This window comes from Tachyglossus aculeatus, unplaced genomic scaffold (assembly GCF_015852505.1).
Source record: "Tachyglossus aculeatus isolate mTacAcu1 unplaced genomic scaffold, mTacAcu1.pri scaffold_242_arrow_ctg1, whole genome shotgun sequence".
NCBI classification, from domain to species: Eukaryota; Metazoa; Chordata; class Mammalia; order Monotremata; family Tachyglossidae; genus Tachyglossus; species Tachyglossus aculeatus.
In genome coordinates, this window is record NW_024044957.1 from 6,997 (window position 1) to 79,085 (window position 72,089).

The 72,089-nt window shown below is 42.9% G+C and overlaps 2 pseudogenes; both read left to right on the top strand.

Annotated features, from left to right (window-relative positions):
* Positions 1 to 25,428: 25,428 nt before the first annotated feature.
* Positions 25,429 to 31,844, top strand: LOC119923761 (annotated as a pseudogene).
* A 3,361-nt stretch (positions 31,845 to 35,205) lies between these two features.
* Positions 35,206 to 51,357, top strand: LOC119923762 (annotated as a pseudogene).
* Positions 51,358 to 72,089: the final 20,732 nt, after the last annotated feature.

The window sequence follows — 72,089 nt, forward strand, 5'->3', positions numbered from 1 at the left end:
GACCTTGAGATGGCCAGTACCCTAGGGTCACCTCGGGACGGACCCTAAAACAGAATAAACTAGGAATTACTTTCACTGGCCTAGAAAGGGGATTTGTTCAGGTGAACAATAAACATGGATTACAGGGCTTCATTTTTGACCAGTGAGAGGTATAATTTCTCATGCCGTGGGAACCAACACTGTTTATTAGAAGAGCACATTGAAACCCTTGTGATGCCAAATTTGATGCTAATTAGGGGAAGCAGCATGATGCAGTGTATAGAGGATGTGCCTGGGAGTAAGAAGGTCATGGGTTCTAATCCCAGCTCTGCAACCTGTCTTCTGTGTGACCTTAGGCGAGTCACTTCAGTTCTCTGTGCCTCAGTTAACTCATCTGTGGAATGGGGAATAAGACTATGAGCCCTATGCGGGATAGGGACTGTGTCCAACCCAATTTGCTTGTGTCCACCCCAGTGCTTAGTACAGTGCCTGGCACATAGAAAGCACTTAACAAATACCGTTATTATTATTATTATTATTATTAATAATAAATGTCTACCTTTAGAGCCCACTCCTGCAGCCATTGTAATCCAACTATTATTAGTGATTTCCATATCTGTTTTGCCTGTAAAAGTTAAAATTTCAAAGTAAATCAGTGGTTTTTATTGATCAAATACTCTGTGCAGAATGCTGTAATAGGCACTTAAGAAAGTGCAAATCAATAAAATTGGTAGATACGATCCCTGCCCACAAGGAGCTTACAATCTATAGGAAAGCTGAAGTCTGTCCTTAATAAATGAAAGTTCAGTAGTGAATGAACAGCTAATATTAAATCTAATATTCAGAAATCTACAATGACTAACGGAGCAATTTTCATTTCACCCAGTCACCAAGCATTCAAACACAGATACTAAAATAGCATCAGAAAAAATCCTATCAAGAATTTAGTTTTATAATTTATGTTATGTCTAACATGAATACAATGAAGGATTCCAACAGTTATCTACCTGTCTTAAATTCGGGCAACAATTTAGATGATGTTTTCCTTTTAGGAGAGTAGACTTTGAAGGCAAGGCTTTGAAATATCCAAATCCCTTAAAGTTCAGGCAAACACATTTTACACTTAACTCCCAATGTGCATAATTAAAAATTCAATGATTTCACAACATCTTTTAAGTGTAAAAAATTCAGGCATCCCATGGACATGATTTGTGAGGAATTAACAGTCCCTCATTAATTTCATCAGTCATACTCATATAGTGTATGTACATGTGTAAGCATTCCTATTAAAATTAGCACAGTTCCATAATGAAAATGTTCCTAAATTTAATTGGTTAAGGGTAAAAATTACACATTCATTTTCTGAGTTCATAAACTCTATTCAAAGGAATTGGAAGGATGAAGCAGATAATGGGTTGGAGAATATATCCAAATTAAGTAACACATGTAATGGCAAGAATCCTGAAGCAGCATTATTTTTCCACTGTGTATAAATGCTCAGTGAAATTATAGAATCAATCAATTATTTTTCGATTTGAGTGCTTATTGTGTGTTGAGCACTGTACTAAGTGCTTGAGAAAGTACAACATAATGGAATTGGCAGACACATTCCCTAGCCTAGAGTCGCATACAATCTAGAGGGGAAGACAGCAATTGGTATAAGTTATGGATATGTACTCCCTTTGAAGCGACTATCCATGGATTCATATTAACAAAGGAATATATTTAGAATTAAATTTACGAAGATCTGATAGAAATTGCTCTGTCTCCTCCCAAATCTAACCAAAAGTCTGCAAAAATGTAACAGTGTTTTTTAAGACTCAAATGGAGAAACTGAGGAAAAATACTGACACATGGCTCAGATTACCAATATTATGAAAATCAAAATAAATATTTTATACAATAAACTTTGAATGAATAATCCTGTAAATGTGTGGGCAGGGAATGTGACTGGTTATTGTTTTATTGTACTTCCCTAAGCGATTAGTACAGTGCTCTGCACACAGTAAGTGCTCAATAAATATGATTGAGTGAATGAATGAACTATATGCTCCATTAAATAGCCAGCTGTGCTTTAATCTCTTCCATATGCCAGAAAGCTTCTCAGAAAGAGATTTGTATGACATGATTAAATTTTCACTAACCTTTCATCCAAAAAAAGAATATAAAAACTTAAATAAAGCTAAAAATTAGAATAACTGCTTACTACTACAACCACAGGAAGAAGGCAAACAAAATCTCTAACGTTCAACAGTTATTAGTGCATAATTTTTTTATCTTATACACTCACCCCAATGAAAGGGAAAGAAGGATTCCTCTCTAAATTTGGAGATTTACTCTGCTGATCAATTAAGTAAAGAATTTTAATTGGACTGTGGTGAGTGGCTCCCTAGCTGTAGAGGTGGTGTGCCCCTTTAAGCCTAAGATCCATACTTCATTCCAAGCATGGCTAGCATATGTATAACATACTTTAAAAATCTCGGACTCCCATTTTGGTCAGAACTAATGTTTGGTAAATATACAGACTGATTTTACTTGTCAAAGTAGTGATAATGCTAAGCACTGGAGCTTCAATTTTGAAAAAAAAATAATGTGACTTTTAATAACTCCAAAAGATTTGCATTAAGTTGCAGCACTCCATATATTTTTGAAGCTTCTTACCTATGGAGAGACTGAACGAAGACAATGTATGAAATAAGTTACTGGGTAACATTTTCTATTAGAATTGCACTGCCTTTAACTGACTACTCCATAAAAGTCACTTAAAAGAAATCTAGGCATAGCATTCACCCTTTATTCTTGTATCTCTTAATTAGCATAGTGTCTTCGCTTTCAGTTGAATAGAGCTATCCCATTGAATATATTCAATTTCAGTTAGAGCTATCCCATTAAAAGACAACAGTGTTGACGATGAGATTGAATTTGTGAGTGCATGTCACAGTGAGAATGTATTGTACCCTGCGCACCTGAAAATACAATAATTTCCTGGGGGAAATAGAGGTAGATTTCAAAACTGGGAATGTTTAAATCGGAGAGGTCAGATAAAAAAAAATCCCTCCATTCTTTAGGTATGCTTCCACCCCTCTGACATTCCTTGAATGTTTTAATGAAGTAATGTTTGTCCTGGTTTGAAGGGTCATTTCCTGCCATCTTTTCTTCTCTAGAAAATTTTCCAAACTTCAAGATACACAATCCTCATTCTAGAGCAATTAATCAAGGATCCAGGGTGGTTACTGTTTGATTCCATCTGAGCCCAATAATACAGTTCCTCCAGTTGCGTTTTGTCTTAGCTCCTTTAGAGGAGACAATCTTTTAGTTCTAAACTAATTAGCTCATAAACTCCTAGATGGCAGAGATCATGTCTACTTATTCTAGTCTATGCTCCCAAGTGCTTTATACAGTGTTCTTCACAGACTAAGTGCTCAATCCCACTGATGGCTTGATTCTCAGTAAAGCTTTAAATGCATCAAGGAAAGTTTAACTCCAACTTCAGTGGGAGATGAAGCAGTAATTGCCAAAATTAAGCTTAACAGCCAGAAAGATGGAAATCCGGGTTATCTGACTCTCTGATGGATGAAGAGTTTCACCCTAAAATAACCACATTTTTTCCGATGTAAAAAATGATTGTATTAGTTTTTACCAGGAAGTACATAGATAGGGAACAGATTGTTCTCTAATTTCAATTCCCAAACTGAAACATTTTCTGGCACTCCTAAGAGAATTTCATTTCTTTTATAAAGTTTTACTATAGAGTTTGAGGACTTCACATAGTGCTAGTGGTCTCTGCTTGTAGTAGGACAGTGACAACTGTGGCATTTGTTCAGTACTTACTATAGGCCAAGGCCTCTGCTAAGAGTGGAATACGTATTTATTCCCTTATTTTATGCATGAGGAAACTGAGACAAGGAGAAGTTAGGTTACTTGCCTGGGGTCTCAAACAGGCAAGGGGTAGAGGTGGGATTAGAACCCTGGTATCCTAGCTCCCAGGCCCTTGATCTCACCACTAGACCATGTTAGTTCTTAAGGCAAATAACTCTTTAAATGATCCCTCCAGGGTACTGTTTCCTGACCAATCAATACTCTTAATCTTCTTAACCATTTAACCACCTCCTGCATGTATGTGCCAAACTATTATTTATTTATTTATTTAGGACAACTCTCATGTCTTGCAATGCATTTGAAAAACCCCTTGCCTTTGCTATGACAAACTATTTTTTAAAGCATCTATGATATTTTGGAGGCCAAAAGTTTTCTAAGTTTTCACTGGAGAGTTTACTTTTTGACTAGTATTTAATTATGCTGGGTTATTCTGAAATGAGCTTTTGGTAGCTATGGAGCAAGAAAAAGTACTGAATGAAGGAATACATCTATTACTGGGAATTTAGAAAATGTTTTTACGAAGCTGGAAGTTAAGTTAGTAAAAAGATGAGCAGGACTCAGCTTTCAGAAATGACTTCAAAGAGGAGTCATTTAAAGATAAAGATGCTTTAAAGATGCTTAAGCAGGGGAGGGCGGGAACAAAATCCATGGCACTGATCTCAGACCAACTTGTGCTCCGAAATGACATCTGGTGTCCACAAATAGAGACAATCAGGGAGGGTAATTAAGAGAAGCAATGTGGCCTAGAAGTAAGAGCACGGGCCTGGAAGCTGGAGGCCCTGGGTCATAATCCTGGCTTGCATGCTGGCTGACCATGGAGAACCAATGAATGTCTCTGTGCCTCACTTTACTCTTTAAAATATGAGTTCAATTCCTGATCTCCCTCCTACTGTCAACTACCCCCTTCTCCTGGAAACATTATCCTATCTCAGCTTCACTTGGCACTTTCCTCTCCTGCTTCTCCCGGGAGGGACAGTGACTGTATTCGACCTGATTTTCTGGTATGTTCCCAAGCGTTTAGTATGGTACTTGGTACATAGAATGTCACAGTTATTATTATCTTTATTATTAGTAGTAGTACTAGTAGTATTCCCATGAATATACATGATTTCTCTCGTGTCCTGAAAGCCACTGTACTTTTTCTCTATTGAGGTTTGCAGCCCCCAAATAGGAAGAGCTTGGGCAAGAGCCAGAGGCTGCATGAAGCATTAATGAACTGTTAAGTGAACAGAAAACATTCGAATATATTTGGATAATTACCTCCCTTTTAGAGGGTTAGATAAAACTACACAGTTCTTTTGGTTTTGTTAGACTGCCACTAAATTGGCCTCTGGACTAGTGGAAATTGGTCTAATATTTCAAATATATACAACCAGGTCAACTACTCCTAGAAAACAAAAATGGTCCACAACCAAAACACAGTTATCATGATATGGAGTCTTGAGATAGATTTGGAATTTTGTTTTCTTTTTCCCTTGCATTTTATTAAAGCTATTCACAAATTGAATCCTACATTAAAAAACCCCAAAATATTAGAGACAACAATAAACCTTTGTTAGGGAAAGGCAAAGACTTCAGGAGTTCAGATAGTTTTCTTAGTTCCCTGCTTTTCGAACTATTCCTCCTCTTCCACCCCTGTGACCCTATTGATAGCATGCATCCTTCTTACCATTTTCAAAATAAGAAAGGAAGAGTAGGGAAGGATTTCTAGCTTCTGGGAAGGGAAAAACCAATAGTTTTTCTTTTTGGAACTCATGTCACAAAACTTAAATCATAGCATTACTTCCCTAAGAATGAGCTTTGAGAGAGAAAAGGGATAAGAGGGGCTGGATTTGTAACAGTGTGATCAAAGGAAAGCTGGGAGAAGAGGATGGGCAGGGAAACAAGAGAAGGAACCAATCTGAGGATTCTCCATGTTGCTAAGAAGCACATATTTTGATTTTTTTGTGTGTGAAATTTTAATCCTGTCATTTTTTAGGCACATGAGCACCCAAACTATGTGTATGTGTCTAGTGTGTTTGTGTATAGGTAAGTTTTTATGTGTGGTGTAGGCATGTGTGTGTGTGCGCGCGCGCGTGCATGTGTGTGTTTGTATAATGGGGAGTTGAGGAGATTTCTGTGTGAGTCATGCATTGGGGCATTTTGGTCCCAGCCGACAAGCTGTGATAGTAAGTGCTTAACAAATACCATTATTATTATTGTCCAGGCCTATGAAGGTGATAAGATGTGATGGGAAAAATGTGAGTTCATTATGCTAAACATTAGTAGCAAGTGATGAAAAAATGAAACACTTTCTTAGCATTCCTTTGCATAATTTGCTTCATTGACTAACAACACCACTTACCCAGTTTCCTGAAATTGATTTTAGCCATAAAGAAGCTAGACACCATATATATTTCACATTGTGATCACCTCCTTCATCCTTAACCGAACAAGCTACCCAACGTACATGCGGACAATGTTTGTAGAAAAGACCTGGACTCTGAAAACGTCACTACAGATTTTTATACTGAAATGAAATGACACATTTTGGACCCAGATATTTCTGTACACACAATGAAAAAAAAATTGCAAAATGAAGGAAGGCAATCAGTCAGATGTGACTGAATTCATTCTTTTGGGTTTCTCAAATCTCTATGAATTTCAGGTCTACCTGTTTATGATTTTCCTTGTTATATACCCCACCTCACCTTCTTGACCCCACCTCACCTTCTAGTTATCGCCCCATATCCCTCCTACCATTCTTTTCCAAACTCCTTGAACGAGTTGTCTACACTCGCTGCCTAGAATTCCTCAACAACAACTCTCTCCTCGACCCCCTCCAGTCTGAATTCCGTCCCCTAAATTCCACGGAAACTGCCCTCTCAAAGGTCACCAATGGCCTCCTGCTTGCCAAATCCAACGGCTCATACTCTGTCTTAATCCTCCTCGACCTCTCAGCTGCCTTTGACACTGTGGACCACCCCCTTCTTCTCAACACGCTATCTGACCTTGGCTTCGCAGACTCCGTCCTCTCCTGGTTCTCCTCTTACCTCTCCGGTCGTTCATTCTCAGTCTCTTTTGCAGGCTCCTCCTACCCCTCCCATCCTCTTACTGTGGGGGTTCCCCAAGGTTCAGTGCTTGGTCCCCTTTTGTTCTCGATCTACACGCAATCCCTTGGTGACCTCATTCGCTCCCACGGCTTCAACTATCATCTCTACGCTGATGACACCCAGATCTACATCTCTGACACTGCTCTCTCCCCGACTCTCCAGGCTCGCATCTCCTCCTGCCTTCAGGACATCTCCATTTGGACGTCTGCCCGCCACCTAAAGCTCAACATGTCGAAGACTGAACTCCTTGTCTTCCCTCCCAAACCTTGCCCTCTCCCTGACTTTCCCATCTCTGTTGACGGCACTACCATCCTTCCCGTCTCACAAGCCCGCAACCTTGGTGTCATCCTCGACTCTGCTCTCTCACTCACCCCTCACATCCAAACTGTCACCAAAACCTGCCGGTCTCAGCTCCACAATATTGCCAAGATCTGCCCTTTCCTCTCCATCCCAACCGGTACCCTGCTCATTCAAGCTCTCATCCTATCCCGTCTGGACTACTGCACCAGCCTTCTCTCTGATCTCCCATCCTCGTGTCTCTCTCCACTTCAATCCATACTTCATGCTGCTGCCCGGATTATCTTTGTCCAGAAACGCTCTGGGCATATTACTCCCCTCCTCAAAAATCTCCAGTGGCTACCAATCAATCTGCGCATCAGGCAGAAACTCCTCACCCTGGGCTTCAAGGCTGTCCATCACCTCGCCCCCTCCTACCTCACCTCCCTTCTCTCCTTCTACAGCCCAGCCCGCACCCTCGGCTCCTCTGCCACTAATCTCCTCACCGTACCTCGCTCTAGCCTGTCCCGCCATCGACCCCCGGCCCACGTCATCCCCCGGGCCTGGAATGCCCTCCCTCTGTCCATCCGCCAAGCTAGCTCTCTTCCTCCCTTCAAGGCCCTGCTGAGAGCTCACCTCCTCCAGGAGGCCTTCCAAGACTGAGCCCCTTCCTTCTTGTCCCCCTCGTCCCCCTCTCCATCCCCCCATCTTACCTCCTTCCCTTCCCCACAGCACCTGTATATATGTATATATGTTTGTACATATTTATTACTCTATTTATTTATTTATTTTATTTGTACATATTATGTTTGTACATATTTATTACTCTATTTATTTATTTCTTTATTTTATTTGTACATATCTATTCCATTTATTTTATTTTGTTAGTATGTTTGGTTTTGTTCTCTGTCTCCCTCTTTTAGACTGTGAGCCCACTGTTGAGTAAGGACTGTCTATATGTTGCCAATTTGTACTTCCTAAGCACTTAGTACAGTGCTCTGCACATAGTAAGCGCTCAATAAATACGATTGATGATACCTAATAGCCTTGATAGGAAAGCCCCACTTAGTGTTGGTCTCCTCAATTGGACCCCACCCTTCAAACCCCCATGTAGTTTTTCCTCAGGCGTCTGTCCTTTATGGATATCGGCTACACCACTGTCATCATTCCCAAAATGATCACCAATTTCCTGTCCAAGAATCAAAGTATTTCCTTTGGTGGTTGTGCAGCCCATATGTATTTCTCCTTCTTTTTCGGACCCTCAGAATGTTGGATCCTGACAACAATGGCTTATAACAGACATGCAGCCATCTGTGACTCTCTCCACTATTCTCTCATTATGAACCGGAGTCTGTGTCTTCATCTGGTCCTGGATATCAGGGATTCTCGTGGCAACAGTACACACTACAATGATATTACACTGCCCTTCTGTGGGCCTAATGTAGTTAACCATTTCTTCTGTGATGGGCCTCCTCTCTTAGAGCTCGTGTGCACAGTCACCTTCGTTTTTGCGGTATATAGTTTAACAGCAACTGTTATCTTCCTGATGTTCCCCTTTGGAGTGATCATTGTATCTTACGTCCACAGCCTTGTCACAATCCTGAAGATGTCTTCTTCCTAGGGCCTTCACAAAGTCTTCTCCACCTGCTCGTCCCACCTCATTGCAGTCTTGCTGTTCTTCAGGGCTATGAATTTGAACTATTTTCTAGTCAAATCCTCCTCTCCTCTGAGAGCAAGAAGCTGCTTCCTCTGTCCAAAGACTCTTAACTCCCATGTTTAGTCCCCTGACTGAGGAATCAAGAGGTGAAAGGAGAGCTGAGGAGAATTCTAGGTAAAAAAAATATTTTCCCAAAAGCTGGGAGGCTCTGATTTGAGATGGTGACACTTTTGAGATGGTGAGAAGCATTGTGACCAAGTGGAAAGAACCTGGGCTTGGGAGTCAGAGGTTATGGGTTCTAATCCCAATTTGGCTACCTGTCTGCTGTGTGACCTTGGGTTGGTCACTTCACTTCTCTGTGCCTCAGTTGACTAATCAACCTAACCTTCAGCTCCCAGGAACTCCTAAAGCATACTTTTCTCATCCATTCTCCCAACTTTTTAAATAATCATGGGACAACGTAATTACCTTGTATCTACCCCAGTGCTTAGAAAAGTGCTTGGCACATAGTAAACACTTAACAAATACAATCATCATAATTATTTTTTTGAGGTATCAAGAAGTCAATGACTTTGCTTATGCACTATTACCTGGCACATTCCCATCTCTATTATTTGCTGAGGGCTCACTACAGGGAATATTCTGGGCTCTTTGAAAAATCATGGAAGAGTAAATTTGTTATCAGAATTAAAGTAACCAACACCAGTACGAACTCAGAAACTAGAACGCTAGCTAGATATGAGACACTGAGACCTGAACACCCATAGAATTGGACATTTTCTCAATCAGTGGTATTTACTGAGGGTTTCAGGTGTGCAGGACATGAGGACAAAATTTTGTACCGTTAAATAATTAATGATATGGCTTAATGTTCCATTGTTTCATTTAAAAAGTATGGAGAATGATTCAGAAAAGTATGCTTTAGGAGTTCCTGGGAGCTGAAGTTTAGGTTGATTACTCATCCATCAGACAAATTCCTCTGTTCCTGATCCCCTCCTCTTACCAGGAGCACTATGCAGTTCTTATAGGGAAAACTCCCTCATTCAACAATAATGATGGTGTTTGTTAAGTGCTTACTATGTGCCAAGCACTGCTCTAAGCACTGTAATATTAATGGTATTTTTTAAGCGCTTACTATGTGTCATGCACTGTACTAAGCGCTGGGGTGGATATAAGCAAATCGGGTTGGACACAATCCCTGTCCCACATGGGGCTCACAGTCTCAATCCCCATTTTACAGATGAGTTATTTGAGACACAGAGAAGTAACCTGCCCAGCATAACACAGCAGACAAGTGATGATCTGGAATTTGAACCCGTGACCTTCTGGCTCCAAGACCTGTGCTGCATGCACTCTGCATTTAAACAGATAATCCATGCCTTAAAATCCAATTACCAGGCCTGATTTTTGAGGCAAAGCCACAAGTGAAGTGACATCTAATAATTTTCAGCACTCAACAAAGCTCAAGGCAGTACATGTTGTGTTCGAAAAGAAGAAAAAAAATCAATCCCTTTGAATATTAACACCCAGAAATGGACTGTTTGGTCTGTTTCTTTTATCAGACTTTTTGCAATGCTATTTGTTAAGTCTTTACTGAGAGCTAGGCACTGTACTAACTTAGTACATACAAGCTAATCAGAGGGGGTACAGTCCATGTTCCACATGGGGCTATGTCTTATTACTCATTTCATAGATGAGGTAACAGGCACAGAGAAGTGAAGTGCCTTGCTCAGGTTCACACTGACAACAATTGGGAGAGCTGGGATTAGAACCCAAATTCTTCTGACTCCCAGGTCCTGGGCTATCCACGAGATCACTTTATTTCTCAATTGAGTTTATTAGACTAGGTTGCTTGTGTCTATCATGTTTTAGGTGGGGTAATCAAATGGTAGATTGAAATGTGGCTGCTCAGCGGAGAGATCTCAATATATCCTCAGGCAGGGAGATAGTTGATAGTCCACCCCAGTTTGTGGTCACTGGGCATAGAGATCTCAGTGTCCTCAGGCAGATCTGTGTCACGACCAATGGTCGATGGTCTGCACCAGATTGTGGTCTCCCAGCAGAGAGATCTCAGTGTACTCAGGTAGGTCTCAGTCCTGGTGAATGTTCAGTGGTCCACACGGGTTTGCCACCTCTCGGTGGAGAGATCTCATCATCATTGGGCTGGTCTCAGTCCTGGGAGATATTAGATCACCCGTGGTGGCTTGAGATTTCTCGAAGAAGGAGTTACTAAGGATTTACTAGGAAAATCCATGAGTTAAAATGTAGTCCTGAAGCCTGGTATTCCAGGCTGAGGATTGTTATTGATTTCCGTATCTGTCTTGCTTTTAAAATAGCAAAATCAGTAGGTGTTATGATTTTGAGTACTATGTGCAGAGCACTGTACTAAATACTTAGGAAAGTACAATTCAATGCAACTGGGAAACATTATACCTGCCCACGAGGATCTTGCAATCGATAGGAAACTCTATCTGTCCTCAATCAACTAAAGAAAAGGTTAGCATTAAATGAACAGCTAAAATAATAATGATAATAATAATGGTATTTGTTAAGCACTTACTATGTGCAAAGCACTGTTCTAAGCGCTGGGGGGATACAAGGTGATCAGGTTGTCCCACGTGGGGCTCACAGTCTTAATCCCCATTTTACAGATGAGGTAACTGAGGCACAGAGAAGTTAAGTGACTTGCCCAAAGTCACACAGCTGACAAGTGGCAGAGTTGGGATTAGAATTCACCACCTCTGATTCCCAAGCCCGGGCTCTTTCCACTCAGCCACGCATGCCTAACAAATTCTGAGCAATTTTTTAATCACCCAGACACCAAACAGTTGAAAACAGAATCGAAAATAATAACAATTAAAAATCCCACCAAGGATTCAGTTTAAGAATCTATGTGGTATTTCTAATGTGAATACAATGAAAAATCCCAACAGTTATCTACCCGGCTTAAATTAAGGCAAAATGTTTGATTATATCCTTTCAGATAAACAGACTCATTCATTCATTCATTCATTCATGGACTCTGGAGGCAAGGCTTTTGAAAAATCTAAATCCCTAAAATCTCCTCACTGTGCGTCATTCTTGCCTGTCATCAATCGTATTTATTGAGTGCTTACTATGTGCAGAGCACTGTACTAAGCGCTTGGGAAGTACAAATTGGCAACATATAGAGACAGTCCCTACCCAACAGTGGGCTCACAGTCTAAAAGGGGGAGACAGAGAACAAAACCAAACATACTAACAAAATAAAATAGAATAGATATGTACAAATAAAATAAATAAATAAATAGAGTAAAAAATATGTACAAACATATATACATATATACAGGTGCTGTGGGGAAGGGAAGGAGCATCTACTCCAGCACTTAGTACAGTGCCTGACATATAGCAGGCACTTAAAAATACCCTAAAAATTTTTTAAAAAAGGAGTGAAGACTGTGGCTTGGAATGTGGAGGGAGACAAGAGTGGATAAATAGCGGGGAGAAAGCTGAATGGGTGCTTTGAAGCCAACTGTCAGGAGTGGCAGGAAGGGAGTTTCCAATAAGTTCCACTGAGGCCTGTCGCCGGCTGGTCCCGTTTTTGTACTCCTAATAGTTTAGTCTTACGGCTGGCCATAAACACCACTTCTCTTTTTGGGGGTGGCTGGAAATTAAAGGGACATAAAGAAAGATCCATGACACAGGGTAAAAGCAAACATGGTTACATTTTCTGTCTCACCTCACGAAGAGGCCACTCAGACTCAGAGGATCAGAGGAAGTTGCGGACGGCTCTCGGTCCCTTTTTCTCTTTACCTCATCTCAAGGTGAAGAGTAGCACAGCCTAGGGCCACACTTCATCACACTGTGCGGTGCAGTGCCTGTCCCGCCATCGACCCCCGGCCGACGTCATCCCCCTGGCCTGGAATGCCCTCCCCCCACACATTCGCCAAGCTAGCTCTCTTCCTCCCTTCAAGGCCCTATTGAGAGCTCACCTCCTCCAGGAGGCCTTCCCAGACTGAGCCACCTCCTTCCTCTCCCACTCCTCCCCCTCTCCATCCCCCGCCTTACCTTCTTCCCCTCCCTACAGCACCTGTATATATGTTTGTATGTATTTATTGCTCTATTTTATTTGTACATATTTATTCTATTCATTTTATTTTGTTAATATGCTTTGTTTTGTTCTCTGTCTCCCCCTTCTAGACTGTGAGCCCACTGTTGAGTAGGGACCGTCTCTATATGTTGCCAACTTGTACTTTCCAAGGGCTTAGTGCAGTGCTCTGCACACAGTAAGCGCTCAATAAATATGATTGAATGAATGAATGAAGGAATAAAAGTTCAGGCGAACACATTTTACACTTTATCTCCAGTGTGTACAATTAAAAATTCAATGATTTCACAGCATCTTTTAAGGGTAAAATATACAAGCATCACCTTTCCATATTATCTCATTGCTTCCTTTGTTGTAAGCAATGGCCAGTGGCCTTTCAAGGGTCACCCCGAAACTTCAAAGAGGCCTTATCATGTAGAACCTGAGCCCATCAAATCAACCAGGGCAAAGCAATCCTTCTTCAAGAGTGTCACGTATAGCTCAGGGACGAATTCATTCAGGAATTGGAACAACTGGGGAGAGAGAGAGAGAGAGAGAGAGAGAGAGAGAGAGAGAGAGAGAGAGAGAGAGAGAGAGAGAGAGACAGAGAGACAGAGAGACAGAGAGAGACAGAGACAGAGACAGAGACAGAGACAGAGAGAGAGAGAGGAGAGAGAGAGAGAGACAGAGAGAGAGAGAGAGAGAGGCAGACAGACAGACAGAGATCGGGGACACAAAGCCTGAGTTTATTCTGCGAGGTGACCTGAATTATTTGATTATTTTAGGCACAGAAAATTGAACCTCTTTTTTTGGGAAGAATATGATTATTTACTGATGTTAGAGCTACCCTAATGGGAGGAATATATTTATGTGCTACTTACACGTGGCAAAAACCCAGGAGGTATTAAGTTATGGTTTGTTTGCACCTGGTGAGGTGGCTAGCTCCCACCCACTTGGGAGGAATCCACTTACGTTTTACCCACACGTAGTGAGGCGGCTAGCTCCCACCAACGTGTACTTCCCACTTGGAAGGAATCCACTTATGTGTTCCATACCAGTGGTGAAATGGCTAGCTCCCACCCACGAGCACTTCCCACTTGGGAGGAATCCACTTATGCATTACACACCTGTGGGGAAGCGCCTGGCTTCCAGCCCCACAAGTATTCAGCAGGACAGGAAACTCACCCATCCCATGGCTCCTCACTTGGTACAGGCAGAGGCGGCATCTCACACTCTGGGCAGAAGAGATCTGCAGCCGGCTGTTGCAAGTCTCGATCCACTGCACAAAAGGTCAGAGGACACAGGGATTTATCACCTGCACTCCTAGGCCATTCCAGTTTCTAACCTCAGTTTATCCAATCTCTGCCCTCCCCCCTTCCTCCATTACTAATGTGATTGTCACGGGGGCAAGGGATGCCTTCTGTATTCTTAGTTTGGGCTGTCAGTCTAGCAGTTTTAGTTGTGGGGGTATCCCACCCTCGCTTCTGAGTTCTGCCTGCTGGCTCGGGCAGTGACAAGATAGCATTTGACCTTGTGATTGTGGGTACCCCGGGGTCACCTTGGGAAAAAGAGGCAGGTAAATTTTTCAATAAAGTGTTCACCATGTATTGTTAAATACAGCATGTATTGTTAAATACAGAAAGGACACCCAGCTAGGAAATGGCAGATCTGGCTTCTAATCCTGGATCTCCCACTTTCCCTTTTTCCCCTTTCACATTGTTAAAAGGAACATGCCACTTCTTTAGCCCTTTTTAATCTCACAGTGATGTTGGGAAGGTTGAGGCAATACTAGTAAGCTCCTCTAGACTGTAAGCACATTGTGAGCAGGTGACTTGCCTACCTAATCTCTTCTACTGTACTCTTCCAAGTGCTAAGTACAGTTTTCTGCACACAGTAAGCACTCAATAAGTATGATTGATTGATTAACAGCAGTGTTTGGTAAATGACATCCTTGTGAAATGCCCTGTTCTTTATAAGCACTGTATGTGGAATTATAAAGCAAGGATAAAATGTGGTTCTTGCTTTCCAGGAGCTTTGAAACTATTAAGGCAGATAGGTCCAGTATAAAAGTATGGGCATCTTACAAAACTAGATAAGATGAGCAAGGTATTTAAAATATACAACTAACAAAAATGCAAGAAAGTATAACCAAATCTGAAGGTAGATGTATGAAGAGCATGGGAGGAGTAGATAGAGCATGGGCCTAGGAGTCAGAAGGTCATGGGTTCCAATCCCAGCTCTGCCACATCTCGGCTGTGTGACCTTAGGCAAGTCACTTCACTTCTGTGAAACTTAGTTACCTCATCTGTACAATGGGGATTGAAACTGTGAGCCCCACATAGGACAAGGGACTAGGTCTAACCTGATTTGTTTCTTTCCACCACAGTGCTTAGTATAGTGCCTGACACATAGTAGCACTTAACAAATGTCATAATAATTATTATTTTTATAACTGAGGGAAGAGCTCATGCAGGGGTTGGAATTTGAAGGGTTTAAAGAAGTGGTAGAATCTGTTTTGTGACTTAAAATGTTGCTTAACAGGCAAATAAACTGGAAAGCGTTGGGACAGTGAACAAGTTTTCTTGAGTGAAAAGAGTAACAGGAGGAAAGCAGTTGGCAGAGAGCTATAAAGTGGTTTAGGAAACCCGAAGGTGAATGGAACCCTTGCTTTACTAACACCCACAAATTTTCCAGGGAAGAAGCACGATATAGTGGATAGAGCGTGGGTGTGGGAGTCAGAAGGTCATGGGTTCTCAACCCGGCTCCCGCACTTATCTGCTGTGTGATCTTGGGCAAATCACTTCACTTCTGAGTACCTCAGTTACCTCATCTGTAAAATGTGGATTGAGACTGTGAGCCCCACGTGGGACAGGGACTGTGTCCAACACCATTTACCGGGTCCACCCCAGGGCTTAGTACAGTGCCTGGCACATCAATCAATCAATCATATTTATTGAGCGCTTTCTGTGTGCAGAGCACTGTACTAAGCGCTTGGGAAGTACAAGTTGGCAACATATAGAGACAGTCCCTACCCTACAGTGGGCTCACAGTCTAAAAGAACAGTCTAAAAGCACATAGTAAGCACTTAATCAATACCATTATTATTATTATTACTATTACTCAAAAGACTTAATTTGATATTAATGGTAATGTGTCCCTGCAAACTTCCAGGAAATGGGGTGCCATCATTCAGTGTGTTGAAGAGAAGTGTCTTGTTGTTTTGTGTATCTGATTGGACTCTGGACAGGAGGTCAATAGGGAACTAAGAATAAAGTTGTTTAAATGATCCAGTTACTGGCTGTTAAGGGCTCTTTCTGGGGCAAAGGAATGATGAGAAAGGAGTAGATGTGAGGCAGTATTCTTCCCAAATCTTTCTTATGGCCAGTAAAATGAATTATTCCTCATGCTAAGTGAACAGAACTTTTTCTGATACTTTTGGAACCCTTCCATTTTGGTGGCTCAGATAAAACTACCCAAATCTTTTAGTTTAGCTAAGTGCTGCCCACTGACCATAGGGACTAGTGGAAATTGGTCTAATATTTCAAATACCTAAAAACAGGTAAACTGCTCCTAGAAAACAGAACTGGTTGTCACATACCCCAAAGTTACCATGGAATGGAGTCTTATGATAGATTTGGGCTTTTGTTTTCTTCCCTTTCATTTTACTAAATCTATTCAAAAATGAAATCCTACATTGAAAAAACAAAATGAAATATCAGAGAAAACAGTAAACCTTTGTTAAGGAAAGAGTAAGATTCTAGGAAATTTAGGTGTTTTCTTGGTTCGCTGATTCCCTATTTCTCTTTTCCCACCCCTGTGTTTCTTTTTACAGCATCTATCCTTCTTGTCACTTCCAAAAGAAGAAAGGAAGAGTATGGAAGGATTTCCAAGAAAAGATGATAATTCAGTTCAATTCATTTCAATTGTATTTATTCAGTGCTTACTGTGGTTAAAATCCTGTACTAAGCACTTGAGAGAGTACAACAACATACAAAGTCCCTGCCCACAATAGGCTCACGGTCTAGAGGGGGATATAGATATTAATATACATAAGTAAATGAATAAATAAATGTCAGATATATACATATGTGCTAGGGAGATGGGAAGGAGGATTCATTCATCCATTCAGTCGTATTTATTGAGTGCTTACTTTGTGCAGAGCACTATACTAAGCGCTTGGGAAGTACATGTTGGCAACATATATAGATGGTCCTTTCCCAACAATGGGCTCACAATCTAGAAGCGGGAGACAGACAACAAAACAAAGCATGTAAGAAGCGATGATGTAGAAAGGAGTGGGAGAAGAGGAGAAGATAATTTAATCAGGGGAAGGCTTCTTGGAGGAGATGTGCCTTCAGGAAGGGATAAGGAAAGGGGGTAGATTTGTAAGTGTGGTCAGGAAGGCTGGGGGAGAAAAGGGGCAATGAAACAGGGAATCAATATGGGGATTTTCTATGTTGCTAAGAAGCACTTTTTTTGTGGTGAAAAACCTTAACTCTGTCATTGTTAGGGACATGAGCATTCAGCCTATGTGCATGTGTGTATGTGTTTGAATATAGGTGGGTTTATGTGTGTGATGTAGATGGGTGTGTGTGTCAGGGGGTGGTGAGGTGGGGAGTTGAGGAGCTTTCTATGTGGGAGTTATACACGTAGTCATGTGTGCTTTGTTTCCTACAAACAAGTGGTGATTATTAAATTAAATTAAATTAAATTATTTAATTAATGAGGGTGATAGGATGTAGTGCGGTGGGGAAAATGTGGGTTCAATAATGGTTAACATTAGTAACAAGTGTTGATAAAATGAAACACGTTCTGATCATTCCTTTGCAGAATTTTTATTATTGGCTTACTTCCCCACTTCCCCAGTTCCCTGGACTTGCTTCTAGCCAAAGAGAATCTAGACACCATACATTTCAAAATCATCACCTTGATCAAGGACCAAATTATCCACGTTCATGCTGAGAATTGTTTGGAGGGAGGACTTGGACTCTGTAAGCGTTGCTACTGATTTTTTTTCCTGAACAGAGAAAAAAACATTTCGGGCCCATCTGTACTTACACTGATTGCCATAAAAAACAAAAACAAAGACCAAAACCCATGTGAATGAGGGAAGGCAATTAGTCACCTGTAACTGAATTCATTCTTTTGGATTTCTCCAATTTCCCTGAATTTCAGGTCTACCTGTTTATAATTTTCCTTGTACTACACCTAATAGCCTTGATAGGAAAACCATATTAGTGTTGGTCTCCATGGTGGACTCCGTCCTTCAAACCCCCATGTACTTTTCCTCAGAAGTCTGTCCCTTATGGATATTGGTTACACCACTGTTGTCATCCCTAAAATGTTCACCAATTTTCTGTCCAAATATAAAAATATTTCCTTTGGTGGCTGTGCAGCCCAGATGTATTTTGCCTTTTATTCGGGCCCTTGGAGTTTTGGATTCTAACAATGATTGCTTATGGCAGTCAGACCACCATCTGTGACCTCTTCCACTTTTCACTCATTATGAACCAGAGACTCTGTCTGCAGCTGGCCCTAGCTTTCTGGCTATCAGGGATTCCCATGGCAACAGTACAGACTTCAATCATGCTTACATTGCCCTTATGTGGGCCTAATGTAATTAACCATTTCTTCTGTGATAGCCCTCCTCTCTTAGACCTGGTGTGCACAGACACATTCACAATTGAGGTATAAAGTGTTACTGCAACTGTGATCATCTAAATGCACCACTTTGCAATGATCATTGTATCTTATATCCACATCCGTATCACCATCCTGAAGATGTCCTAAGCCAAAGGCTGTCACAAAGCCTTCTCCACCTGCTCATCCCACCTCATTGTGGTCTCGCTGTTCTTCGGGGCTGCGGGTTTGACCTATTTCTGAGTCAATTCCTCCTTCTCTCCTGAGAGCAAGAAGCTGTTTTTTCTCTCCTACTCAGTCTTCACTCCCCTGATCTAGAGTCTGAGGAATCAAGAGGTGAAAGGTGCCCTGAAGAGAATTCTAGGTTAAAAAATATTTTCCCAGGATCCAGGAGGCTTTGATTTGGGAAAGTGACTTTTTTGTTGAGGTATCAAGAAATCAATGGCTCTGCTTAGGCACCGTTACTAGTTGCAATCCCATCTTTATTATTTGCTGAGGGCTCACTGTGTACAGGGAATATTTTGGACTCTTGGAAAAACTTGTTCTCAGAATTGAAATGGCCAACAACAGCAGTTCAAACCTAGACGGTAAAGACTAGTAAGAGATGAGTCACTGAGACTTGGAAACCCATAAAATCGGGCATTTTCTCAATCAAATAATGGTATTTATAAAGTGTTTCGGGTGTGAAGAGAATTAGGACAAAGTTTTTATCATTAAAGAATTAATGATATATCAATGTTATATGGATTTATTTTAGAAGTGTGGATAGTGGATCAGAAAAGTATGCTGCAAGAGTTTCCGCGAGTTGAAGGTTAGGTTGATTATTCATCCACCAGATAAATTCTTATGCTCTTAATCTGCTCCTCTTATCCATACCACTTTGTTCTTCTTTTTAGGAAGAGTTCCTCATTTACAATTAAACAGACGCTGACATGTCTTAAATACCAATTATTGGGCCTGATTTGTAAAGCAAAATCATGAGTGCCATCTAATAACTGTCAGCACTCAACATAACCAAAAGCATGTACTTGTCTCATTCCCAAAGGAAAGAAATATCCATCCCTTTAAATAGTAACACCTAGAAATCAAGTTTTTATTCAGTTCCTTTTACCAGAATTTTTAAAATGGTATTTTTTAAGTGCTTACTATGAGCTGGGCATCATACTAAGCACTGGAGTGCATACAGGCTAAACAAGTTGCACACAGTACATGTTCTAGATGGACCAAACAGTCTTAATTGCCAATTCACTGATGAGGAAACTGAGGCACAGAGAAGTGAAGTGCCAAACACAGATCTGTCCGACTCCCAGGCTCCTGGGCCCTAGCTCACATTGTTTCTCAATCCAGTTTATTAGACCAGGTTGTTCCTAGCATGTTTTGTGTGAGGTTATCAAATGGTAAATTGAAATATGGCTGCTCGGCAGAGAGATCTCAGTGCCCTCAGGCAGGTTTCTTTCCTGGGCTATGCATGGATGATGGTCCACACAGGTTTGTGGCCACGGGGCAGAGATATCTCAGTATTCTTGGGCAGATCTCGGTCTCAAACTATGCTCAATGGTCCACTCCAATTTGGGGTCTCCTGGTGGAGACATCTCAGTGTCCTCAGGCAGGTAAAAGCCCTGGGTGATGTTCAATGGTCAGCATTAGTTTGCGGCCTTCCAGTGGAGAGAACCCATCATCATTTGGCTGTTCTCTGTCCTGGGAGATATTAGGTGATCCATGCAGTTTTGAGATTTCTCTAAGGAGGAGCTACTAAAGATTTACTAAGAAAATCCATTACAAGGTAGCCCTGAAGCCTCGTATTCTGGGCCGAAAAATTTTAGTTGATATTTAACATCCACTAAAATTAAAACTAATTACTAAAAAAGTGAAACATCCAGAAGCAACTTGTGTATAACGGAACATAACACTGACAATTGGTCAGTTAGCAAAATATTAAAAAGTAGGCTTAAAGGGAAGGTCACCAAAGTGAGACTAGAGACCAAAGATTCAGAGAGCTTATAAATTTAAGAAAGAAGCCACAAGCTTTTGTTCTAGAGACTGAAAACAGACTTGGTTGATTAACAGGCAAAAAATTGTTTGGAAAATGAGTGGCATTGATAGCAAATCAATCTTGTACTGTTTTGAACCTGACTGCCTTATATTTTCGCCAGCACTTAATACAGTACTTCACACACAGGAAGTGCTTAACCGATACCATAAAAAGTCAGAAAATATCTTTATAACCCAATAATTTTAATAGGGGATAAAATATCTAGTGAATACTCAATAATTCAAGGTGAATTGGGTGTAGCAGGTTTTCAAATCAACTGCAACATGTCCAATCCCTTTAACTTTAATCCCATGTTACAACCTCAGAAATCTGATGTAGTAACTCCCCATTCCCCATTCTCCATTGCTGGGCTGCCTCTCCTCAGTTTCGAATTGTCAATTATTTTGAACTACCTGTGCCACTATTCAATCTAAAGTACACTAATCTTTACTTTAATGAAACCTGAAAGTATTATGGGAGAAGCACGATCCGTGTTTGAGTCTGTTCAATTTTGGTAGACACCAGTAATTGATGCTGGCATTAAGGATTACAGCTAGTTAATGTAATCATGATCACAGTATTCTGTATTTAGATATAATAACGTCTTCATCTCTCAGAATTCAATCTGATGGGAAGGATTTGTGAGATTCTCAAACAGAAAGTTAGGAATTGCTTCCACTAGCCTAGAGAGGCGTTTTCTTTGGTTCAGGTGAACAGAAAACACTAATTTCACGGCTGGTGTGGGGCACTGTTTAACTTTTGTCTCTTGATAGAAATGATTTTTTCATTCCTAGAGAATCAACACTGTCTATTAGGAAGGCACACTGAAATTTTTGTGATGATAAATATTTAGCTACAGAGCTTACTTCTGCAGGCCAGGTAACCTATTACTGTTGATTTCTCTATCTGATGCTTCTGTAAAATTTGAATACCAAAAAACAAGCAGTGGTTTCTGCTGTGCAGGTATTGTGTGCAGAACACTGTAATAAACATTTGGGAAAGTACAATTCAATGGAATTGAGAGACATGATCCCTTCAACAAGGATTATGCTTCTGATGCCATTCCCTCTCATCTCAGGAAATCTCTCACTCCATCCCTTCTCCACTCCTTAACTTCCATCTTCAACTGCTCACTCTCCACTGGTTCCTTCCCCTCTGCCTTCAAACATGCCTATGTCTCTCCCATCCTAAAAAAACCCCTCTCTTGACCCCACCTCACCTTCTAGTTATCGCCCCATATCCCTCCTACCATTCCTTTCCAAACTCCTTGAACGAGTTGTCTACACGCGCTGCCTAGAATTCCTCAACAACAACTTTCTCCTCGACCCCCTCCAGTCTGGCTTCCGTCCCCTACATTCCACGGAAACTGCCCTCTCAAAGGTCACCAATAACCTCCTGCTTGCCAAATCCAACGGCTCATACTCTATCCTAATCCTCCTCGACCTCTCAGCTGCCTTCGACACTGTGAACCACCCCCTTCTCCTCAACATGCTATCCAGCCTTGGCTTCACAGACTCCGTCCTCTCCTGGTTCGCCTCTTATTTCTCCGGTCGTTCATTCTCAGTATCTTCTGCAGGCTCCTCCTCCCCCTTCCATCCCCTTCCTGTGGGGGTTCCCCAAGGTTCAGTTTTTGGTCCCCTTCTGTTCTCGATCTACACTCTCTCCCTTGGTGACCTCATTGGCTCCCACGGCTTCAACTATCATCTCTACACTGATGACACCCAAATCTACATCTCTACCCCTGCTCTCTCCCCCTCCCTCCAGACTTGCATCTCCTCCTGCCTTCAGGACATCTCCATCTGGATGTCTGCTGGCCACCTAAAACTCAACATGTCCAAGACTGAACTCCTTGTCTTCGCTCCCAAACCCTGCCCTCTCCCTGAATTTCCCATCTCTGTTGACGGCACTACCATCCTTCCCATCTCACAAGCCCGCAACCTTGGTGTCATCCTCGACTCCGCTCTCTCATTCACCCCTCACATCCAAGCCGTCACCAAAACCTGCCGAGGTTCATTGCCAAGATCTGCCCTTTCCTTTCCATCCAAACCGCTACCCTGCTCGTTCAAGCTCTCATCCTATCCCGTCTGGACTACTGCATCAGCCTACTCTCTGATCTCCCATCCTCGTGTCTCTCCCCACTTCAATCCAAAATTCATGCTGCTGACCCGATTGTCTTTGTCCAGGAACGCTCTGGGCATGTTACTCCCCTCCTCAAAAATCTCCAGTGGCTACAAATCAATCTGTGCATCAGGCAGAAACTCCTCACCCTCGGCTTCAAGGCTCTCCATCACCTCACCCCCTCCTACCTCACCTCCCTTCTCTCCTTCTACAGCCCAGCCCGCACCCTCTGCTCCTCTGCAGCTAATCTCCTCACCGTGCCTCGTTCTCACCTGTCCCACCGTTTACCCCCAGCCCACGTCATCCCCCTGGCCTGGAATGCCCTCCCTCTGCCCATCCGCCAAGTTAGCTCTCTTCCTCCCTTCAAGGCCCTACTGAGAGCTCACCTCCTCCAGGAGACCTTCCCAGACTGAGCCCCCTCCTTCCTCTCCCCCTCCTCCCCCTCTACATCTCCACCATCTTACCTCCTTCCCTTCCAGACCGCACCTGTATATATGTATATATGTTTGTACATATTTATTACTCTATTTATTTATTTTACTTGTACATATCTATTCTATTTAATTTGTTTTGTTAATGTTTGGTTTTGTTCTCTGTCTCCCCCTTCTAGACTGTGAGCCCACTGTTGGGTAGGGACTGTCTCTATTTTTTGCCAACTTGTACTTCCCAAGCGCTTGGTACAGTACTCTGCACCCAGTAAGCACTCAATAAATATGACTGATTGATTGATTGATTGATTCATAAGGCCTTTTATCATTCAGAACATGAGCCTATATAATCAACCAGGAAAAAACAATCCACCTTCAAGAGGCAGGTAAATTTCTCAATAAAGCATTTATCACGTGATAGTACATAGTGCATGTTAGTACATGTTTTGTTTTGTTTTGTTGTCTATCTCCCCCTTCTAGACTGTGAGCCCGTTGTTGGGTAGGCACCGTCTTTATATGTTGCTGACCTGTAATTCCGAAGCACTCTGCACACAGAAAACGCTCAATAAATCTGATTGAATGAATGAATGAATAGTGCAGAAGGAACAACTATCTAGGAAATGGCAGATTTGGCCATCCTAGATCTCTCATTTCCCCTTTTTCCTCTCTCCCATTTAAAAGAGGAACACAGTTCTATTTAAGATCTTTTGAATCTCACAGTGATGTTGGGAGGATGGATGGGACAATACTAGTAAGCTCCTCTAGACTGTAAACATCTTGTGTGCAGGTGACATGCCTACAACATCTGTTACATTGTACTCCCCCAAGTGCTTAGTGCAATACGATTGATTGATTAGCAGCAGTGCTTGGTGAATACTATCTTTGTGCAATGCACTGTTGTAAGCACTGTATGTGGAATAAAGAGACAATGATAAAGTGTGGCTCTTGCCTTCCAGGAGCTTTCAAATTAATGAGGAAGATAACTACAGAATAAAAGCATGAACACCTTATAACGCTAGATAAGGTGAGCCAGGTGTTTAAAATCACATTTTAAACTAACAACTGTTCAAGATGAATGCAACCAAATATGATGGTAGTTGAGTGAACAGTGTGGGAAGGGGTATTGTAGGAAGAGCTCATGCAGGGGTTGGAATCTGAAGAGCTTGAAGAAGTGTCAGAAATCTGGTTTGGGGAAAAATATTGCTCATGGGAAAATAAAATGGAAAGCGTTGTGACAGTGAAGTGGTTTTATTGAGTTGAATGGAGAGAATGACTTAGAAGGGAGGCAGTTGGCAGAGAGCTGTGAAGTCCACAGACAATACATTTAATTTGATATTAATGGTAATGTCCCTGCAGGCTTCCAAGAAATGGAGTGCCACCATCCAATGTGTTGAAGATAACTGTCTTGCTGCTCTTAGATTGTAATATTGGATTAGGGACAGAGAGACAGTAGGGAACCAAGAATAAAGTTATTAAAATGATATAGTCACTGGGTGATATAGGCTCTCTCTGGGGCAAAGGAATGATGAGAAGGGGGTATATATGCATGAATATTTTTTCCAACTCAATTTTATGGTCCATAAATCTGCTTTATGGTCTGTTGTGTGGCCACAGGAAGGCTGGGGAAAGAGGAGGGGCCAGGGAACAGGGAACCAATTTGGGGATCTTCTGTGTTACTAAGACACACATTGTTTTGTTTTGATTGTTTTTCTTGTGAAACTTTCACCCTGTCATTGTTAGGTTACATGACTACCTATCCTGTGTGCATGTGTAAAAATGAGTTTGTTTGTGCTGTTGTGTGATGGGGATTTAAAGAGATTTCTTTGTGTGAGTCATGTACTTTGTTGCTTTGTTCACTGCAGGGTAGCTGTGATTATTTAATCCTCTGGCATGCTTTGTCCTGTCCTATGAAGTTGATAGGATATAATGTGGTGGGAAAAATGAGGGATCAATAAAGATAAAAATTATTAGCAAGTGAAGATAAAATGAAACACTTTCTTATCATTCCTTTGCAGAATTTGTAGTATTGGCTAACTTCACCACTTCTCCAATCTCCTGAACTTGCTTCTACCCAAAGAGAACTTATTCCACAGTCAACTGTTTGATCCAGGACTAAACAAGGTACCTAACCTCATGGTGACAAATGCTTGTAGCAAGACCTGGACTCTGAAAACATTGCTACTGATTTTTTTTCCTGAAAGATAAGACACACTTGGGGCCCAGATATTTCTGTACTTACGCTTTAAAAAAAATGAACACGAATGAAAGAAGGCAATCAGTCAAATGTGACTGAATTCATTCTTTTGGGTTTCTAGAATCTTCATTTCAGATCTACCTGTTTATGGTTTTCCTTGTCATATACCTAATAGCCTTGATAGGAAACTTGCTCTTAGTGTTGGTTTCCTCAATGGACTCTGCCCTTCAAACCCCCATGTACTTTTTCCTCAGAAGTCTGTCCCTAATGAATATAGGCTACACTACTTTCATCATCCCCAAAATGATCGTCAGTTTCTTGTCCAAGAGTGAAAGTATTTCCTTTGGTGGCTGTGCAGCCCAGATGTATTTCTCCTTCTTTTTTGGACCCTCAGAATGTTGGATCCTGACAACGATGGCTTATGACAGACATGCAGCCATCTGTGACCCATTCCGCTATTCTCTCATTATGAACCAGAAGCTCTGTCTCCAGTTGGCCCTGGCTTCCTGGCTATCAGGGATTCCCGTGGCAACAGAAAAGACTACAATGCTGTTGCCGACTTGTACTTCCCAAGCACTTAGTACAATGCTCTGCACACAGTAAGGGCTCAATAAACACGATTGAATAAATGAATGCATGATGTTTACATTGCCCTTCTGTGGGCCTAATCTAATTGACCATTTTTTCTGTGATAGCCCTCCTCTCCTAGAACTAGTGTGCACAGACACCTTCGCATTTGTGGTGTATGGTGTCACTGCGACCATGGCTTTTCTGATGTTCCCCTTTGGAGTGATCATTGTATCTTATGTCCACATCCTCGTCACAATCCTGAAGATGTCCTCTGACAAGGGCCATCGCAAAGCCTTCTCCAACTGTTCATCCCACCTCATTGTGGTCTCGCTGTTCTTTGGGGCTGAGAGTTTGACCTATTTCCGAGTCAAATTCTCCTACACTCCTGAGAGCAAGAAGCTGCTTTCTAATAATAATAATAATAATAATAATAATAATAATGGTATTTGGTAAGCTCTTACTATGTGCAAAGTACTGTTCTAAGCTCTAGGGAGGTTACAAGATGATCAGGTTGTCCCACGGCGGGGCTCACAGTCTTAATCTCCATTTTACAGATGAGGTAACTGAGGCACAAAGAAGTGAAGTGACTTGCCCAAAGTCACACAGCTGACAGTTGGCAGAGCTGAGATTTGAACCCATGACCTGTGACTCCAAAGCCCGTGCTCTTTCCACTGAGCCATGCTGCTGCTTCTTTCTCTCTCCTATACAGTCTTCACTCCCATGCTAAATCCTCTGATCTACAGTCTGAAGAATGAAGAGGTGAATGGTGCCCTGAAGAGAATTCTGGGTAAAAAAGATATTTTCCCAGGGTTTGGGAAGCTGATTTTTAAAGGTGACGTTTTTTGTTAAGGTATCTAAGAGTCACTGGCTTCGCTTATTCACCTAGCATATTACCATCTTCATTATTTGCTGAGGGCTTGAAACAATAATGATAATAATAATAATAATAATAATAATATTTTTAAGTGCTTACTATGTAGGCATTGTTCTAAGCACAGGGGTGGTTCAAGGTAACCAGGTTGTCACACGTGGGACTCAAGGTCTTAATACCCATTTTAAAGATGACTGAACAGAGGCACAGAGAAGTTAAGTGACCTGCCCAATGTCACACAGCTGACAAGTGGCAGAGCCGGGATTAGAACCCGCAACCTCTGACTCAGAAGCCTGTGCTCTTTCCACTGAGCCATGCTGCTTCTCTAAGATCCCATGGAAGAGTAAATCTGTTTTCAGAGTTATGATGGCCAACACCTGTACAAACTCAGAAGGTAGAAGGCTAGCAAGAGATGAAATGCTGAGACAAGGACACCTGCAAAATTGGGCATTTTCTCAATCAATTAATAGTATTTATTGAGGGCTAATGTACACAGAACATGAGGCCAAAATTTTGGAGAATTAAAAAATTAATGAAATGTCCCAATGCTCTATTGATTTATTTAAAAAGTATGGAGAAAGGATCAGAAAAGTATGCTTTAGGAGTTCCTGGGATCTGAAGATTGGGTTGATTATTCATCCATCAGTCAAGTTCCTCTGCTCTTGATCCACCCCTGCTACTAGCACCCCTACCATCATTTGCATTTAAACAGATGCTGTCATGTCCTAAAATCCAATGACCAGGCCTCATTTTTGAAGCAAAGCCGTAAGTGAAGTGATATCTAATAATTGTCAGCACCCAACAAAGCTCAAAACAGGTACTCGTCTCATTCCAAAAGAAAAAAAAATCAATCCCTTTGAATAGAAACACCTAGGGATTAACTGTTTATTCAGTTCTTTTTATCAATCATTTTAAATGGCATTTAAGTGTTTATTATGAGCTAGGCATTATACTAGGCACTGAGGCATACACAGGCTATTCAAATTGGCCACAGTCCATGTTCCACGTGAGGCTTACAGTCTTAAACCCCATTTCACAGACATGGTAACTGAAGCACAGAGAAGTGAAAGTGACTTTCCCAAGGTCACACTGCAGACAATTGGCAGAGATAGGATTAGAACCCAGATCCTTCTGACTTCCAGGCTCATGGGCTATCAACTAGGTCACACTGCCTTTCAAATCACTTTATTAGACCAGGTTATGCTTATCACGGTTTGGTTGAGGTTATCAAATGGTATATTGAAATGTGGCTGCTTGGCAGAGAGATCTCAGTGTTCGTAGGCAGGTGTCTGTCCTGGGCAATGGTTGTTGGTCCGTACCCATCTGTAACCTCTCAGTGGAGAGAACTCAGCATCATTGGGCTGTTCTCTGTCCTGAAAGATATCAGATGATATGCGCCAGTTTGAGGCTACTTGGAGGAGCGTTACTAAGGAGTCACTAAAAAAATCCATGAGTTAAAAGGTATTTCTGAAGCCTGGTGTTCCAAGCTGAAAAGATTTTAATTGATATTGCCATCCACTCAAATTAAAACTATTTACTAAGAAAGTGAAACAACCAAAAGCCACTTATGTAAAAAGGAACCTAACCCTGACATATGGTCAGTTAATAAAATATTAAAAAGTAGGACTAAAGGGGAAGGCACCAAAGAGAGACAAGAGAAAGCATGAATGTAAGAAAGAAAACACAAGCTAGTTGTTCAGGAGATTGAAACAGACTTTGCTGGGGACCAGGTACAAAATTGTTTGGAAAATGAGTGACATTGCCAGAAAATCAAGCTTAGACTTTGTCCATCCTCACTGTTTTGAATATTCCCAAGCATGTAGTACAGTACTTCGCAAACAGAAAGTGCTTAACAAATATTTCTTTAAAAAATCAGAAAGAATCCTTGTAACTGAATAATCTTAATAGGGGACAAAATATCTAGTGAATGACCAATTATTCAAGGTGGATTCAGTGTAGCAGGTTTTCAAATTATCAACTGCAACATGCACCTTCCCGTCAACTTAGGCCCTTGTTGCAACCTGAGAAATCTGAAGCAGTACCTCCCCATACTCCATTGCTGAGTTGCCTAACCTCAGTTTGGTATTGTCAATTATTTTTAACTACCTGTGCTACTGCTCAATCTAGAGCACACTAATTTTCACTTCTTTGATTAAACCTGAAAGTATTTGAGAAAAGCCCCATCCACATTTGAATCTGTTCCATTTTGGTTGACACCACTGATTGATGTTGACATTAAGGATTATGACTAATCAATGTAATCATTCATTCAATCATATTAATTGAGTAGTTACTGTGTACAGAGCACTGTACTAAGCACTTGGAAACTACAATTCAGCAATAGAGACAATCGCTGCCCACATCAGGCTTATGGTCTAGCAGGGGGGAGACAGACATCAAAACAAGTAAACAGGCATCAATATAAATTAATAGAATTATAGATATGTATATATATATATATATATATATATATATATATATATACACATCAAAACAAGTCATGATCAGTATACCATGTTTAAAGATACAAGCATCGTCACTTCTCAGAATTCAACCCTAAAAGAGAATAAAGAAGGAATTACCTTCACTGGCCTAGAGGGGAGAATTTTCTTTGATTCAGGTGAACAGAAAACACCGATTTCAGGGCTGGGTGTGAGGTATTGTTTAACTTTTATCCCTTAATAGGAATAATTTATTATTATTAATAATAGTATTTGTTAAGCATTTACTATGTGCCAAGTACTGTTCTAAGGGCTGGGGTAGAAACAAGGTGGGACACAGTCCCTGTGCCATATTGTACTCGCACTTTTAATCTCCACTTTTTACAGATGAGATAACTGAGGCTGAGGGAAGTTAAGTAACTTGCCCATAAGTAACCTGCCCAAGGTCACACAGCTGACACATGATGGAGTGAGATTAGAATTCATGATCTTCTGACTCCCAGACACGTATTCTATCCATTACTCCATGCTGCTTCTCATACTTGCTTGCTGTTTTGACTTGAGAACCAAACCTGTTAATTAGAAAGGCACACTGAAACCTTTGTGATTATAAATGTTTAGCTACAGAACTCACTCCTGCAAACATTGTAATTTGAGTATTAATGTTGATTTCTGTATTTTTTTTCCTGTAAAAATTTGAATACCAAAATCAATCAATGGTTTTTCTTGAACAGCTCCTACGTGCACAGCACTATACTAAACATTTGGGAAAGTACAATTCAATAGAATTGGTAGATAATCCCTGCCCACAAGGATCTTGCAATCTGCATGAAAGTCAGTCTGTCTTTAATCAATTTAAGTTAAGTACTGAATGACCAGCTAATATTGAATATAATAATCAGAAATAGATCTTCCACCATCCCAATCTAGTTTTCAGCATTTTTTTTCACTGTCACCAAATATTTGAAAAGAAGAAAGTAAGAATATCATAAGAACCCCCACCAAGGATTCAGTTTTGTAATCTATATGTTATTTCTAGTGTGGATACAATGAAGAATTCCAGCATTTATCTACCTAGTTTAAATTCAGCCAAAATTTAGATGACACTTTCCCTTTAGATAAGCAGACTTTGGAGACAAGGCTTTTGAAAAATCAAACCTCCTAAAAGCTCAGACAAACACATTTTACACCTTATTCCCAGTGTGCACAATTAAAAATTTAACGATTTTGCAATATCCTCAAAGTGTAAAATAAAATAATTATCTCACTGGCATGACATCCTATTGAAGCTTTCCATATTTCTATAAAGAAAGATAAACAAAAGAATAATGAGCTATCCCATTGCTTCCTTTGGTGTAAGCAATGGCCTAGGGACCACCTCTCAGGGGTCACCCCAAAACTTCTAAAAGACCTTATCACCCAGAACCTGAGCATTTCAAATCAACCAGGAATATAAAAACATCATAAGAACCCCCACCAAGGATTTAGTTTTATAATTTACAGGGTATGTCTAACACGAATACAATGAGAAATTCTGAGAGTTATCTACCTGTCAAATTCAGGCAGCAAGTTAGATGATATTTTCCTTTTAGGTGAGCAGACTTTGAAAGAAAGTCTTTTGAAAAATCCAAATCCCAAAAAGTTCAGGCAAGCATATTTTACACATTACTCCCAATGTGCACAATTCAAAATTCAATGATTTTACATTTTTAAATTGTAGAAAACTGAAGTATCCCATGGGCATGATGTACCCTAATCAAGCTTTTCATATTTCTATTAAGAAAGGTAAGCAAAAGAATAGTTATCCCATTGCTTCTTTCATTATAAGCAATGACCTGGGGACCACCTCTCAGGGGTTACCCCAAAATTTCAAAGAGGTCTTATCATCCAGAACTTGAGTCTTTCAAATCAACCAGGAAAGAACAATCCTCCTTCAAAAGTCAGGCAAATTTCTCAATAAAGCATTCATGATTTACTATTAAATAGTGTAGTAAGGACAGCCGGCTAGGTAACAGCAGATTTGACTTCTAATCTTGGATCTCTCACTTCCCATTTTTTCCCTTTCCTGTTTATGAAAGGAGCATGACTACTTCTTTAGCTCTTTTATCTCACAGGGATGTTGGAAGGATGGATGAGACAATACTAGTACACTCCTCTAGACTTTAAGCACTTTGTGGGCAGGGGGAAAGCCTACCTAATCTATTATGCTGTGCTCTTCCACGTGCTCAGTAGAGTTCTCTGCACACAGTAAGCACTCAATAAATACAAATGACTGCTTAGCAGCAGTGTTTGGTGAACACCATCTTTGCACAATGCACTGTTGTATTCACTCATTCATTTAGATCATTCAATCATAGTTATTGAGTGCTTACTATGTGCACAGCACTGTACTAAACACTTGGAAAGTACAATTCAGAAATACAAGAAAATACAGTTGTATGTACGGTATGTGGAATTATCTAGGAAAGATAAAATGTGGTTCAAACTAGTGAGGAATGTGTAGGTCCAGTAGAGAAGCATGAACCTCTTACAGCACTAGATAAGAGGAGCCAGGTGTTTAAAATAACCATAAACAACCTACAGGAATGCACGAGATTATAACCAAATCTGAAGGTAGTTGAATGGAAAGTGTAAGAAGGTGTATTGTGGGAAGAGCCCATGGATTTGAAGAGCTTGAAGAAGTGGCAGAAGTCTGGTTTGGGAAAAAAAAATGTTACTTGATGGGCAAGTAAAGTGGGGTGGAACAGTGAACAGGTTTTCTTGAGTTGGGTGGAGGAAATGACTTATAATGACATCATTTGGCAGAGAGCCGTGAAGTTCACACTCAAAAGACTTCATCTGATATTAATGGTCATAAGTGACTCTGCAAATTTCCAAGGAATGGAGTGCCACCATCCAATATGTTGATGAGAAGTGACTTGGTGTTCGGTGTAATAAATAAAAACAGCTAAACTTTTCAAAGAAACAGAAATGGTTGTCAAACAATACACAGTTTTGGAATGGAGTCTCAAGATAGACTTGGGCTTTTGTTTTCTTCTTCCCTTTCCTTTTACTCAAGCTATTCAAAAATGTAATCTGAAATTGAAATAAAAGAAAATATCAGAGACAATGATATATCTTTGTCAGGGAAAGAGTAAGACTCTAGGAAGTTAAAATGGTTTTCTTGGTTCCCTGCTTTTCATTCATTCAGTCATATTTATTGAGTGATTACTGTATGCATAGCACTGTATTAAGTGCTTAGAAAGTACAATTCGGCAACAGATAGAGACAATCCCTACCCAACAACGGGCTCACAGTCTAAAAGGGGGAGACAGACAACAAAGCAAAACAAGTAGACAGGCATCAGTAGCATCAAAATGGTCAGTTAGAGCTGGGAAGTTCGGCCTCTACTTTGGATTTTTCAAACAAACACAAAGGACCAATGCAAACACCAAGTCCGGCTCCTTTCCTTGATGGTCTGGAGAGAAATGAGAGGGGACGGAGAATGAAATGACAATGGAATACTGAATGGGAGGAAAGTTTTGTTCCGATCAGTCTCGGCCAGCGCTGAAGCATGAGAGACATGGTCCTGGTCGGCTTGATCTTCCTCCTAATGGGTGGTGTACTCTCTAAGTCGCTCATCTTCTGAAAGGATTTGGCTGTGTAGGAGCAAGAGTCGTTGTCGACCTGGCTGCCTCTTCGACTAATGACCCCATAGACGCCAGAGTCCAGGATGCTGAAACTTTTGCACAATGAAATGGAGCTCCTTCTGCTGCTGCAGGCAGAACTTAGGTGTTCCAGCTTGGAAATTGTTTTGTCCAGTTGAGCGATGAGATCGCCGTGGGTGGAGGTGTAGAGTTGGGATTTCAAGTGCTCCAGCTTGTCGACGGGTAACGTTTTCCATACTCTGCTGGGAAGAATGAAGTTCTGGAAGAGCCAGAAGACTTGGGCGTTGAGGCCCCAGAAGCCTCCCCTGAGCAGGTGTTCCACGCACTGCTCCACAGGCAGCAATGACAAATGTGACATTTTCTCAGTTGTGCGCAGGCAGAAGCACTTATTTCTGTGGATGGCCACGTCTTGAATATCTTTGACTTCAGTTCACAGCAGAACGTGGACACTCTAAGGCACGAAGATGTAAATACCCATATCGGACCAGGTCATCACACAGTGCTCACTCAATTACTAACCAAAACCTACTATAGTGTCCCCAGATTAAACAGCATCTGCCCAAACCCAGAAGGAAGGAGTGAAGCTCTGCACCAAGAGGTAGAACTCTCAGGTTTGGGTTCAACTACTTTTCTCTTCCCAGGATCAAGCCAAGGTTAATGGTGGATGTTGAAAGAAAGAGCCTCTTTCTTTGGGAGAATGTGGAGGGGCTGGCACACAGGTGATCTTACCTCTCCTTCACAGCATTCTGGCAAGCACTGCCGGGGCAGGAGAGCAACTGAGATGCAGACAGGTAATTACATGTCTTATCCAAGGTTACACTGCAAGTCAAAAGCATGTTTGGGCCTCTGACAGTAGGTGGGGAAAGGAGGCCTCAGTCCTTAATGGGGTACTGGAACAATTCCTCCTCTCCCATCCCCGTAATTCTTTTGATAGCATCTATCTTTCAAGTCACTTCCAAAAGAAGAAAGGAAATGTACAGAAGGATTTCCAGGTTTCTGAGAAGGAGAAGACCAATACTTTTCTTTTTGGAATCTGTTTCACAGGGCTAAAATCATAGCTCTACTTTCATAAGAATGGGACTTGAAAGACAAAAGGTGACAAGGAAGAGGGGGTGGATTTGTAACTATATGGTCACAGGAAGGTTGGAGGAAGAGGAGGAGCAGAGAAACAAGAAATCAATTTGGGGATCTTCCATGTTGCTAAGAAGCATATTGTGTGTTTGTGTGTGTGTATGTGTGTGTGTGTGTTTGTGTGAGATAGATAGGGAGAGAGAGAGAGAGAGAGAGAGAGAGAGAGAGAGAGAGAGAGAGAGAACCCATAACCCTGCCATTGTTAGGCACATGAGCACCAGGCATAGTGCATGTTTGTAAGTGTGTTTGTATACAGGTAGATTGCTGTATGTGATATGGGGGGGGGATGTGTGAGAGAGAGCGAGAGAGAAGAGAGAGAGAGAGAGAGAGAGAGAGAGAGAGAGGGAGATGGGAAGTTGAGAAGATTTCTATGTGGGAGTCATGCATTGGGGTGTTTTGTTCCTTGCAGACAAGCTGTGATTAATTATTTAATTAAATTAAATTCCATTGTTTCAAAAATGAAGATGATAGGATGTAGTACGGTGGGAAAAAACTGTGGATTTAATAATGATAAACAGTAGTAGCAAGTGTTGATAAAATGAAACACTTTTGGCTCATTCCTTTGCAGAATTTGTATTATTGGCTACCATCACCACTTCCCCAGTTTCCTGAACTTGCTTCTACCCAAAGAGAACCTAGGTATCATATATTCCACAATCACTACCTTGTTCAATCAAGGACCATACAAACTACTCAAGTTCATCCTGAGAAATGTCTGTAGGGAAGCCCTGGACTCTGAAAGTGTTGGTACTGATTTTTTTTCCTGAATAGAGAAAACACATTTTGGGCCCAGTTATTCCTGTACTTATATTTCCAGTAAAAGTACCATACGAATGAAGGAAGGCAATCAGTCACATGTGACTGAATTCATTCTTTTGGGTTTTTCTAGCCTCCCTGAATTTCAGGTCATTCTGTTTATGATTTTTCTTGTGATATACCCAATAGCCATTATCAGAAACTCCCTCTTAGTGTTGGTCTCCACTGTGGACCCTGCCCTTTAAACTCCTGTGTACTTTTTCCTCAGGAGTCTGTCCATTGTGAATATTGGTTACACCACTGTCATCGACCACAAAATGCTCACCAATTTCCTGTCTAAGAATTAAACTATTTCCTTTGGTGGCTGTGCAGCCCAGTTGTATTTCTCCTTCTTTCTTTGGCCCTCAGCATGTTGGATCCTGATAATGATGGCATATGACAGACAGGCCGCTATCTGTGACCCGCTCTGCTATTCACTCATTATAAACCGTAGGAGCTGTCTGCAGCTGGCACTGGCTTCCTGGCTAGCAGGGATTTCCATGGCAACAGTACAGACTGCAATGATGTTTACATTGCCCTTCTGTGGACCTAATGTAATTAACTATTTCTTCTGTGATAGCCCTCCTCTCTTATACCTGGTGTGCATGGGCACCTTTGCAATTGAGGTATACAGTGTAACTGGGACAGGGATCATCCTGATACACCCATTTGGAGTGAACATTGATTCCTACATCCGCAGTCTCATCACCATCTCATCACCCTTCCCTGAGGGCCGTCTCAAAGTGTTCTCCACCTGTTCATCCAACCTCATTGTTGTCTCGTTGTTCTTCAGGGTTGTGGGTTCAACTTCATTCCGAGTCAAATCTTCCTACTCTCCTGAGAGCAAGAAGCTGCTTTCTCTCTCCTATTCAGTCTTCACACCCATGCTAAATCTCTTGATCTTCAAGCTGAGGAATCAAGAGGTGAAAGGTGCCTTGAAGAAAATTATGTGTAAAAGGATATTTTCCAAGGGTCTGAGAGGCTTTGATTTTTTTTATTGTGATATTAAGTCAGTGACAATGCTTGCACACCATTACCTGGCACATTCCCATCTTTATTATTTACTGTGGGCTCACTGTGTGCACAAAGTATTCTGGGATCTTGTAAAGGCCATGGAGAAGTGTCAGAGGCCCATTCCTTATTTTCAGAATTATAATGGACATCACTAATGCTAACTCAGAAGGTAGAAGGCAAGCAAGAGATGGGATACCAAGACAGCAATACAATAAATTGGACATATTCTCAGTTAATGGTATTTCTTGAGAGTTTCAGGTGTGCAGAGCGTGAAGCTAAAGATTTTTAACATTAAAGAATTAATGATATGCTTTAATGTTCTATTGTTTGATATAAAAAGTAAGGAGAAAGGATCAGAAAAGTATGCTTCTAGAGTTCCTGCGAGTTGAAGACTGAATTGATTATTCATCCATCAGATATGTTCCTCTGTTCTTGATCTGCTCCTCTTACCAAGACCACTACACTGTTATTTCAGGGAATACTCCCTCATTTGCATTTAAACAGATACTAATATGTCTTAAAATCCAATTGTCAGGCCTGATCTTTTAAGCAAAACCATAAGGGAAGAGACAACTAATAACTGTTGGCATTCAACAAATCCCAAATCAGGTATTCATCTTGCTCCAAAAGGAAAAAAATAATCCATCCCTTTGAATAGTAACATCTACAAATCAACAGCTTATTCAGTTGCTTTTATGATCATTTTTAATGGTATTTGTTAAGTGTTTACTATGAGTGAGGCACCTTAATAAGCAATGGGATACATACAAGGTAATTAAGTTGGACACCATCCATATTCCATATGGGGCTAACAGTCTTAAATCCCAAAAAAGTGAAGTGTCTTGCCCAAGGTCATACTGCAGACTGTTGGCAGAGCTGGGATTAGAACCCAGATACTCTGACTCCCAGTCAGATACTCTGACTCCCAGACCCCTGGACTATCCAATGTCAGATTATTTCTCACTTCAGTTTCTTAGACCAGGTTGTTCATATCATGTTTTGAGTGGGATTATCAAATGGTAGAGTGAAATGTGGCTGCTCAGCAGAGATATCTCAATGTCCTCAGACAGATCTCTTCCCTGGGAGATGAATGATGGCCCACAGAGGTTTGTGGCCACTGGGCAGAAAGATCTCAGTATTCTTGGACAGATCTCTGTCCCAAGCAATGGACAATGGTCCACGTCAATGATCCACTCCAATTTGTGGCCTCCTGGAGGAGAAATCTCAGTGTCCTCGGGTAGGTATCAGTCCAGGGTGATGTTCAATGGTCTGCATTGGTATGTGGCCTCCCAGTAGAGAGAAACCATCATCGTTGGGCTGGTCTCTGTCCTGGGAGATGATAGGTGAACCACACAGGTTTGAGATTTCTCAAATGAAGAGTTACTAAGGATTTACAAGGTAGTTCTGAAGTCTGGTATTACAGGCTGAAAAGGTTTTAATTGATCTTTAACATCAACTCAAATTAAAACTAATTACTGAAGAAATAATGAAACCTAACATTGACAATTGGTCAGTTAGCAAAATCCTAAAAAGTAGGCCTAAAGGGAAGGACACCAAAGTGAGACTAGAGACCAAAGATTCAGAGAGATTACGAATTTAAGAAAGAAGCAACAAGCTATCTGTTCTGGAGACTAAAAACAGACTTTAGTGGTGACCAGGTAAATAATTGTGTGGAAAGTGAGTGATATTGCCAGGACATTAAGCTTAGATTTTGCCCAACCTGACTGTCTTGTTTTCCCCAGCACTTAGTATAGAACTAGTCAAACAAGAAGTGCTTAACAAATACCATTAAAAAATCAGAAAGTAACTTCATAACCAAATAATCTTAATAGAGGACACAATATCACGTGAATGCTCAATTTTTCGAGATGGATCGGGTGTTGCAGGTTTTTAAATTATCATCAACTCCAACATGTACATTCCCTTCAACTTTAATCCCAGGAAGCAACCTCAGAAATCTGAAGCAATAACTCCCTATTCCCTATTTCTGAGAGGCATCCCCGGTGTTGCAGGTTTTTAAATTATCATCAACTCCAACATGTACATTCCCTTCAACTTTAATCCCAGGAAGCAACCTCAGAAATCTGAAGCAATAACTCCCTATTCCCTATTTCTGAGAGGCATCCCCTCAGTTTTGATTGTCAGTTACTTTGGGTTACCTATGCCACTACTCAATTTAGAGTAGATTATTTTTCACTTCTTGGATTAAACCTGAAAGTATTATGGGAGAAGCGCCTTCCATGTTTGAGTTTGGGAAGTACAATGTTTTCATAAGCTAAATTTGAATTTGAGATGAAGCTATCAGTGATGAAGAATTGTGCTATGTATCGAACCTCATGCCAACCAGCCATACAAATATATCTTTATGTCAGAATTAGAATGATCGGCTCAATGATGAAATTACAAGAGTCCGTGACAGTTGTGTTTGATGTGGGCAGGGAAGGTGTCTATCAATGCTGTTGTATTGTATTGACACAAGCACTTAGTATAACACTTCGCACACAGTAAGTGCTCAGAAAATACCAGTGTTGATTACGTTTCCACATGGGACTAAGTCACAAATGATAATAATGATGGTACTTGTTAAGCACTTACTATGTGCCAAGCACTGCTCTAAACACTGGGGTAGATACAAGGTAATCAGGTTGTCCCACGTAGGGCTCACAGTCTTGATCCCCATTTTACAGATGAGGTAACTGAGGAACAGAGAAGTTAAGTGACTTGCTCAAAGTCACACAGCTGAGAAATGAAAGAGCTGGGATTAGAACCCAGAAACTGACTCTCAGCCTGTGCTCTTTCCACTAAGCTACGATGCTTCTCTAGGAACATTCACATGCCTTGGAGTGCCACAGGGTTGCTAAGGGGATAATTACCAAGTGTAAACCAATAATTAAAATTGTTGGAAAGACGTTTTTTCAGTGTCTCACAGAGCACACAGATATTACATTGCCAGCTGACTGTCAAATCTCTCTAGTTATTTTGCTTATGCACATATTTCTTGTTTGCCTTGTGCTGTCGAAGCAGCGTGGCTCAGTGGAAAGAGCGCGGGCTTGGGTGTCAGAGGTCATGGGTTCGAATCCCGGCTCCGACACTTGTCAGCTGTGTGACCTTGGACAAGCCACTTACCTTCTCTGTACCTCAGTTACCTCATCGGTAAAATGGGGATTAAGACTGTGAGCCCCAGGTGGGACAACCTGATCACCTTGTATGCCCCCCAGTGCTTAGAACAGTGCTTTGCACATAGTAAGCACTTAACAAATACCACCATTATTATTATCTCCAACCCATAGCAGCACAATGGGTACATCTCTCCCAGAATGTCCTACCTCCATCTGCAATTGTTCTGGTAGTGTACCCAAAGAGTTCTCTTGATAAAACTACAGAAGTGGTTTACCATTGCCTCCTTCTGAGCAGTAAACTTGAGTACCACCCTCGACTCTTTCCCATGTGGCTGCTGCCCAGCACAGCAGATTTTAGTGTTAATTTATAGCAGATTGCCTTCCACTTGTTAGCCACTGCCCAAGCTAGGATTGGAATGGATATGCCTCTGATGGACTCTCCCTCCCATAGTCGTGACTAACTTAGTACTGGAAACTCTCCAGGTGTGAGTGGACAAAGTTCTAAGATATCATTTTTAAAAATTTCCTTCTACACCTGTAGTGATTTACAATGCCTTAAAAAAGTTTTTTATACAAATTGACGCAATAGCCCAGAGGAAAGTGTGTTAAATATTGCCTTCCCAACCAGAATATGTAGGAGGCAACACTAATAATCTATGACACCAAATCGATATTTATGGAAGTGGCTCTGAGAACCTTGTGACCCCATTTCCTTCTCAAGTACTCCCTTAGCTCTGATGTTTCCCACTTTATTGAGAGACTGTGATAATTTGGGACCACTCTTCTTGCTCTGCCTTTTGTTCAGATTTTAGCAGTCTTTTCACACTCATTTGCTTGGGGGGCTCACAACTGACCTGATCTAAATGAAATCTTCCTACCCCATCTCCCTATTACCGTTCCTCTCAAGACTCCTTGAGTGAGCCGACTACACTCGCTGCCTCGAACTCCTTTCCTCAAATTCTCTCCTGGACCCCCTCTGATCTGGCTTCCGTGCCCTTCCTCCACTAAAACCACTCTTTCAAAAGTTTCCAATGACCTCCTTCTTGACAAATCCAACGGCTCCTACTCCATACAATCCTCCTTGACCTCTTAGCTGCCTTCGACACTGTGGACCATCTCCTTATCCTCAATACATAATCCAACCTTGGCTTCACTGACTCCATCCTCTCCTCGTTCTCCTCTTATCTCTCTGACCATTCATTCTCAGTCTCCTTTGCGGGCTCCTCCTCCCCCTACCATCCCCTAACTGTAGGGGTCCCTCAAATTTCAGTTCTTGGTCCCCTTATATTCTCCATCTATACTCACTCCCTTGGAGAACTCATTTGCTCCTGCAGCTTCAACTATCAACTCTATATGGATGGCACCCAAATCTAAATCTCCTCCCCTGTTCTCTCTCCCTTCTTCCAAACTCACATCTCCTGCCTTCAGGACATCTGTACTGGTTGTCCTCCTGCCACCTCAAACTCAACATATCCAAGACAGAGCTCCTTATATTCCCTTCCAAACCCAGTCCTCTCCCTAATTTTCCCCAACACTATAGATGACACAACCACCCTTCGCATCTCACAAGCCCATAACTTGGTGTCATCCTTGACTCTTCTCTCTTATTCACCCTACATATCCAACAGTAACCAAATCCTGTCAGTCTCACCTTCATAACATCACCAAGATCTGCCGTTTGCTATCCATCCAAACTGATACCACATTAGTACAATCTCTCATGCTATCCCGACTGGATTATTGTGTCAGCCTCCTTTCTGACCTCCCAACTTCCTGCCTCTCTCCACTTCAGTCCATACTTCACTCTGCTTGCCTGATTATCTTTCTAAGTAAACGTTCAGGGCAGGTCACTCACCATCCTCAGAAACCTCCAGTGGTTGCCTATCCACCTCCGTATTAAATAAAAAATCCTCACTATTGGCTTTAAACCTCTCCATCACCTTGCCTCTTCTTACCTCATCTCCTTTCTCTTATACATCCCAGCCCACACACTCTGCTCCTCTTGTGCTAACCTTCTCACTGTGCCTCGTTCTCACCAGTTTCACCACCAACCCCTGGCCCAAGTCCTACCTCTGGCCTGGAACACCCTCCCTCCTCAAAATCCGCCAAACAATCACTCTTCCTCACTTCAAAGCTCTACTGAAGGCACAACTTCTCCAAGAGGCCTTCCCAGACTAAGCCCCCTTCTCCTCAGTTCCCCTTCCCTTTTGCGTCACCTCGACTCATTTCCTTTGCTCTTCCCCCCTTTCCGTCACAAAGAAATTATGTGTACATGTATATATCTATAATTCTATGAATTTATATTGATGCCTGTTTACTTTTTTTGATGTCTGTTTCCCCCCAGCTCGACTGTAAGCCCATTGCCCATTGCGGGAAGGGATTGTTTTTCTTTATTGCTGTATTGTACTTTCCCGAGAACTTAGTACAAGTTCTCAGCACATAGTAAGTGTTCCAAAAATGTGATTGAATGAATGAATGAATGAATGACCATATACAAAATATACTCAATCCACAATGGAGTTCGTTTTATACTCTTCCCTTCCCCACCACTCATTTCACTCACTCTGTCATTATATCTGAAGCAGCTTCTATGTTTGCCACACCAGTGGAGTTTATTTTGCTTCCTTGAGTTAGGGGGAAATGCTTGTAAGGTAACTCTAGAGTGTTAGGGGAGAAGTGGCTTCTTTCACTCTCCTTCTGTGCTCCTATCCAGTCTGGGTTGCCCAACAGGGCAAGAAATTACCCCAAACTAGAATTGCAGCCACGCTCTGGTTTGATAGCTAATGGGTATTAGAAGGGTAGGCATTCTTTGTCCACTTATATATATACTTGCCTAACCTCCTTCCTCCATGAAGGAAAATAAGGTAATTTGGAAAGGCACTAGCTGGCTGTAGCCCCAATGATATTATTCTCCAAAATCCACCTGAGCAACACATTCTAACATATGTTGCTTCCCTATCTAACCCTCAAAATAAATAAATATAAGTTCATCTGACAAAGACCATAGCACCTAATTCTCTTGATGACCAAATATATTTTTCATGTTCAGAATAATTTGTATTTGTTTAACTTTTGATTTCAGGCTTAATTAAAACTGCAATAAAATATTGGCAAGCCGAATAAACACAAAATTTAAATTACATCATTCCCAGCTCTTCTAAAGTCTAAAAGGGACTTTATATGCTTGTGACTCAGGTGGCCCTGGGAATACAGCTGAGCTTCAAATATTCCACGCCTAAATGTAGCAAATGAAATACAACTGGCAACATCTTGTTGCCATCCATCTGGAGTTCTTTCCTCTTCTTACCAGAGGTAAGAAGGGGTTTGATTGGGATTTTGATTGTCAGAAATAATAGATGAGGTATAATAATGGAATTTATAGGGGAATCCTATCTCAAACAGATTCAAATGACTTAAAATGAATTTGCAGAACAACCTCTTAGTTTATTGATGTTGCAACTCTCAATCTATAAGAACTACTGTTAGGAAAGATGTTATTTTACTTTTCAGGGAAAGAAATCTCCATATTAGAATTGGAGATGTTGCTAATTTATGACATTGATTCCTTTTCATTGGCCTCATGAGCAGAGTCATTAGGTCAACACTCATAGTTGGGAGAGCTACCAAGAATAATATTAATTATGGTATTTTAAAATCATGATTTCTCTCTTTCTCTGCAGTCTCCTATGTCCTCCCGCACTCAGAACCTCTTTACATGGATGTTCCACCTATTCCTCAAACTTAACATGTCCACAACAGAAATCCTTATTTTCTCGCCAATCCCTATACTCCCCATGACTTTCCCATCACTGTAGCTAGCATCAACATCTGCCCTGTCTCACAAGCCTGTAACCTCATCTCTTTCATTCACCCATATACTGAATCTGTCCCCAAATCCTATCAGTTCAATCTTCACAACATCACTAATATCCACCCTTTCCTTTCCATCCAAACTGCTACCATGTTAATCCAAGCACTTATCTCATCGTTACCGTGATTATTTCATCAGCCTCCTTGCTGTCCTCCTTGCTGCCTGTCCCTCCCCACTCCATACTTCACTCTGCCCCTAGACCATTTTTCTACAAAAATGTTCAGTCCATGCTTCCCCATTTCTCAAGAACCTCCAGTGACTGCCTATCCACTTCTGCATCAAACAGAAACTCCATTCCATAGGCTTTAAAGAAATCAATCACCTTGTCCTCTCCTACCTGATAATTCTGATAATTGAATAGCCCAAAGCAAGATGATGTCTATGTGGTTATGATCCCATTGTTGAACCCCTTAATTCATAGCCTGAGGAACAAAGATATATTGGTTTGTCCTCAGAGAAATGAATGATATAAAATTGTTGTCTTAATATAGTTTATTATTTTTCATAGAATCTCTGACAATAGCTTTGAAAATTTTGTATGAGTAGAGATGAAAGTGCAGATCCATGACATATTTTTAAAGAAAAATTGAAAGATTTTAGTAGTAGATTGGCTGATAACAGTGAGAAATTTCCATTTTGCTCTTGGCTTGGAAGCCCAGGTTTTTAGGACTTGCTAAGATTTGACAGGAAAATCAATCAATCGATGATGGTTAGTTGGGTGCGTATAACATTCAGAGAGCTGTTTGAAATTGGATTTCTCAAATTGAACCTAATAAACTATTTGTAATACTCTTCATAAAACTGTTCATATCTTTCATAGCTGTACCTCCTTTGAGCACCTTCCACCTCTGTGTGAAAATGCCAGGATTAGACACAATGAAAATCAGCAGACATGGTTGCTTTTTTAAAGGAGGTTGCAATTTAAGTTGGGAGAAGACATGGACATGGAAAGGTCCAACTCTCAAAAGCTAGCGAAGTGCCTAATAACCCCAAATAAACCAATAGCAACAACTGAGATACAAGGCCCTCAGTAAATATGATTAAGTGATTGATCCAAACACAAGCACAAACAGCTAACAGCCTGCCCAGGAACTAAAGGTGATTCAATGTATGCCAGCATTCTAACCAAAACTGAAGTATACTTTCCTCTCATATTCTCTGCAAATAATCTTCTTGGTTACGAGTTAAAAATATCATAGCGTTTTGAGGATGCTTATTCCCATCCTTTCCATGATATTAAGGATATTCATTTTATTGTTAATTCTGGGAATAACATTGGGGATAGCATTATGCTTTTGGGATTCAGTCCCAGTGCAACACAGAACCTAATATACCCATGTTTGGATGGTTCCCTTTCAATCTTCTTAGAACTGGAGGTGAAATAAAGTATTAATGATAATAATGGTATTTGTTAAGCCCTTACTATGTGTAAGGCGCTGAACTAAGTCCTGGGGTCTATACAAAGAAATCAGGTTGGACACAGTCCCTGTCCCATGGAAGGCTCACAGTCTTAATCCCCATTTTACAGATGAGGTAACTGAGCCACAGCTAAGTCAAGTGACTTACCCAAGGTCACACAGCAGATCAGTGATGGAGCTGGGACTGGAATAATAATAATTATGATATTGCCTGTCTTATTGCTTTGTTTTGTTTTGTTTTATGTCTCCCCCCTTCTTGACTGTGAGCCCTTTGTTGGATGGGGATTGTCTTTATTAATTGCTGAATTGTACTTTCCAAGCGCTTAGTGTACTGCTCTGCATACAGTAAGTACTTAATAAATACACTTGAATGAATGAGTAAATAAATGAATATTTGTTAAGCATTGATATGTGCCAGGCATTGTACTAAGTGCTGGGGTATATACAAGTAAATCGGGTTGACACAGTCCCTGTTCCAATTAGGGCTCACACTTTCAATCCCCGTTTTAAAGATGAGATAACTGAGACACAGAGAAGTGAAGTGACTTGCCGAAGGCCACACAGCTGACAAGTGGCAGAGCTGGAATTAGAACCCATGACCTTTTGACTTCCAGGCTTGTGCTCTCTCCAATACACCATGCTGCCTTGCAATGTCAGGCAGGGTCTGTAAATTCCCAGAAATTGATCTAATTAGGTTTATTTATTGTTTAAGGTGCCTAATTGATCCATTAGGTTAAGTTTCTCCAATAACCAGTATCTGCAAAAATCAAATGAATAGAAATGCTGACTGTGTGCTAGACAGGTTTGGGAATCTATTAATAAATAAGGTAGTCAAGGGGATGAATTCAATTCAATTCAATGCTCCCATCGTGTTGATTGCAAGTTGTCTTAATCTTGTTTACCAAAGCAGGGAGTATACGTGATTGTCCATGGGTTTCTCATTTATTTCAACAAAATATCTACAAATTTAGTGAGTTGAATTATGCAATGCTGAGGCAATTCAATTCCACTGAACCTGGAGGCAAAGCTGATAAATTTCCAGTGAGAATCAGATTAGCTAAGGGACTTTGGGAACCAAAGAAATGGGAAAGAAAAAGAAAAGATGGTGCAGGAAATAATAATAATAATGGCATTTATTAAGCGCTTAACTATGGGCAAAGCACTGTTCTATGCACTGGGGAGGTTACAAGGCGATCAGAGTGTCCCACGGGGGGCTCACAGTCTTAATCCCCATTTTACAGATGAGGGAATTGAGGCCCAGAGAAGTTAAGTGACTTGCCCAAAGTCACACAGCTGACAAGTGGCAGAGTCGGAATTTGAACCCATGAACTCTGACTCCAAAGCCCGGGCTCTTTCTTCTGAGCCATGCTGCTTCTCCAATAAGAGATATGGACATTAGAATGCACGGATGCAGGAACCGTAAATATTCAAAGTCGTACTACTCCTCTAAGACTTTACTTGTAAAAACTGGAATTTATTTCATGTCAGTCATTACTACTGAAATGTAAGAAATGTATTTATGGAATTAGGAAGCTGAATATGTTACTTAATTTGTTCCTCTGACTTAATGCAAGGTCTCACTTAAAACTATCCCTGACAGAAAATAATTGGTGCTATTGTTAAATACTTCCAGTGGGGAGAAATTGTCCACTTATGTAATGCATAAGTACCCTCAGGAAATTTAAACTGCTAATCACGAAGGGTATTTTGTTGGGGCTACTGATGAGGGTTCCCCTCTCAGGGAAGCACCTGGAGAGTTTCCATTACTCCACCTGTCTTGGCTACAAGAGGGAGAGTCAAGTAGAGGCCTACACATTCAATTCCTAGCTTGGGCAGTGGCTAGTAAGTGGAAGGCAATCTGCTACTTAGAAGCAGCATTGCTCAGTGGAAAAAGCCCGGGCTTTGGAGTCAGAGGTCATGGGTTCAAATCCCAGCTCCACCAATTGTCAGCTGCGTGACTTTGGGCAAGTCACTTAATAATAATGATGGCATTTATTAAGCGCTTACTATGTGAAAAGCACTTTTCTAAGCACTGGCGAGGTTACGGGGTGATCAGGTTGTCCCACATGGGGCTCAGTCTTAATCCCCATTTTACAGATGAGGTAACTGAGGCACAGAGAAGTTAAGCGATTTGCCCAAAGTCACACAGCTGACAATTGGCGGAGCTAGGATTTGAACCCAAGACCTCTGACTCCAAAGCCCGTGCTCTTTCCACTGAGACATGCTGCTTCTCACTTAACTTCTCTGCGCCTGTTACCTCATCTGTCAAATGGGGATTAAGACTGGGAGCCCCCCGTGGGACAACCTGATCCCCTTGTAACCTCCCCAGTGCTTAGAACAGTGCTTTGCACGTAGTAAGTGCTTAGTCAATGCCATTATTATTATTAATGATGTTTATATAGCTATGATTCTATTTATTCTGATGGTTTTGACAGCTGTCTACTTGTTTTGTTCTGTTGTCTGTCTCCCCCTTCTAGACTGTGAGCCCATTGTTGGGTAGGGACTGTCTCTATATGTTGCCGACTTGTATTTCCCAAGCGCTTAGTGCAGTGCTCTGCACATAAGTGCTCAATAAATACGATTGAATGAATGAATGAATGAATGAATGAATGCTACAAATCAAAACTCACCCTTTCTGGGCAGCAGTGGCATGGGAGAGAGTCGAGGGAGGAGACTCAGGTTTACTGCATGGAAGGTGGCAATGGTAAACCGCTTATGTGTTTTTACCAGCAAAACTGTATGGACACACTACCAGAACGATTGCAAATGGAGAGCGGGGCATTCTGGAAGAGATGTGTCCGTGGTGTCACTATGGGTCGGAAATGACTCGACGGCATAAGACAAGTGTTGAGGGTTGGGATCATGTATACCTATTCCAGTGTACTTTCCCAAGCACTTAATAGAGGGACTGCACTCAATAAATAGCATTAATTGATTGATTGTAACTTTATCTTTCTTTTTAAAGTCATTTTTGTTATCTTAACCTTAATGATTTTTTTTTCTACTACAATGTCTCCTTTTTTAAAAAAGGAATTCTTTCTGGAAGCTTTCCTATGAATTTTGGATACCCTTCTGTACTACTGTGTTCTAATTTAGTCTCCAATTTCATCTCCCAAAACAGAAGTGGCTGATAAACGGCTGTGGAAAATGAAACTGCTGTCATGGAATTCATTCTTTTTGCATTGACAAATGATCCATTGTCCCAAATCACCCTCTTTGGGCTGTTTCTAGAGACTTACATGATCACCCTTTTGAGGAACATTATTTTTCTCTTAGCCACTTGTCCTTCACAGATGTGGGTAAGTCCTCAACCACCACTTCTAAGTTACTTGAGAACAAACCTTTGGAGAAGGAAAGTATTTCATTTATTGAGTGTGCTGTCTAATTCTTTATCACTACTATCTTTGGACCAGCTAAGTGCTCTCTTTTGACCATGATGGCATGTAATCAATACGTAGTCATCTGCCCCTGCTGGCTTATCCAAAGAGTACATCTATGAAATTGCATGTCCTTAGGCTAGTAGGCCTCTATTTAGGAAATTTGTTAAACAATCTTAACCACATTTATTAAGTGCTTACCATGCACAGAACACCATATTAGGGAATTTTGTTTATTTATATTAATCTTCAGACCCAATGTTATCATTTATTTCTGTGATTTCTCCACCTTACCAAAGCTTCCCTGCTCTTGCAAGACATTTACAAAAATAATTCCTTTAGCTTTAGAGGTCCTTATAATTCTAACCACTTTGGGGTACCCAGTTACTTTTTCTTATAGATCCTATTGGCAAGTCTCAGAATAAAATTATTTGAGGGGTTGAAAATCTTTCAACAGCTGTGCCTCTCATTTGAAAACAGTCACTCAATCCGATGGGTCTTCAGCTACTAGGAACAGCCCTGGGCACACAAATGTCTGTTTTAGGCTCCATCCCTCATTATAAACTCTAGTCCATATTGTTTTCAGACATCTTTCACAGTACATGCATGACCTTTTTGGAACGGAATCAGGTTCTTCCTATATTTCTCTCTAGTGTGTAAGCTTGTGGTGGGTATTAAATGTGTCCATTATATGGTTGTACTGTACTCTCCCAAGCACTTAGTTCAATACCATTCACGCAGTAAGCGTTAAAGTATTAATAATACCGAGAATAATAATAATATATATTGTATTTGTTAAACACTTAATCAATCAATCAATCAATCGTATTTATTGAGCGCTTACTATGTGCACAGCACTGTACTAAGCGCTTGGGAAGTACAAATTGGCAACATATAGAGACAGTCCCTACCCAACAGTGGGCTCACAGTCTAAAAGGGGGAGACAGAGAACAGAACCAAACATACCAACAAAATAAAATAAATAGGATAGAAATGTACAAGTAAAATAAATAAATAAATAAATAAATAAATAAATAGTGTAATAAATATGTACAACCATATATACATATATACAGGTGCTGTGGGGAAGGGAAGGAGGTAAGATGGGGGGATGGAGAGGGGGACGAGGGGGAGAGGAAGGAAGGGGCTCAGTCTGGGAAGGCCTCCTGGAGGAGGTGAGCTCTCAGCAGGGCCTTGAAGGGAGGAAGAGAGCTAGCTTGGCGGAGGGGCAGAGGCAGGGCATTCCAGGCCCGGGGGATTACGTGGGCCGGGGGTCGACGGCGGGACAGGCGAGAACGAGGTACAGTGAGGAGATTAGCGGTGGAGGAGCGGAGGTTGCGGGCTGGGCAGTAGAAGGAGAGAAGGGAGGTGAGGTAGGAGGGGGCGAGGTGATGGAGAGCCTTGAAGCCCAGGGTGAGGAGTTTCTGCCTGATGCGCAGATTGATTGGTAGCCACTGGAGATTTTTGAGGAGGGGAGTAATATGCCCAGAGCGTTTCTGGACAAAGATAATCCGGGCAGCAGCATGAAGTATGGATTGAAGTGGAGAGAGACACGAGGATGGGAGATCAGAGAGAAGGCTGGTGCAGTAGTCCAGACGGGATAGGATGAGAGCTTGAATGAGCAGGGTAGCAGTTTGGATGGAGAGGAAAGGGCGGATCTTGGCAATGTTGCGGAGCTGAGACCGGCAGGTTTTGGTGACGGCTTGGATGTGAGGGGTGAATGAGAGAGCGGAGTCGAGGATGACACCAAGGTTGCAGGCTTGTGAGACGGGAAGGATGGTAGTGCCGTCAACAGAGATGGGAAAGTCAGGGAGAGGACAAGGTTTGGGAGGGAAGACAAGGAGCTCAGTCTTCGACATGTTGAGCTTTAGGTGGTGGGCGGACATCCAGATGGAGATTTCCTGAAGGCAGGAGGAGATGCGAGCCTGGAGGGAGGGGGAGAGAGCAGGGGCAGAGATGTAGATCTGGGTGTCATCAGCGTAGAGATGATAGTTGAAGCCGTGGGAGCGAATGAGGTCACCAAGGGAGTGAGTGTAGATTGAGAACAGAAGGGGACCAAGCACTGAACCTTGGGGAACCCCCACAGTAAGAGGATGGGAGGGGGAGGAGGAGCCTGCAAAAGAGACTGAGAAAGAACGACCGGAGAGATAAGAGGAGAACCAGGAGAGGACGAAGTCTGGCACTTAATATGTGCCAGACACTCTTCTAATCACTGGGGTAGATACAAAATATCGGGTTGGTCACAATCCCAAATAGGGCTCAGAGTTTTAATCAATATTTTACAGATGAAGCAACTGAGGCACAGAGAAGAGAACTGACTAGGCCGAAGTCACACAGCAGACAATTGGCAGAGCTGGGATTAGAACACATGGCCTTCTGACTCCCAGGCCCATGTTCTAACCACTTTGCCACGCTGCTCTACAATTAATATGATTCATTCACTCAATCGTATTTATTTAGTGCTTACCGTGTGCAGAGCACTTTACTGAGCTCTTGGGAGAGCACAATACAACAGTAAGCAGACACATTCCCTGCCCAAAGAGAACTTAGAGTCTAGAGGTGGGGAGATGGACTTAAACATACATGAATTCGGTGGGGCTGGTAGGGAGGAAGAATGAAGGGAGCAAGTCAGGGTTATGCAGAAGGAAGTGGGAGACAAGGAAAGGGGCTCATAGTCAGGATCAATCTCCCTGAATCTAATTAACACACCTTTCAGTAGAGAGACATTTTTAAGGGAATTAGTCAAATAATTACCCCGTTGATCTCTCATTGATTGAAAAAGTCCCCTTTTGTCTCAACAGAATCTATTTCTAGAATACCTCATGGCTGGCAGAAACCACAGCACCATGACAGAATTCATTCCTTTGGGGTTAACCAGAGATGCCACCCTTTAGGCCATCCTCTCTGTGACATTCCTCCGTATCTAAATGGTAACCTTACTGGGAAATCTCAGCATCATCATGTTAATTAGGATCAGTTCCAAACTTTATACCCCAATGTACTTCTTCCTCAACCATTTAGCTGCAGTTGATATTGGGTATTCCTCCTCTGTGACACCGGCAATGATTGGGGGCTTCTTGGCTGATGGCTACACAACACCTTTGGCTGGCTGTGTTGTTCAGGTATTTTACATTGTGCCTTTTGGAACGGCTGAGTGCTTCCTGCTGGCTGCTATGGCTTATGACCCATACATAGCTGTGTGTATCCCACTGCTCTACTCTGTCAAAATGTCCAACAAATTCTGTGTCCTTCTGGTAGTTGATTCCTACATAGATGGTTTTGTGAATGCTGGGACATTTACCAGTTGCTTATTAAACATAAATTTCTGTGGGCCTAATCACCACTTTTTCTGTGATTAGTCTCCTTTAATGAAACTTTATTTCTTGGACATTTTGGTTATCAGAATCATTCCTTCTGTCTCTTCAGGGTCAATAATAGTGTTCACTATGCTTGCCATAGTCATTTCTTATGTATATATTGTCTTGAAACTCCTGAGGATGAACTCAAAGGAAGGGAGGCACAAAGCTTTCTCCACATGCACCTCCCACCTCACTCACTTTCATTCATGTGATGCTCAAATCCAGTTACTCCATAGAGCAGGACAAAGTGGTGTCTGTGTTCTACAATTATGATCCCCATGTTGAATCCTCTGATCTATAGCCTGAGGAACAAGGATGTTCAAGAGGCCTTTAAACAGGTGATTGAAAAGAAAAGGATTTCTTTAACTATAATGATGCATTGACACTGTTATAATGAGGGATTCATAATGAAGACAAGTTTCCAGGGTTGCTTCATTGACTTTTGCTGATGAACTTTTTAATCATTAATACTTATTAGAATGTCACTTCATAACTCCCTCCTATCCCCAATGAAGGCCTAGAACTTATTCAAAATCAAGTAGAGCTTCAAGACATGAAGTTATAGAAAAAGCCCGATTTTAATAACATTGAAAATGCTCCCAAATATCTCTGAACCTTAAGCTATTCTCATCACCACTGTCATTGCCACAGTCCTGAGAAGAATTAGGAGGAACAGCACAGTCTGTAGAATCCTGGGAAAATGAAACATGCTTCAGTTACAGACTTTAGTGAGCTGCAAATGTTTTTGCGACCTGTGTTTGAGATGCAACTGTCAATGAAGAATTGTCCGATGAATCGAACCTCATGTCAACCAATAATACAAATATATCCTTATGTCTAGAGAATTACAGTTAATGTGGGACATCAAAAAGCCTGTTGTTAGTAAAGTTTTTCTATTCTATGAGTTGTAGAAGATTGAGTCAGGTTTCACATAGCCGCAGTGGCAGACTGGCAAAGATGATTCCATTAACATACTCTATGAAAGCATTTTCTGGCCCACCTACTCTTCTCACTCAAATAATTCCTTTACCTTTAGAGCCCCTTACAATTCTATCCACTGTAGCTATCTCTATCCCAGTAGCTTTTTCGTATATATCCTGTTGCCCAGTCTCAGAATAAAATCATCTGAGGGACAAAGAAAAGTCTTCAACACTTGTGCCTCTCATTTGACCACAATTAGACTCCATCCTGTGTGTCTTCAACTACTATCCCATCTCCCATCTCCTCTTATTCAGAAAGTGTTGCCTCAGGGAACACATTAATTCCTCTGTAGTCCTGGACTCTCAATTGCTTTCTGATCTAATGTCTCTTCCTGCCTCCAGAACACCTCCAAATGGTAACCTGCTGTCACTTTGAGCTTAACTGCTCATCTTTCCTCCCTCTTACACCTTTCCCTCTTCTTATCTTTCCCATTATTATCAGCTCCACCTTCATCATCGCTGCCCCAGAAATCTGTAACCTTGGTGTCCAACCATGCTATTTCCTCTCCACCCTTCTAGCCACCACCTTGAGTCAAGCCTTCTTCATCTTCTGGCTGGATTGCCAACTGCTTCTTTACTTGTCACCCTTTATTCAAATCTCTTTCCTCTTCAATTTAGACTACATTTAGCCGCTCAGATCATCACCTTCAGGCGACATCACACCCCTTCTCAAAAACCTTCAATGGTTACCCATTTCTACTAATAATGGGATTTAGGATTTTCCACCAGTTTTCTCCCTCCTACCTACCTTCTCTCTTCCCTTACTACAACCTATCTCACACTTTCCTCTTCATAAACCCCTAACCTAAGTTTCTCACTGTTTCATGTTCATGAGTGTCCAATTTCTGACCCATTAGTCATAACCTTCCCTCATGCATATGCCCTCAAACCCCTCAAACGATGTTATTGGCCTTCTGATACCTTTCTCCCGCTTAAAGCGATCCTCACTTTATGTATTGGCCACCTTAGTACTTTTCTGAATACCTATTTACGTTTAATTGCCTACTCTTCAACATTTGTACCTCAACTGTTGTTCTTTGGCCTATTGTTTGTCGTCTATATGTGGCTGCTTGTTTCTCCCATTTTATTGTAAATCAGTGAGGGCAGGGCCCCCTTTAACTCCATCATATCTTTCCAAGTGCTTAGTACAGAGCAAAGAGAAGATATTTAATAAATGCCCTGGATGATGAAGTATGGCACCCATTAAAACCCAGGTATGATATCCAACTGTTATATCAGTTTTCCCAGTGATCTCTCTTAGAAATAAATGGGAAGACCACGTAATAAACAATGAAGTCCTCGGCTTCGTCTATGATTTGTTTGATTATTGCCCTCTTCACTGGGTAATAAACGAGATGATTGTAGGTTGGAAGCGTGTGACCAAACAACATACTGACTGCATAACTGTTACATCAACCAGGCCTGAAAGAGATTTTTCAGACTACAGTTTGAAAGACACCACTTAGCCTTTGGTTTGAATACCACAGTCACACATACCCAGAGGTAATTTGTTGCCTTCTTCAGTGCGGGAGCTATCTGAAATATATTTTCATGCCTGTTTCCCCCAGTAGATTTAAAATTTATCCCATCTCCAAAGCACTTATGTACATATCCTTATACTCTACTATTTCTCCTATCTGCAATTTCTATTAATGTCCGTCTCCCCCTGTAATAATAAAATAAATAATAATAATGTTGGTATTTTTATGTGCTTACTATGTGCCAAACACTGTTGTAAGGGCTGGGGGATATACAAGGTAATCATGTTTTCCCAGGTGGGCCTCACAGGCTTCATCCCCATTTGACAGATGAGGTAACTGAGGCACAGAGAAGTTATGTGACTTGCCCAATGTCACACAGCTGACAAGTGGCAGCGTGGGGATTAGAACCCACAAACTCTGACTCCCAAGCCCGTGCTCTTTCCACTGTGCCACGCTGCTTCTCTGTAGACTGTAAACTCCTTGTGGGCAGGGATTGGGTCTATTCTATTATTATTATCATTATTGTTATTACAATATTTGTTAATCACTTACTACATACCAAAAACTGAACTAAACACTGGGGTAGATATAAATTAATCAAGTTGGAAACAATCCTTGTCCTATTTGGTGCTCACAGCCCTAATATTCTATAGTACTGAACTTCCCTAAGCTCTTAGTACAGTGCCGTGCACACAGTAAGGGCACAGTGAATATAATTGATTGATTGGAGACCCTATAATCCAATAACAAGTAGTTTTTGCTTGAGGCAGGAGAAAATTCACTTTTGAAAGGTTTTGAGGAAAGGAGAGATGTGCTCAGTGACATTTCCTGAAGATGATCCAGGCAGTCGTGTGGAGTCTGGTACCAGAAGGGTGAGTGGCTGGAGGCAAGAATACCACCAATGAGGTTGAGGCGATACTCTAATAGTGACATGATTTATGTTTAAATCTGAGGAATGGCTTGTGTGGGTAGAGCTGAATGGGTAGATCCATGAGATGTTTGAAAGGAAAGATTGACAGATTTCAGCTGTAGTTTGGCAGTAAAAATAATGGAGAGAAGTTTCCTATAAATTCTGAATCTAAAAGCACATGATGCTAGAACCCAGTGAGATACGATGGGGAAATCAATTAATGAATGGTGTTTAATTGAGAGTCCAAGACATGAATAACTCTGTACTAAGCCCTTGGGAAAGTGCAGTTGAAGAAGAAAAACATTCGCTACCCAGGTTCTGGCTTGAAAATGAATTTACCAAATGAATCTAATAAATTACTTGCATCAGCATTCACTAAACCTCTCCAATGTCCTTCATATCTGTACCTCCTTTTGCACTCCTTCCACCCTGGAGTACAATACTGGGGATAAATATAACGAAAAATATCAGAAATGGAAGCTATGGTATGGAGGTTGCAATCTAGGTTGGGAGAAACCCCGCACATAAAAAGGTCCAGCTCACAAAATTCAGCAAAATAAGCCAGCAACCCTCGAAATAACCCAATAAGAGCAAATGAGGCACATCACAAACACAAATACAAACAGCTAGCAGCCTGACCAGGGGCTAAAGGTGATTCAATATGTGCTAACTTTCTATACAAATTAGAAGTAACATTTCCTCTCTCGCATCCTCTGCAAAATAAAATCTTCTTGGTTACCAGTTAAAAATATCATATGGTTTTGGGTATTCTTTATTCCCATCACTTCTGTGAACTGAAGGGTATTCATTGTATTGTTTATTCTGAGAATAACATTGGAGATACCATTATGCTTTTGGAATTCAGTCCCTATGCAATACAGAACCTAATATACCCACATCTGTGTGGTTCCTTTTCAATCCTTTTGGAGCTCGTACTGATGGTTGCCTTGCAATGAATCAGGTAGGGTTAGTATTTCTGAGGCTTCACAGAAATAGATTTAATGGACTTATTTTAATTGCTTAAGATGCCTAATTGATCCATTGAATGGAGCGTTTCCATTATTAATCCAGGAATGGTCCGATGTACAGAAATGCTGACTGTGCTCCAGATTGGTTGGAAATCCTTTGGTAAATCTGATGAAAAATTTACTCATTGGACAATGCTCCATTGTGTTTACAGCAGGTTATCTTGATCTTTTTTGCCTGAGCATGGACCCTAGTTGGTTCATGTGTGCTTTTTCTTTGTTTCACTAAAGAAAGTATCCCCAATTCTATTGAGATAAAGATTGCAGTTCTGAGATCATCCTATTCAACTGACCTTGCAGGCACAGTTCTGAAATCAAATTTGCTATGTGGTTGAGGAGTCAAAGAAATTGGAAGGAAAAGGGGGAGCAGGTATAGAAAATGAGAGACATGGACATTAGCATTCAGGGATGCAGAAATAGGGCTACCATCCACAATTAACTATTGTTCTTAGACCTTTTTTATTTTGAAAACTTGAACTCATTTCATATAATTTAATGTAATTTTAAGGAATGAAATGTATTCATAGAATCAGGAAGAAAATATGTCACTTAATGGGTTTCTCTGCCTTCAGGCAGGGCCACGCTGAAACCATCAGCACACAGTTAATTAAATTCCACAATTCAACAACTCCTTATAATGCCTAATTCTCTCAGGAAAGTGAAACTAAGTATCATGGAGGAGCAGAGCATTTTGATTGGGCAAGCTTTGAGTGCAGGGAGCGTATCTATTTACCCCTTTGTGCTTTCTCAAGTGTTTAGTATATTGACTTTAGGTAAGTCACTTAACTTCTCTGTGACTCAGTTGCCTCATCTCTAAAATGGGGATTAGGATCGTGAGCCCCACATGAACAACCTGATTACCTTATATCGACCTCAGTGCTTAGAACAGTGCTGCCACATATTAAGTGCTTAACGAACACCATAATTATTATTACATGATCTGCACACAGTGAGGGTTCAGTGCATACCACTGATTGATTGACTGGAATTTTACCTTGTTTACTTATATTTCTGCAGTTATTTTCTTTTTAATGCTGCTCTTGCTACTAAATTGTCTCCATCGTTTTGTTTTTATTCTTTCTGCAAGTAATCCAATGAGCTGTGGATTCTCTTCCTCACTGCTAAATCCTCTCCATTTTTTTGTTTTTATTAATTCTGGAAGCCTCCTTATGAGCTGTGGATTCCTTCCATGCTACTGCATTCCAATTTAGTCAGCAGGATTCTCTCCTCGAAGGAGATCTGGCTGATAAATGGCTGGTGGAAATCAGACCGCTGTGGTGGAATTCATTCTTCTTGGACTAATAAGTGATCCAGTGGCTCAGGTTATCCTCTTTGGGCTATTTCCAGGAACCTATACTGTCACCCTGTTGGGGAATTGTAGCATCATTTTGTTAATCGGGATTCATTCCCAACTCCACACCCCCATGTATTTTTTCCTTAGTCACTTATCCTTCATAGATACGTGTATCTCCTCAGCTGCCACTTCAAAATTACTTGAGAATGCACTAATGTAGAAGAAAAAGTATCTCCTATGTGGAGGGTCCTGTGCAGTTCTTTATCACTAGTATTTTTGGACCTGCTGAGTTCCTCCTTTTGGCCACGATGGCATATGATTGATTCGTGGCCAACTGCAAACCACTGGATTACCCAACATTTATGTCTAAGAGATTCTGTCTTCTTATGGTAATGGGCTCACACCTAAGAAGTTTGTTAACTGCTTTCATATTTACAAGTAATTTATTCAGATTATCCTTCTGTGGGCCCAATGCTATCAATCATTTTTTCTGTGATTTCCCTCCACTATTGAAGCTCTCCTTTTCTGACATGACACTTGCTAAAATAATTCCTTCGTCTTTTGCCGCCCTTCTAATTCTGTCCACATTGGCGATCATAGTTGTTTCTTACCTATATATTATGTCGGCCATTCTCAGAATAAAATCGTCTGCAGGGTGAGGAAAGCCTTCTCCACTTGTGCCTCCCATTTGACCTCAGTGACTCTAATCTATGGCTCTTCAACATTAATTTATATGCTGCACAAATCCAGATACTCAGTGGATCAGTAGAAAGTTGCGTCCATGTTCTACATGGTACTGATGCCCATGTTGAACCCACTGATCTACAGCCTGAGGAACAAGGAAGTGAAGGAAGCTTTGAAAAGGACACTTGGTATCAAAGGGATTTACTTTGGGCAATTCTAGTCAGAAAGCATAATGCAAACAATGTTCTCAGTGTCTGCGAATTCCAGGGTAGTTAATTAATGATCATAATGATAATAATAATAATAATAGTAATGGTCATCATTTAGCATTTATTATGTGCCAAGCACTGTTCTCCAAGTTGTAGGCTCACTGGGAGCACGAAATGTGCCTACCAACTATGATGTATTAAACTCTTAGTGCATAGCACAGTGTTTGGTACAGCACTTGATATGGCTTGGTACAGTGCTCTACAAGCAGAAAGTGCTCAATAAATAATATTGATTTTTTATGATATTCATTAAGTGTTTATTATGTCAAGCACTGTTCTAAGCACTGGGATAGATACACCTTCAACAGACAGAACTGATTGATTAATACTTTCTAAGTACTTGGTACAGTGCTCTGCACACATTAAGTACTCAATGAATGTCACTGATTCATGGACTGGTTGTTCTAAGCACCTGAGTAGATACAAGATAAGCAGGTCAGACACAGTTCCATGTCCTAGTGAACAGAGCAAAGGCCTGCAAATTAGAAGTACTTGGGTTCTAATTCTGGCCACCACTTGTCTGCTGTGTGGCTTTGGGCAAGTCACTTAACTTCTCTGTGCCTCAATTACCTCATCTGTAAAATGGGAAGACAGTGAGCCCCATGTGGAACATGGATTGTGTCCAACCTAATTTCCTTGTATCTACTCCTGCTCTTAGTAGAGTGTCTGGTATATAGTAAGGACTTAACAAATATGTTTCTTTAAAAAAAAGTTCATGTCCAACTTGGGGCTTGTATTCTACGTAGGAGAAAGAATAGGTACTGAATCCCAGTTTTACAGATGAGAAACATGAGGCAGAGAGAAGTCAAGTGATTTGCCCAAGGTCACACAACAGACATGAGACAGAGCCAGGAGAGAAACCAACTTTCAAAATGAAGATATTTCTGCATTACTTAGAGAGATAATATCTCCAAGACTAAACTCCTTATCTTCCTTGAATGAGTTGTCTACATGCGCTGCCTAGAATTCCTCAGTGCCAACTTTGTCCTCGACCCCCTCCAATCTGGCTTCTGTCCCCTACATTCCACGGAAACTGCCCTCTCAATGGTCACCAATGACCTCCTGATAGCCAAATACAACGGCTCATACTCTATCCTAATCCTCCTCGACCTCTCAGCTGCCTTCGACACTGTGGACCACTCCCTTGTCCTCCACATGCTATCCAACCTTGGCTTCACAGACTCTGTCCTCTCCTGGTTCTCCTCTTAACTCTCCAGTCGTTCATTCTCAGTCTCTTTTGCAGGCTCCTCCTCCCCCTCCCATCTCCTTATTGTAGGGGCTCCTCAAGGTTCAGTTCTTGGTCCCCTTCTGTTCTCGATCTACACTTACTCCCTTGGTGACCTCATTCGCTCCCACGGCTTCAACTGTCATCTCTACGATGATGAGACCCAAATTTACATCTCTGCCCCTGCTCTCTCTCCTTCCCTCCAGGCTCGCATCTCCTGCTACCTTCAGGACATCTCTATCTGGATGTCTGCCCGCCACCTAAAACTCAACATGTCCAAGACTGAACATCTTGTCTTCCCTCCCGAACCCTGCCCTCTCCCTGACTTTCCCATCACTCTAGATGGCACTACCATCCTTCCCGTTTCACAAGCCCGCAAACTTGGTGTCACACTCGACTCCGCTCTCTCGTTCACCCCTCACATCCAAGCCGTCACCAAAACCTGCCGATCTCACCTCCGCAACACTGCCAATATCCGCCCTTTTCTCTCCATCCAAACCACTACCCTGCTCGTTCAAGTTCTCATCCTATCCCGTCTGGATTACAGTATCAGCCTCCGCTCCGATCTCCCATCCTCCTGTCTCTCCCCTCTTCAATCCATACTTCACACCGCTTCCAGGATTGGTTTTGTCCAGAAATGCTCTGGGCATGTTACTCCCCTCCTCAAAAATCTCCAGTGGCTACCAATCAACCTACGCATCAGGCAGAATCTCCTCACCCTCGGCTTCAAGGCACTCTATCACCTCGCTCCCTTCTACCTCACCTCACTTTTCTCCTTCTGCAGCCCAGCCCGCACCCTCTGCTCCTCTGCCGCTAATCTCATCGCCGTGCCTCGTTCTCACCTGTCCCACCATCGACCCCCGGCCCACGTCATCCCCCTGGCCTGGAATGTCCTCCTTCCACACATCTGCCAAGCTAGCTCTCTTCCTCCCTTCAAGACCCTACTGAGAGCTCACCTTCTCCAGGAGGCCTTCCCAGACTGAGCCACCTCCTTCCTCTCCCCCTCCTTCCCCTCTCCATCCCCCCGCCTTACCTCCTTCCCTTCCCCACAGCACCTGTATATATGTATATATGTTTGTATGTATTTATTACCATATTTCTTTCTTTATTTATTTTATTTGTACATATTCTATTTATTTTATTTTGTTACTATTTATTTTATTTTGTTTATTATGTTTTGTTTTGTTCTCTGTCTCCCCCTTCTAGACTGTGAGCCCACTGTTGGGATAGGGACCATTTCTATATGTCGCCAACTTGTACTTCCCAAGCGCTTAGTACAGTGCTCTGCACACAGCAAGCACTCAATAAATACGATTGATTGAATGAGTGAATGAATGAATGAATGAACCATGGTGTCACAATGGGTCGGAGACAAATCAACAACATAAGACAAGACAAGGGGAAGTGATGAGGAGGAGAAGCTAAAGCCATCACTCAGTAAAGGCGTGAGAAGTACTGAAATGCCCCACTTTTTTGCAAAATCCCATTCAACTGGAAAAATTGAAGGCAAAGGAATGGAGCACAACACATGGAAAAGAGCTCCAATTCCATACTTGGTTATATTGGAAGGATACATGGGCAGTAGAGACGTTGATTGATTGATAGGAAATGGAGAGGTGGGACAAAGCAGGAAAGTATCTCTGAATCATAGAAGCCAGAGTGGCCTAGTTTTTCCCTTATTAAAGATCCCCAAACACAACACTCAGGAGCTTATTAAAATGTTTTATCATCATCACCAACAACACCAATTGCTGATTTTATCGCTAACGTCTCTCGATGATAGCACCATCTGCTTATTTTACTGCCATCGCATGTTGTTAACTGCTGTCTGTAATATCATCTGCTTATTTTTTGCCATCACTAGTAATTGTTATCTGCTCTCTGTGAGATCATTAACTGCTAATTTTATTATTGCCGCAGCATGTTAATTGTTAACTAACCTCTGTGATGTCATCACCTACTTATATTGTTGCTACTGCGTTATTGCTACTGCATTTTAGTTGTTAACCTCCCACTGCGCTGTCATTTACCTTGTTGAACTCACCATGAACTATCAATTCCCCTGCTTCCAACTGCCATTTCCATTCCTCACCTTCCTTTCCCCTCTCCCACCCAGCTCTTTCCCTCCCTTCCCCCCCAACCCCTCCCCCTCACTCCTTACCCAGGATCAATCTGTACCAGTGCCAACCTTCAGCTCCTCCCTCTCAACTCCCTCCCTCCCCTCCTCTGCGCCCCCACCCCATCCCAGTTCTCGTTTCTCGTTTCCACCCCTTTTCCCACTCCCCCCGCCGAGGCCCCCTGCCAACTCATCCCAATCCAAACTCTCCCCATGCCTCGCACACTTACCCCTCCCTTCCCTCCCTCCACAGCTGCTGCCAAGTGTGGCCTTTGGAACCCTGGATCCTTTATAGGTAAGCTTCCTTTCATTCTAGACCTATTCCTTTCCAGCTCTCTACTCCTCTTCGCCCTAACTGAAACATGGTTGTCTCCGGACAACACGGTCTCTTCTGCTGCTCTCTCCAGTGGAGGCCTCTTCTTCTCCCACTCCCCCAGACTCACCGGAAAAGGAGGAGGTATCTGTTTCCTTCTCGCTCCCCAATGTTGCTTATGCACTATCCCTCCTCTCCCTCCCCTTTCCTTCCCCTCCTTTGAAGCCTACATTATTTGCCTCTACCACCCCCTCCAAATTATTGTAGCCTTCATCTACCGCCCCCCACGGCACCACCTCCAACTTCTTTAACGATTTTGACCCCTTTATCACCTTCCTTCTCTACTTTTCCATGCCCACTCTGATCCTCGGAGTCTTCAACATCCACATGGACGTTCCTGGTGACTCCTCTGCCACCTGCCTTCTATCTCTACTACAGGCTGCCAACTTCCTGCTCCACCCCACCTCGCCCAGTCACCAACGTGGTCACACCCTCGACCTCATCATCTCCTACGACTGGACTATCTCCACCCTCACCAGCTCTGAAATCCCTCTCTCTGATCATAACATTCTCACCTACCTCCTCACTCACCCTCCTTTCCCATAAATCTATATTACTACCACACACAGACCTTCACTCTCTCGACCGCATCCATCTTTCTGAGCATCTCAATCAATCAATCAATCGTATTTATTGAGCTCTTACTGTGTGCAGAGCACTGTACTGAGAGCTTGGGAAGTACAAGTTGGCAACATATAGAAACAGTCCCTACCCAACAGTGGGTTCACAGTCTAGAAGGGGGAGACAGAGAACAAAACCAAACATATTAACAAAATAAAATAAATAGAATAGATATGTACAAGTAAAATAAATAAATTAATAGAGTAATAAATATGTACAAACATATATACGTATATACAGGTGCTGTGGGGAAGGGAAGGAGGTAAGACGGGGTGATGGAGAGGGGGACGAGGGGGAGAGGAAGGAGGGGGCTCAGTCTGGGAAGGCCTCCTGATGGAGGTGAGCTCTCAGTAGGGCCTTGAAGGGAGGAAGAGAGCTAGCTTGGCGGATGTGCAGAGGGAGTGCATTCCAGGCCAGGGGGATGATGTGGGCCGGGGCTCAACGGCAGGACAAGCGAGAACGAGGCACGGTGAGGAGATTAGCGGCAGAGGAACAGAGGGTGCCGGTTGGGCTGTAGGAGGAGAGAAGGGAGGTGAGGTAGGAGGGGGCGAGGTGATGGAGAGCCTTGAAGCCGAGGGTGAGGAGTTTCTGCCTGATGCGCAGATTGAATGGTAGCCACTGGAGAGTTTTGAGGAGGGGAGTAACATGCCCAGAGCATTTCTGGACAAAGACAATCCGGGCAGCGGCATGAAGTATGGATTGGAGTGGGGAGAGACACGAGGATGGGAGATCAGAGAGGAGGCTGGTGCAGTAGACCAGACGGGATAGGATGAGAGCATGAACGTGCAGGGTAGCGGTTTGGATGGAGAGGAAAGGGAGGATCTTGGCAATGTTGCGGGGCTGAGACTGGCAGGTTTTGGTGTGGCTTGAATGTGAGGACTGAATGAGAGAGCAGAGTCGAGGATGACACCAAGGTTGCGGGCTTGTGAGACGGGAAGCCTGGTAGTGCCATCAACAGTGATGGAAAAGTCAGGGACAGGGCAGGGTTTGGGAGGGAAGACAAGGAGTTGAGTCTTGGACATGCTGAGTTTTAGATGGTGGGCAGACATCCAGATGGAGATGTCCTGAAGTCAGGAGGAGATGCGAGCCTGGAGGGAAGGAGAGAGAGCAGGGGCAGAGATGTAGATTTGGGTATCATCAGCGTAGAGATGATAGTTGAAGCTGTGGGAGCGAATGAGGTCACCAAAGGAGTGAGTGTAGATCGAGAACAGAAGGGGACTAAGAACTTAACCTTGGGGAACTCCCACAGTAAAGGAATCGGAGGGGAAGGAAGAGCCTGCAAAAGAGACTGAGAATGAACGACCGGAGAGATAAGAGGAGAACCAGGAGAGGATGGAGTCTGTGAAGCCAATGTTGGATAGCATGTTGAGGAGAAGGGGGTGGTCCACAGTGTCGAAGGCAGCTGAGAGGTCGAGGAGGATTAGGATAGAGTATGAGCCGTTGTATTTGGCAAGCAGGAGGTCATTGGTGACCTTTGAGAGGGCAGTTTCCTTGGAATGTAGGGGACGGAAGCCAGACTGGAGGGGGTCGAGGAGAGAGTTGGTGTTGAGGAATTCGAGGCAGTGCGTGTAGACAACTCGTTCAAGGAGTTTGGAAAGGAATGGTAGGAGGGTTGTGTAGGAGGAAGTATATGTTGCCAACTTGTACTTCCCAAGCGCTTAGTACAGTGCTCTGCACACAGTAAGCACTCAATAAATACGATTGATTGATTGATTGATTGAGGGTCTCACACCCCAACTAGCCTCCCTTTCCTCTCTACCCAATATTGATGATCAGATTTCTGCTCTGAACTGCACCCTCTCTCAGCTCAACTTGCTCGCTCCCCTTTCCCTTCACCGTTCTTGTACCACTAACTCACAGCCCTGGATCAAGGGTACTGCTGAACGCTGCTAGTGAAAGTCTAAACACCAAACCAACCTTGTTCACTTCAAGTTTATCCTTTACTGCCTTAACTCTGCCCTCTCCTCTGCCAGACAAAACTATTTCTCCTCCCTTATTGATACCCATGCCCATCGTGCCCATCAGCTCTTCCGTACATTTAACTCCCTTCTCAGGCCCCCTGTTCCTCCCCCTCCTCCAACCCTCACCCTCAAAGATCTGGCCACCTACTTCACTAGTAAAATTAACTCCCTCAGGTCTGAGCTCTCCAAAGTCACTCCTCCCCTTTCTCCAACCGCCCTGATCTCAACCCTCTCCGCTACTCTCCCATCCTTCCCAGCAGTATCCTCAGATGAGATCTCCTCCCTCCTCTAAAGTGCTACTCCAGCCACCTGTGCTTCTGACCCCATTTACTCTCACCTCATGAAATCTCTCCCCTTCCCTCCTCCTGTCCTTAAATTCCATCTTCAACCGCTCACTCTCCACTGCTTCCTTCCCAGCTACCTTCAAGCATTCCCATGTCTCCTCCATCCTAAAAAAACACTCTCTCGAACCCATCTCCTCTTCTAGTTATCATCCTATCTCCCTTCTACCATTCCTTTCCAAACTCCTTGAACGAGTCGTCTACACCCGCTGCCTCGAATTCCTCAATACCCACTCTCTTCTAGACCCCTTCCAATCTGGCTTCCGTCCCCTACATTCCACCGAAACCGCCCTCTCAAAGGTCACCAATGACCTCCTTCTTGCCAAATCAAACGGCTCCTACTCTATCCTAATCCTCCTCAACCTCTGAGCTGCCTTCGACACTGCGGACCATCCCCTTCTCTGCAACACGCTATCCAACCTTGGCCTCACAGACTCTGTCCTCTCCTGGTTCAACACATCCTCCAGCCATTCATTATTAGTCTCCTTTTCGGGCTCCCCCTCCCATCCCCTTATTCTAGGGGTTTCTCAAGTGTCAGTTCTTCGTCGCCTTCTGTTCTCTACACTCACATCCTTTGTGAACTCATTTGCTTCCACGGCTTCAACTATCATCTCTACGCTGATGACACCCAAATCTGCATCTCTGCCCCTCCTCTCTTTCCCTCCCTTCAGGCTCGGGTCTCCTCCTGCCTTCAGGACATCTCCATCTGGATGTCTGCCCGCCATCTAAAACTCAATATGTCCAAGACTGAACTCCTTATCTTCTGCCCCAAACCCTGCCTTCTTCCTGCTTTTTCTGTCACTGTAGACGCCACTATCAATCAATCAATCAATAGTACTTATTGAGCGCTTGCTGTGTGCAGAGCACTGTACTAAGCGCTTGGGAAGTACAAGTTGGCAACATATAGAGACAGTCCCTACCCAACAGTGGGCTCACAGTCTAGAAGGGGTAGACAGAAAACAATACCAAACATACTAACAAAATAAAATAAATAGAATAGATATGTACAAGTAAAATAAATAAATAAATAGAGTAATAAATATGTAGAAACATATATACATATATACAGGTGCTGTGGGGAAGGGAAGGAGGCAAGACGGGGGGATGGAGTGGGGGAGAGGGGGAGAGGAAGGAGGGGGGCTCAGTCTGAGAAGGCCTACTGGAGGAGGTGAGCTCTCAGTAGGGCCTTGAAGGGAGGAAGAAAGCTAGTTTGGCGGATGTGCGGAGGGAGGGCATTCTAGGCCCGGGGGATGACATGAACCGGGGGACGACGGCGGGACAGGCGGGAACGAGGCACGGTGAGGAGTTTAGCGGCAGAGGAGTGGAGGGTGCCGGTTGGGCTGTAAGAGGAGAGAAGGGAGGTGAGGTAGGAGGCGGCGAGGTGATGGAGAGCCCTGAAGCCGAGGGTGAGGAGTTTCTGCCTGATGCACAGATTGATTGGTAGCCACTGGAGATTTTTGAGGAGGGGAATAATATGTCCAGAGCGTTTCTGGACAAAGACAATCCGGGCAGCAGCATGAAGTATGGATTGGAGTGGGGAGAGACACGAGGATGGGAGATCAGAGAGAAGGCTGATGCAGTAGTCCAGACGGGATAGGATGAGAGCTTTGAACGAGCAGGGTAGCAGTTTGGATGGAGAGGAAAGGGCGGATCTTGGGAATTTTGTGGCGCTGAGACCGGCAGGTTTTGGTGACTGATTGGATGAGAGGGGTGAATGATTGAGAGGAGTCGAGGGTGACACCAAGGTTGCGGGCTTGTGAGACGGGAAGAATGGTAGTGTCGTCAACAGTGATGGGAAATTCAGGGAGAGGGCAGGGTTTGGGAGCGAAGACAAGGAGTTCAGTCTTGTACATGTTGAGTTTTAGGTGGCGGGCAGACATCCAGATGGAAATGTCCTGAAGGCAGGAGGAGATGCGAGCCTGGAGGGAGGGGGAGAGAGCAGGGGCAGAAATGTAGATTTGGGTGTCATGAGCGTAGAGATGATAGTTGAAGCCATGGGAGCGAATGAGGTCACCAAGGGAGTGAGTGTAGATCGAGAACAGAAGGGGACCAAGAACTGAAACTTGGGGAACCCCCACAGTAAGGGGCTGGGAGGGGGAGGAGGAGCCAGCAAAAGAGACTGAGAATGAACGACAGGAGAGATAAGAGGAGAACCAGGAGAGGACGGAGTCTGTGAAGCCAAGGTTGGATAGCGTGTTGAGGAGAAGGGGGTGGTCCACAGTGTCGAAGGCAGCTGAGAGGTCGAGGGGGATTAGGATAGAGTATGAGCCGTTGGATTTGGCAAGCAGGAGGTCATTGGTGACCTTTGACAGGGCAGTTTCCTTGGACTGTAGGGGATAGAAGCCAGACTGGAGGGGGTCGAGGACAGAGTTGGTGTTGAGGAATTCGAGGCAGCACGTGTAGACAACTCGTTCAAGGAGTTTGGAAAGGAATGGTAGGGGGGAGATGGGGTGATAACTAGACGGTGAGGTGGGGTCAAGAGTGGGTTTTTTTAGGATGGGAGAGACATGGGCATGTTTGAAGGCAGAGGGGAAGGAACCAGTGGAGAGTGAGCGGTTGAAGATGGAAGTAAGGAGGGGAGAAGGGATGGAGCGAGAGATTTCATGAGATGAGATGGAATGGGGTCAGAAGCACAGGTGGCCGGAGTAGCACTTGAGAGCAGGGAGGAGAGCTCCTCTGAGGATACTGCTGGGAAGGATGGGAGAGTAGCAGAGAGTGTTGAGAGCCGGGGAGTTGGAGAAGTGGGGGGAGTGACTTTGCGGAGTTCGGACCTGATGGATTTAATTTTGTTAATGAAGTAGGAGGCCAGATCGTTGGGGGTGAGAGAAGGAGGAGGGGGAGTAACCGGTGGCCTGACAAAGGAGTTGAATGAACGGAAGAGCTAACGGGGATGATGGGCATGGGTGGCAATAAGGGGGGAGAAATAGTTTTGTCTGGCAGAGGAGAGGGCTGAGGTAAGGCAGGAAAGGATAAACTTGAAGTGAACGAGGTTGGCATGGTGTTTAGACTTTCACCAGCAGCGTTTGGCAGTTCGAGCATAAGAGCGTCTCACAAGCCTTCAACCGCGGTGTCATCCTCGACTCTGCCCTCTCGGTCACCCCCCACATCCAATCCATCACCGAAACCTGCGAGTCTCACCTCCACAACATCGCCAAATCCGCCCTTTCCTCTCCACCCACACCGCTACCTTGCTCGTTCAAACTCTCATCCTATCCCGAATGGATTACTGCATCAGCCTGCTCTCTGATCTTCCATCCTCCTGTCTCTCCCCACCTCAGTCTGTACTTCACTCTGCTGCCCGGATCATCTTCGTGCAGAAACGCTCTGGGCAGGTTACTGCCCTCCTCAAAAATCTCCAGTGGCTACCAGTCAACCTACGCATCAAGCAAAAACTCCTCAATCTCAGCTTCATAGCTCTCCATTACCCTGCCCCCTTCTACCTCACCTCCCTTCTCTCCTTCTACAGCCCAGTCCACACCCTAGACTCCTCTGCCGATACACTCCTCACTGTGCCGCGTTCTCACCTGTCCCGCTGTCGACCCCCGGCCCACGTCCTCCCCCTGGCCTGGAATGACCTCCCTCCACACATCCGCCAAGCTATCTCTCCTCCTCCCTTCAAAGCCCTACTGAGAGCTCACCTCCTCCAGGAGGCCTTCCCAGAATGAGCCCCCTTTTTCCTTTCCCCCTCCCCATTCCCCCGCCCTACCTCCTTCCCCTCCCCACAGCACCTGTATATATGTTTGTACAGATTTATTACTCTATTTACTTTACTTGTACATATTTACTATTCTATTTATTTAGTCAATGATGTGCATCTAGCTTTGCGTCCATTTATTCTGATGATTTGACACCTGTCCTCATGTTTTGTTTTGTTGTCTGTCTTCCCCTTCTAGACTGTGAGCCCTTTGTTGGGTAAGGACCATCTCTATAGGTTGCCAACTTGTACTTCCCAAGCGCTTAGTACAGTGCTCTGCACACAGTAAGCGCTCAATAAATACGATTTAATGAATGAATGAATTAATTTACTGAGCACTTCCTATGCGAGGATTATCCATTATTCTCTCTAAGATACTCCATCCAGAGTGTGCAGTATGCTGAATTAGGAGTTTGAGAACCTATAATAGGAATAGAGGACTTGGTTATTTGTGTTTTAGGAATTTAAAAATAATATTTAATCACATTTTAATAAAGGAATTCATCTTCAAGTGTAATTTAATCTTATGTTTTCTTGTTGGCTCCTCTAGTGGCATGAGGAATAACATCCTCAGTCAATCAATCAATCAGTCAGTCTAAGCACTGGGGTGGATACAAGGTGGGCAGGTTGGACACAGTCCCTGTCCCACGTAGGGCTCACACTCTTAGTCCCCATTTGACAGATGAGGTACCTGAGGCTCAGAGAAGTGAAGTGACTTGCCCAAGGTCACACAGCAGACATGTGACAGAGCCAGGATTAGAACCCATGACCCTCAGACTCCCAGGTCCATGTTCTATCCACTGCATCACGGTGCTTCTCTCTATGTATATCCCCTAGAGATGCAGGTTTTAAAAAATTTCCTTTAACCAGAACAGCCAGCTGGCATTTCAGGAGCAGCTGGGGGTGGCAACAAGTGGCGAACAAGAGATATCCAGGGAAGGGGCTGTGGGCAGCACCAAACACTGTTCCCTACCTGGGTCCGAGCTCATAGACAGCAAAATAAATAATAAAGCAAAAGCGAACATGCAAGACAGCAACCATGTAGCTGTTTGGCCACTCCTGGTCTATTACATTTCTTGTAGACCTCTTTCTGAGACCGTTTCCCCCTAGTCTGTAAACTCCACAAAGGCAGGGATCATATCTACCAACTCTTTCAAGTGCTTAGTCAGTGCTCTTCATACAGTAAGTATTCAATAAATATCAAAATACCAATGAATGAATGAATACATGAAGGAATAATATAATTGTGGTATGTGTTAAGTCCTTACTAGGCACCGTTCTAAGTATTTGGGGTGGCTACAAGCAAATCGGGTTGGATACAGTCCCTGTCTCACCTGGGGCTCACAATCTTAATCCCCATTTTACAGATGAGAACTGAGGCACAGAGAAGTTAAGTGACTTGCCTGATGTCATACAGCAGACCAGTGGCAGAGCTGGTATTAAAGTCCACGTTTTTCTGACTCCCAGGTCTGTGGTCTATCCACCAGGCCACACTACTTCCCTTTGATTGACTCTGGACCATGATTTTTCTAAGATGTGCTCATGGAACACCACTTATTTTCATGCCTGGACTAATTTGTAATAAAACATGGCTACCCCAGCTCCTTGCTGAAACAATCCAGGAAATTTAAGTCATCATTAGTAACAGAATTTTCTGTGTTTCCATATGAGCAGGGCATATACAGATACTTGGAAGGACCAAATTAAGTCGCATCTACCTAATGCCTAACCGAGTACTGAGGATCCTCTCTTCAGAGCGCCGCCATAGACATCCGGGACTCCGTTCCCTAGAGACACGCCCGCCATCACACCGCGTGGCCCTGCTCCGGAAGGATTCTCTCCTCAGAGCACCGCCATTGACACCCTGGGACTCCGTTCCCGAGAGGCCCGCCCGCCCGCCCGCCATCACACCGCGCGGCCTTGCTGCTCCCGGAAGGATCCTCTCCGCAGAGCGCCACCATAGAAGCCCGAGACTCCGCTCCCGAGAGGCCCGCCCGCCCGCCATCACACCACGTGGCCCCGCTGCTCCCGGAAGGATCCCGTCCTCCGGTCGCCGCCGCGAGGGCCGAGGCTTCCCCACCCTCCCTCCTTCCGTCTGTCTGTCCCCCAGCAGCCCGCTATAGGGTGCTTATGCCCCGCGGCTGGGCTCCTGGCATCCCCCCACCCGGGCATCTGCATCCCCGCCCGACCACGCCGAAGCCCTTGGGCTGGGCCCCCACCCCGCCATCATCGCTACACTCACCCCTAGAAGCCACCTCCACTCTGTCCAAGTAGCCAACTGGGATCGCGGGACATTGTTTCCTGCTGCTTCCCCCCCCCCCCCACCGCTTAAGCGACTATCCTTGAAGAGCCCCCAGTACTCCCGTTCCCGGTCCGGACCTGACTGATTCCCCCCTCACCCCCACAACCTCCCTTCCCCCGGGAAAAAGGCCCTTGCTATCACCAGGTGACTTTAAGGATAACCTCATTCGAACCTACTCAGCCCTCCCATGCTATTTGGCTGTTCACTCCTCTCCCCAGGCATCTCTGCTCCCTGAACTCCCTTAACGGTTCCACCCTACTCCAGAGCGTTCCACCCTACTCCAGGGCTGGCATCCATAGGACCCCATCGTCCTCGACCTCCGAGACAAGTTTGCCAAGAGCCCCGGGAATCTACTTGCCATTAACCTCTTTGACCTGATTTGACTGACCCATGGACAATTCATGGTCTCTTCTGCATGTTAATTGTTAACTGCTGTCTGCGACGTCATCGTCTGCTTATTTTATTAGTCCCATCGAATGCTAATTGCTAACGTCTCTCGATGATGTCATCACCTGCTTACTTCACTGCCATCGTATGTTCAAAGCCCTACTGAGAGCTCACCTCCTCCAGGAGGCCTTCCCAGACTCAGCCCCCTCCTTCCCCTTCCCCTCCTCATCCCCCATCTTACCTCCTTCCCCTCCCCACAGTGCCTGTATATATGTTTGTATATATTTATTACTCTATTTATTTTACTTGTACATATTTATTCTATTTATTTTGTTTTGTTAATATGCTTTGTTTTGTTGCCTGTCTCCCCCTTCAAGACTGTGAACCCGCTGTTGGGTAGGGACCATCTGTATATGTTACCAACTTATATTTCCCAAGCGCTTAGTATAATGCTCTGCACACAGTAAGCGCTCAATAAATACAATTGAATGAATGAATGAAAAGTACTTAATGTGGTGTATGTTCTTAGCAAATACCACACATTATTAGTGGAAAAATACAAGAGAAGTGAAAGATCCATGCCCTCAAGAAAGTTACAGTGTGACAGGGATGATGAATACACATAAATCCCAAATGAGCAATATGGCGCTCTTCATACACAGTGATAACATCGCATCATTGAAATGTTAATAATAATAATTAAAATAATAATTCTTGTTGTATTTGTTAAGAGCTTACTATTTACCGGGCACTGTATTAAGCTCTGGGGTGGATGCAAGCAAATCAAGTTTGACACAACCCCTTTCCCACGTGGGGCTCACATTCTCAGTCCCCACTTTACAGATGAGGTAACTGAGGCACAGAGAAGTGACTTGCCCCAGGTCACATAATGAACATGTGGCATCACCAGGATTAAAACCCAAGACCTTCTGACTCCCAGGCCCATGCTCCACTAAGCCATAGATGCAATCTAGAGAGCATCCCGTTCATTCATTCATTCAATAGTATTTATTGAGTGCTTACTGTGTGCAGAGCACTGTACTAAGCTCTTGGGAAGTACAAGTTGGCAGCATATAGAGACGGTCCCTACCCAACAGTGGGCTCACATCTCGTTTCTAGGCAAATTCTATCATAACACCCAGGACTCTGGAGAACCTGTAGATTCCTTAGACTGATTCCTCTCGGCAACATTGCCAAGATCCGCCCTTTCCTCTCCATCCATACCGCAACCCTGCTCATTCAAGCTCTCATCCTATCCTGTCTGGACTACTGCATCAGCCTTCTCTCTGACCTCCCATCCTCGTGTCTCTCTCCACTTCAATCCATACTTCATGCTGCTGCCCGGATTATCTTTGTCCAGAAACGCTCTGGGCATATTACTCCCCTCCTCAAAAATCTCCAGTGGCTACCAATCAATCTGCGCATCAGGCAGAAACTCCTCACCCTCGGCTT